This window comes from Eumetopias jubatus, unplaced genomic scaffold (assembly GCF_037043125.1).
Source record: "Eumetopias jubatus isolate StellerSeaLion01/CBP00866 unplaced genomic scaffold, mEumJub1_p1.0 scaffold_15, whole genome shotgun sequence".
Lineage (NCBI taxonomy): Eukaryota > Metazoa > Chordata > Mammalia > Carnivora > Otariidae > Eumetopias > Eumetopias jubatus.
The window spans coordinates 84,183,420-84,254,275 of record NW_028274821.1 but is presented as its reverse complement, the minus strand read 5'-3'; the positions used below and the strand labels follow the sequence as shown (position 1 = coordinate 84,254,275).

The window sequence follows — 70,856 nt, the reverse complement described above, 5'->3', positions numbered from 1 at the left end:
CAGGGATACGGAGTCTCAGAGAGATGTAGTATCTTTGCCCAAGGCCCCAGCTGGAAGGTACAGAGCTGGGATTTGAGCCAGCCTCATCCAACTGTAGCATTTGCCTTCTTTCTACCCCTCCCTGGCAAGCCAGTGTATATGTCCATCCACATGGGTCCTCATACAATCACTTGTTAGAAGTGCTTTATTTGACCATTTCAAGTCGCCCGGTGATATTTACTTGAAATGCACTTTATAATCTGGAGTGAGCCTTGTTTAGATTTCTTAGATACAGAAAAGTTCTAGTGCATTTAGAGGGTAGGGGGGAATGATGAATGCCAGGATAAAATACCATAACTATTTTTGTTTCCTAGAACAATGACTTGATTTGTAAGTACTTAAATTAGCTTTCTTACATTGAGTGATTCATTTGCTGAAAGACAAAATTTTCACATCATTTATCTTCGTTTGGATTCCTCGAGACAATTTGGGTGCAAAGAGCTTATTTGGGAGATGGTCCCAGGAAACATGGTGAAGGAGCAAGGAGGTGGGTCAGGGAAAGGAACAAAGCTAATAGAGATGCATTACTGCAGTGGTGACCACTGTGGGCAGCCAGGGCTTAGACCCACTGAGGATCTTCAAGCAACTGCGTGGATCGTGCTTCCAAGTGTCAGCTGAGGGCCAAGAAACTGGGGTGTTTATCTACTAGTTCCCTCCTCTCATTGTTGAGGATCACAACCTTACCTAGAGAGATAGAGCAGGCTCCCAGCTTGTAGGCAGTTGTCTGCCTGTGACCTTGCGATAAGCTGAAGGGACATGGGTAGGGTGCTGACAGCCTGTGCCCAGTGGCCACACCTTTCATTCCTTTAGTCAACAAATCCTTACAGGAGCCTCCTATGGGCCAGGACCTGTGCTGGGCACTGGAGCTGCAGAGATGAGCCACCAACACAAGCCCTGCACTCATGAAGTTACCCATGGGCTGGCACAAGCACACTTCATGGAAGCAGAAGACTAGATCATGGTGCTTTCACAGTAGCAAGAGATACTGGGTGAATGGGTGGATAACAAGCATTTAGAAGCAGAAAGATTCTTTCTTTTTTCTCTTTCTTCTTTCTTTCTTCCTTCTTTCTTTCTTTTTTTTGTCTCCCTTCCTTCCTTCCTTCCTTCCTTCCTTCCTTCCTTCCTTCCTTCCTTCCTTCCTTCCTTCCTTCCTTCCTTCTTTCTTTCTTTCTTTCTTTCTTTCTTTCTTTCTTTCTTTCTTTCTTTCTTTCTTTCTTTCTTTCTTTCTTTCTTCTTTTCTTTCTTCTTTCAATGCCACCATGGGTCTCTGCCTGGCACTTGTGAAAAATTAAAGTTTGGGGGCACTTGTGTGGCTCAGCGCCTGACCCTTGATTTTGGCTCAGGTCATGGTCTCAGGGTCATGAGATCAAGCCCTTCTTGATCTCCTTGCTGGGCATGGAGACTGCTTGAGATTCTCTCTCTCACTCTTCCCCCGCCGCCCCTCTCCCCACCCAATTCGTGTGCGCACATGCTCACGCACATGCGCATTCCCTCTCTCTCGCTCTTAAAAAAAAAAGAAGAAGAAGAACAAAAAAAATTAAAGGCTCAATTGAAAAAGAAGGAGAAGAAGGAAAAAGCCTCCAGGGGAAGGGTAGAAGGAATGTGATAGATGAATAGAGCTGGTCATGATATGAATAACAGCTCTTTTTTTTTTTTTTGGTAGTCACTGCAATATTTTTTATAAATGTAAGAAAAACTGATGATGACAATAGTATGGATAAAAGCAGTGACTACTATTTTTGCTGTCCCTGTAATGGGACATTTTGCACACATTTTACAGATGGGAAACTGAGGCTTAGGGAGATGCAGTATGACTTCATCAAAGATATGGTGGCTTAAAACCAAAGTCAATATAAATCCAAAGTCCTGGCTCTTTCCTTCAGCCACGTGGTGGAAGAGAAGAGGGAAGAGGGAGACAGTGAGCAGGAGTGGGGGGGACAAGGAATAGGGGGAAAGGAAGAAGAAGGAAGGGAGAGAACCAAGGGCAGGAGAGGCTGTGAGAACAGAGCTATCTGCTACTTAACAGATGTCTCTGTCCAGGTTAGGAAGCGGCACCCCTCTGAGCCATCGCAGCCCTAAAGCTTGGCTGCAAGGAATACATTGTGTGTAAAGAAAAAGATGTCCCTTCCTACTGATGGATGATGAAGCTCTAACCCGGGCATGCGGCTTGGCAAGCAGAATGAGGGCTGTTTTTCAGGTCTCCTTTCCCCCTTTCTTGGTCACACTGAGCAGGAAGGTGAATTAGAAGAGGAAAAAGTCCAGTTTGTATTGGTTTAAGAGAAGTAGGAGAATTCCCAACAGGGGTTCTCTCTGGAGGTCCCACAAGGAGAATTGTGAAGGTGCTTGGTGTCTAGAGGTGACAGGAAAGCATTTGACCGAGAGAAGCCTGACGTCCTCCTACCGTCCCCACTTCCTCTTTCATCCAGCTCATTCATCTACCCAGCCGTCCGCCGTCCACCCTTCCCACTTGCTCCTCCCTCCAACCAGCCGCACACCCGTCCGCTCGTTGGTTCAGTCACTCTAAAAACCCTTTGAGCCCACTCTGTACAAAAGTCTCTGTTGGATTCTGGGCACCAAGAGGTGACTCCATCAAGGTAGACTTGACTACCTCAGACGGGGGTGGGGGGTAGGGAGGAAGAAAGAGGGAAGGGGAAAGAGGGAGAGGTCACAGTCTAAGAGGAATTGTGTGGAGACAGGAAGACACGGGGAAACTACATGGAGGAGGTAACTGGTCTGGGCTTTGGAGACTGGGTAGGATTCATTAGGGGAATGCAAATAATCAAAACCACAATGAGATACTACCTCACACCCATCCTATTATGATAGCTACTATGAAAATAAAATAAAATAACAAGTGTTGGAGATGATATGAAGAAATTGGAACCCTTGGGCACTGTTTGCAGGAAGTAAAATGGCACAGTCACAGTGGAAAACAGTATAGAGGGTCCTCAAAAGGTTAAAAATGGAGTTACCATATGATCCAGCAATCCCACTTCTGGATATGTACCTGAAATAATTGAAAGCAGTGTCTCAAAAGATATTTTTACACTCATGCTCATAACAGCATTACTGACCAGAGCCAAAAGGTGGGAGCAACCCAAGTGTCTGTCGATGGATGAACAGATAAAGAAAATGTGTTATGTACCTACAGTGAAACATTAAACAGCCTCAGGAAGGAAGGAAATTCTGACACCTGCTACAACATGGGCGAACCTTAAGGCCATTATGCTAAGTGAAATAATCCAGCCATAAAAACAAATACTCTATGGTTCCGCTTAATATATTGTACCCACAGCAGTCAAATTCTTAGAGATGTAAAGTAGAATGGTGGTTGCCAGGGGCTGTGGGTGTAGGGGGGAGGAATGATGAGTTATTGCTTAATGAGTGGAGAGCTGGGGATGTAAGGTGAAAAGCGTTCTGGAGATCGGTAGCAATGCAATAAAGATGTATTTAATAACACTGCTGAACTGTACACATAACAATGGCTGAGGCAGTAGCTAAGGGAGCATGAAGGGCACCTGCGGCACAGAACGGTTGCTCCTCCCTCAAGTGGCTGACAAATAACCATGTGACACCTGGAACTGAAGGATGTGCTCCGAGCACTTGCCAGTCCTCCCATCCCTGGGGACAAATCAAACAGGTGGAGAGGCTGATGGTACAGCTGAAGTCTTGGAAGCAACTAGGCAGAGACCAGGACCAGATGGAGCTTGGGGACTAATGTGGACAAGATGGTCTTTGTATGTATAGACGAGTGAAGTCCGAGGTGGCCAGGCTGCCTCTAGAGTTCTACTCTAAATACATCTATTAAAATGAAAAATTCCTACAGTCTTTGACCCAGCAGTGCCACTTTTAGATATTTAACCTGCAGAAATACAACAGAAACCAAACCGACATGTTTATAAGGATGTTCATTGCAGGATTGCTTATTAACTTGGCAAGATTAGAAACAACTTCAACGTCTCTCAGTAGGGGGTTAAATTCATTCTGAGACATCAGTACCATGGAATACGGTGCAGCAATTTTGTTTAAATGAGGTTGTTACTGATATGGTACAATGATCATGGCCTGTTGTTACATGAAAGCAAGAAAGTTTTAAAATAGTGGGCATAGCACCATGATGCCTTTTTTGAAGAAGTTGTTACTACCACAGATCTTAATTATGCATGGGAAAAACTGTCTGCAAGATTAGGCAGCAAAATATTCACAGAGATTCTCTTGCAGGGCAAAACCATGGGGAAATGTTCGCTTACTACATTGGTAGGAAGCGGAGGCGGTCTATGCAGTCGGTAAGAGAAACAGTCCCACTGCCCAGGATGGGATGGCACCCAGTAGTGCCACCAACAAGCAGAGTGACCTCCCTAAGCCATTTGACATTTGTCTGCCTCCATTCCCTTCTCTGTAAAATGGGAATGATGGTACTTACCTCAGTGATGGGCAAGGGTTACATGAGCTGGAAGGAGATGCTGCAGAGTGTAGAGGTTCAACACTGAAGGTTTGCACCAAGCAGACCCAACAGGTTGAACCACGTGTTCTACCACTCAGCAGCCTTGGGCAAGTCACTTAACCTCTGTCCCTCAGCTTCCTCATCCATCAAATAAGAAGTAATTCAACTACCTTAGTATCACTGCCTATTAATACAACAACCTTATACATTATGGTGCCTGGCATATAGTAAGTACCTAACACATGTTGGTTGGTATATGGTTTGTGATATTTGCATTTTTATTATGAACATGCATTTTATCTTTTTTTTTAAGTGGGCCCCATGCTGGGCATGGAGCCCAACGTGGGGCTTGAACTCACGACCCTGAGATCAAGACCTGAGCTTAGCTCGAGTCAGATGCCCAACCAACTGAGCCACCCAGGCACCCCTGCATTTTATATTTTCTATTTTAAAGATTTTATTCATTTATTTGAGAGAGAGCGAGAGCGCGTGAGTGAGCACAGGCAGGGAGAGCAGCAGAGGGAAAGGGAGAAGCAGACTCCCTGCAGAGCAGGGAGCCCGACGGATGTGGGGCTTGATCCCAGGACCCTAAGATCATGATCTGAGTCGAAGGCAGCCGTTCAACCAACTGAGCCACCCAGGCGCCCCTGCATTTTACCTTTTTAAACAACTTTATTGAGATATATTTTCACATATTATAAAATCCACACATTTCAAGTGTATAATTCAATAATTTTTAGCAACTATATCAATCTGTGCAAACATCACCATAAATCAGCTTTCAGACAATTTCATTCTCCATGAGGTCCCTCCTGTCTAATTACTGCTCATCCCCATTCACAGCACTCCCAGCCACAGGCATCCACTAATTTTTCTGTCTCTATATTTCTGCCCTTTCTGTACATTTCATATAAATGGAATCATACAATATGTGGTCTCTTGTATCTGGCATCTTTCACTTAGCACCATGTTTTCAAGGTTTGTCCATAATACAGTATGTGTCCATCATTTAATTAATGTTTCCTTTAATTGGTGAATAATATCCCATTGTAAGGATATACCACAATTTGTCTGTCCATTCACCAGTTGATGAGCATTTAGGTTGGCTACAATTTTTAGCTCTTGTGAATAATGCTGCTACGAACATTCATGTACAAGTCTTCTCATGGACATTGCACATTTTCATTTATCTTGGGTAAAAAATGCCTGGGTGTGGATTCGCTGGATCTTGTGGTAGATGCATGTTAACTCTTTGAGAAACTGCCGAACCATTTGCCAAAGTGGCTGCCTAATTTTACATTCCCACCAGCACTGTATGAGGGTTCGTGCTGCTTCACATCCTCACCATCACTTGCTATGATCTGTTTTGTTTATTCTAACCATTCTAGTAGGTGGGAAGTGGCATCTCGTTGTGGCTTTAATTGGCATTTCCCTAATGACAAATGGCATTGAGCATCTTTAAATGTAATTATCGACTGCATTTTACTTTTGTAACCAGAAAAAAAGAGTTCAGATGAGTGGCCATTCCTCCGTAGGGAGTGAAATCTCTCCCTGCCCTTTCCCTGCCTCTTTCACCCCTGTCCCACCTCAACATGAGCAAATATCCCCATCTGCCTGGGGAAGGAGCCCAGAGCGGACCCAACGATACCAGCACCTGTTCTGCAACAGAGGAACCCTGGAAGCTAGGCTGCTGAATATAATGGGACTCTCTCTCTTACCCCAGACTATCTCCTTCCACTGGGTACCTGCCCAGGCTCACCCAGTGGGAGTCTAGGCTAGCATGCCATCTTAGAAAGCCACCAGAAAGGCACAAATTGCCGGGATGACCCTGGGGTGCCCAGGTGGAGGGTTTAGCCTACCTACCTCCTTCCCTTCATTCAGAGCCAGAAGCATAGCTCTAGACATGAGATCAGTTCAGCCCACAGCCACCTGGGCTCAACCTAGGCTGCAGGACCCTCTACAGGGCAATCACAAGGGATCTGGAAACTGGGTGTTAAAGGCAGGGTCCTTGGGGCACCTGGGTGGCTCAGTTGGTGAAGCATCTGCCTTCGGCTCAGGTCATGATCTTGGAGTCCTGGGATCAAGCCCCGCAGCCGTCGGGCTCCCTGCTCAGCGGGGAGTCTGCTTCTCCCTCTCCTTCTGCCCCTCCCCCTGCTCATGCTCTCTCTCTAGGGCTTTCTCTCAAATAAATGGAAAAAATCTTTAAAAAAAAGGGGGGGGGTCCTTTCCTGATTTCCAGAAGGATGCCGGGCACGGGGCAGTGCTGCTATGTCCTAGCACAGGTGTGTGTGTGCAGCATACGGTTCAGGGGGAAAGGGCACAGATTTGGAAGCCAGGCACCATATCAAACCCTGGCTCCGAGGAGACAGAGAAGAAGGAAATCCTGCCTTCAAGAAGCCCCCACAGTGTAAGGAGCCAGTCACTGACCCTCCAAGCCCGGGTGACAAGTGCTGTGACAGGATGTGCCAGGGGTCTGGGGGTGCAGGATAGTAACTGGAACAACAGTTCACTGAGGGCCCCCATGTGCTGGGTGGATGCCTGCATGTTCCTGATCCTTCCCACAGGCTTGCGACGGATGTCAGGGAGAAGTCAGCTAACCTGACCTGCATTTAGCCGATTTGCCGGACTAATGGCCACCCTTCTGTCCCTGGGTGAAACATCCTGACACCGCCCACCCAGGCTCACGGCTCCAGCCTCCGCAGCCTCCTCCACCCTGCCTGAGCTTGGATCCCACTGGCGGAGCTGTGAGCTACCAGAATTAGGAGCATGTGTCCCCAAAAAGCTTTGGCCAATTTGTGTTGATTGTTATAATTATGTAATTTAGCTAAATAAAACAAAGAGTGAAATGTGTGTGTGTGTGTGTGTGTGTGTGAGAGAGAGAGAGAGAGAGAAAGAGAGAGAGAGAGGAAGTAATGTTTTGAGAAAAATGAAGTCCAATGCTTTGGAAATATGCAATAAAGACAAATTGCTAAAAATAGATCTGTTGCTGTAGTTTTGGGGAAGATTTGGGGTGGGAGGGGATAGTAACAATGCAGAATTCCAAATTCAGATTGCTTCACAAGAGTTCCAACGATCCATTTAAAAAGAAAAAGGAACTGGAAATCTTTAGCAATGCTGTGTGTGTGCAGGCGAACAAAGTGGAACTCCAGCCAGAGAACCTGAACTTGAAGGAGAAATGTTGGCCCACACTGATTACCTTAAGTTAGAATAATGTGTTTAAAGTATTTATGAATCCTTTTTCATGACTGCCTTACTCAGCCAACAATTTTTTGAATTTAAAATCAATTAATTAACATACAGCTTATTATTAGTTTCAGAGGTAGAGGTCAATGATTCGTCAGTCTTATAAAACACCCAGTGCTCATTACATCCCGTGCCCTCCTTAATGTCCATCCCTCAGTTACCCCACCACCCATTCCCTCCCCTCCAGCAACCCTCAGTTTTTTCCCTGTGATTAAGAGTCTCTTTTGATTTGTCTCCCTCTCTGATTTCGTCTTATTTTATTTTTTCCTCCCTTCCCCTATGATCCTCAGTTTTGTTTCTTAAATTCCACATATGAGTGAGATCATATGATAATTGTCTTTCTCTGATTGAGTTATTTAGCTCAGCATAAACCCTCTAGTTCCATCCACATCATTGCAAATGTCAAGTTTTCATTTTGTGATGGCTGAGGAATATTCCAGTGTGTATACTTAGCCATCAAAAAAATGAAATATATTTTATATATATATATCACCTCTTCTTTATCCATTCATCTGTCCCTGGACATCTGGGTTCTTTCTATAGTTTGGCTCTTGTGGACATTGCTGCTATAAACATTGGGGTGCAGGTGCCCCTTTGGATCACTACACATTTGTATCTTTGGGGTAAATACCCAGTAGTGCAATTGCTGGGTCATACGGTAGCTCTATTTTCAACTTTTTGAGGAACCTCCACACTGTTTTTCAGAGTGGTTGCACCAGCTTGCATTCCCACCAACAGTGTAGGAGGGTTCCCCTTTCTCTGCATCCTCGCCAACATCTGTCATATCCTGAGTGGTGAATTTTAACCATTCTTACTGGTGTGAGGTGGCATCTCATTGTGCTTTGATTTGTATTTCCCTGATGCCAGATGATATGGAGCATTTTTTATGTGTTTTTTGGCTATCTGTATGTCTTCTTTGGAGAAATGTCTGTTCATGTCTTCTGCCCATTTCTTGACTGGATTATTTGTTCTTTGGGTGTTGAGTTTGATAAGTTCCTTATAGATTTTAGATACTAGCCCTTTAGCTGATAAGACATTTGCAAATATCTTCTCTCATTCTGTCGGTTTGTCTTGTGGTTTTGTCAACTCTTTCCTTTGCTGTGCAAAAGCTTTTTATCTTGATGAAGTCCCAATAGTTTATTTTTACCTTTGTTTCCCTTGCCTTTGGAGATGTGTCTAGCAAGAAGTTGCTGTGGCCGAGGTCACAGAGGGTCGCTGCCTGTATTCTCCTCTAGGATTTTGATGGATTCCTGTCTTACATTTAGATCATTCATCCATTTTGAGTCTGTTTTTGCATATGGTGTAAGGAAATGGTCCAGTTTCATTCTTCTGCATGTGGCTCTCAGCCAATCTTTTGATTACCTAATCAACTACTTGGACCAAACAGGTTAGCTGAGAGGCTTCTAGTGGATTATTATGCCCATTTCACAGATGAGGAGAGTAAAGTAGGAGAGGCAAAGTACCTTGTTCAAGGTCACACAGCCAAGAAGTCCTAGTATAGGAAACGGGGCTTGAGTGGCTCCTGAGCCAAGATCCCGCCCCACTCATGGTCTCTCGTGGGTGGGTGTACTGAGTGTGAGCTGGAGACTGTGTCAGACTGTGGGTGTGAGAATGAGTGTGTGGAGGGTGGTGTGGTGACAGAGTGTCTGCAGGTGACGGTGTCAGAGTATAAGTCCTGGGTGGATGTGTATGTGTGTATGAGTGTGTGTATGAGTGTGCACACATGTGCATGCACACATGTTCCTGACATGGTCTTGGTGCTAGCCTGGCCCACCTCCTAAAGATTCCTCTGCTAACTGAGCTCAGAAGCCAGTCCTGGTCCCAGCGGTGTGGCCGCCGTAGGGGCACCCACTCCGTGCACAGACATGTCTACGTAACCCTGGCTGGGGAACCCTAGGGATTTGGGACGCAAGGAGGAGGCTTGTGCAGAAGCCATCAGGACCCAGCCCAGAAATGGCCCCACCTCATCTGCCTTTGTGGCCCGAGAGATCAGAAGGTGGGCAGCCCCGCCAACTCCTACATCCCAAGGAGGGCCCTATACCCTGAGGAGGGCCCAGCCACAGTGGCAATATCAAGACCTGCCCCCTCCTTAGCCTTTCAAAGAGACTGCCCGCATGGGCCCACCAGGGGCCTCCACCCTTTCCGATGGCATCCTCCCCCTTTCCCAGGGAGCAATGGGCCTGGCTTCTGTATGGGATACCTGCAGGCTTAAAGCACCCCGATTCGGAGGCCCTGCCCTCTGCTATTTTTCCTGAGGGCCTGCAGGTTCCAGAGAAAATCAGGATGGTGCAGGAGAAAAGCCAAGCAGGCTGGGTTGAAATCGCCGCCGCTCACTCAGGGAGGCCTGGGCAATGAGAGACCCTTCTCTCCGCAGCTCATTCGCCTCATCTGTTAAATGGGGGTGGTGGCACCCACCTTATGGAAGGCAGGAAAGGCTCACCCTCAGAACTGCTGAGATCCAAGCTCTTGGTCTGACACTTGCTAGCTGTGTGAGTTTGGGCAAATGACTTGACCACCTTGTGCTTCAGTTTTTCTCGTGTATAACGTGGGGACCATAATAGTGCCTATTTGATAGGGTAGCTATGAAGGTAAAATGAATTAATATATGCAAAGACTTAGAATGAGCTTACAAGACACTGAGAACTATAGCTGTTCAGTATTATGATTATCATCATTATAAGAATTGTTTTTAACATTGCAGGGTTTAGATGAACACGGAATTAAATGCACGCAGCACAGCACCCATAGGAGCCCAGGACAGCTTGGCTGCCCCTCCCAACCTGGGGAGAAGGTGGGGGAAGACACATGAGAGACCTGGGTCCTGTACCAGCCTCCCCTGTACCTTCCAGGGCATGAGCGTCCTTCCCACATGCTCAGTACTGTCTGCTATGAGCGTGTTTCAGGTCTCCTACCTCGGGTAGGCTCCAAGCGGGCCCCACCAGGGTCCTCGGCCCCATTTGCCAGATGAGGTAACTGAGAATATTTCCGGGGTGTTTTACTGCCACCCAGAGGTCAGGATCCCAGAACGTTCAAGTCAGAAAGACCCTCAGGACTCTCTGATGCCAGGAGTGGTCTCATCTCCCATGCAGCTGGGGCTGACTGGTCCCAGGGGCTGACTGGTCCCGGAGGCCTGCTTGAGAAGGATTTTGAGGCAACACGGGACCTCAGACCGAAAACGTGCTGTGCTTGATTAGCAATGTCTTCCGTGAATGCAGAAGTGTCACATGGTGACGTGTGTCACGGGTCATCCTGTTCTCATCCACCCCTCTTCCTTAGTGAATGTCTTAGACATGGGAGTCCCTTGCCCATGGTCTCAAAGGAGATGGTGCACAGTGGAGACAGACACTGCCCAGGCCAGGCTCTTTCCCCTACCTGGCGCTGGATCGTTTCTGCTCTCCTGGGGAGAAATTTACTTGGTGCTTCTGCCATCTGTGGTCCTGGCTGCTAGGAATCAAGTTACTCAGAGTGTACTGAGGAGCTGGTGGGAGGCAGCCCCTGCCTCTGCCCCTGCTCTCAGCAGGTCCGGATGAGCCTCGTGCCCCTGTAGCCTACCACTCTGGGGCTGTTGGTTATCCGGAATATTCAGGAGCTGCCCCCCCTCCGCCCCAAGGAGAGGTATGAAGGAAGTCGGTCTCTGATACATCATCAAGCTGTACTCCTCACCCAGTGTCACTGGGGTGGGACCCAGCAAGGCTGTTCCCACCACGCCGCAAGAATGTGTATGGCAGAAAATGCCAGCAAAACAGCCAGAGCAAGCAGGAACATGGGAGATACACATATATGCACAGATCCCCTAAGCAAAGATTTGAGATTCACATATGTACATGATACATATACGGTCACTGATACAGTTATAACAGAGAATCCAGAGAATATAGCACAACAAATACCCACACACACCTACTAGCTTGAGTTAACAAGTGTATGCAATTAATCATCTTGCTTTAGACATTTTTTATGAAAGAAACAAAATGTTGAAGATTTTTATTTTTTTATTTTTTTAAAGATTTTATTTATTTATTTGACAGAGAGAGACACAGCGAGAGCAGGAACACAAGCAGGGGGAGTGGGAGAGGGAGAAGCAGGCTTCCTGCTGAGCAGGGAGCCCGATGTGGGACTCGATCCCAGGACCCTGGGATCATGGCCTGAGCCGAAGGCAGTGGCTTAACGACTGAGCCACCCAGGCGCCCTGTTGAAGATTTTTAAATTGAAGCCCTTTTCATACCCCTCCCCAGTTCCACTTCCCTTCCTTGGGCAGAGGCAACTACTGTCAGGAATTTGGCCTGAATCAGGGGCGCCTGGGTGGCTCAGTCGGTGGGGCATCAAACTCTTGATTTTAGCTCAGGCCCTGATCTCATGGTTGCAGGATTGATCCCCACATTGGGCTCCACGCTCAGCGTGGCGTCTGCTTGAGATTCTCTCTCTCCTCTCCCTCTGCCCCTCCCCCTGCTCGTCCTCTCTCTTTCTCTCTCTCTCAATAAATAAATAAATAAATAAAATCTTGGTATGTATCCTCCCAGTGCATTTTTTTATCAGCATCACGCTCTAACCAACCGAGCTAACCGGCCAACTCCAGTCCATTTTTTTAAGTCCACAAACAATACATAGTATTGTTGTGTGTGTTTTAAAAATTTTACATAAGTGATGTCTTATTATACTTATCGTTTTTCAACTTACCTTATGTATTTGTTTCTTAGGGCTGTTATAAACAAAATACCACAAACGAGGTGGCTTAAAGCAGTGGAAATTTATTCTCTCTCAGTTTTGGAGGCTAGAAGCCTGAGATCAAGGTTTTGGCAGGGCCATGCTCCCTCCAAGGTTCTGGCCTCTTCTGACTCCCAGTGGTGGCTGTCAACCCTCGGCATTTCTGGCTTACAGCTGCCTTGCTGTAATCTTGCTTTTGTCTTTACATGGTCTTCTCCCTCTGTGTCTCTGCCTTCACCAGGCATTCTCCTTTCTGTGCGTGTCATATCCAAATATCCCTCTTCTCATAAGGACACGCGTTAGGGATCCCTGGGTGGTGGTTAAATGTCTGCCTTCAACTCAGGTCATCATCCCAAGGACCTGGGATCTATTCCCCCATCAAGCTCCGCATTGAGTGCTGCATCAGGCTCCCTGCTCAGCAAGGAGTCTGCCTCTCCCTCTCTTTCTGCCCCTCACACCCACTCATGCTCTCTCCCTCTCTCTCTCAAATGAATAAATAAAATCTTAAAAAAAATGAATAAGGATACCACTCCTATTGGATTAGGGTCCAACCTAATGACCTCACTTTAGCTTGATTACATCTGCAGAGACCCTATTTCCAAACAAGGCCACATTCAGAGGTAAGATATCAACAAATCTTTCAGGGTGACACAATTCAACACACAACACTTTTAAAAAAATCAAAATTATACTGTTTATATTTATCCAATGTTGATATATGTAACTCAAGTTCATTTGGTTTAGAGTATGATGTTCTACTTTATAAACAGGTAATACTGATTTATTTAATTACTCTCAAATTTAAAATCCCTGACATTTCCTTGACTAATGAGCAAGGATTTCTCTAGGGTTCATTCTGGGGAGCAGAACTGCTGGTCACTTGGTATGCATATTTCCAATTTGTGTAAGAGACTGCCAAATTGCTGTCTTTGAGAGTTCACATTGTCCCACATCTTCACCAACACTTAATAGTGTCAAACTTTCCAACCTTTGCCAATCGATGGATGTGAAATGGAATCTCTTCGCTGTTTAATTTGCATTTCTTCTATAAGTAGTGAGGTTAAGTATCTTTCTTATGCTTATTCACCATCCCTGCTTCCTTTTTTGTGAATCGTTCATATTCTTTCCCCATTTTTTGATTGGGTTGTCTTTCTCTTATTGATTTATGAGAGTTCTTTATATATTGGACATCAATCCTATGTATGCCACAAATGTCTTCCCATAGACTCCTGCTCAAATTTTAACTTTGCAAGGGCCTTTTATTACACAAGAGTATTTGATTGGATTGAGCCTAAAGTTAACAATATTCTCCTTTATGATTTCTGGCTTTTCATAATTTACTGAAGAACTCCTTCCCTATCTCAAGACATAAAAAAAATCTCCTACTTGTCTTCTACAAACCTTTCAGATTGTTTTTCACATTTAGGCCATTAATTAGTCTCGCTTATTTTTGTATATGCTGCGAGATAGGGTCCGATGTCATTTTTTTTCCATACGGAAAGCTTCTCCAGACCCTATTTTTATATAGGCCATCTTTTCCTCTTACAGACTCATGATGTTTTTAAAAAAAGGTTTTATTTATTTATTTAAGAGAGAGAGCATGTGCATGCATGAGAGAGAGCATGAGTGGTGGGGGGGGAAGTGTAGAGGAAGAGGGAGAAGGAGACCTCCGCTATGCAGGGAGCCGGACAAGGAGATCCATCCCAACACCCTGGGATCATGACCTGAGCCGAACGCAGACGCTTAAACGACTGAGCCACCCGGGCGCCCCTTGTAATGCCTTTTGATCATGCACCATGGTCCCATGTAAGTTGGATCTGTTTCTGGGATTTCTTTTCTGTTCGGCTGATTTATTTGTCCACTCCTGTGCTAATAACCAGAATGTGCTCTTATCAAAGCTTTATAATAAATCCAGGTATTTTTAGGGTAAGACCCCTGTCTTGTTCTACCTCAGATTTGTCTTAGCTATTCACGCACTTTTACCTTTCTGTATGGATTTTAGAATTAGTTTAACAAGTTTGATGAGAAATCCTGTTGGAATTTTAATTGAGATTACATAGATTTTATGAATTAATTTCAGAAAAAATTAAAGTAGTTATGAAATTGAGTCTTCCTTTCCATAAACATGGTACATAGCCTCATTTATTTGTGTGTGTGTTTTTCAATAATATTTTGTGTTTTCTTCATTGGGTTGTTATATATTTTTGTTTGCTGATTACTAGACCCTTCAAAATCCTACCTTTTTTCTGTTACATTTACATTCTCTCATTGGTTATTACTGGTAGATAAGCACATGGTGGATTTTCTAGGTTGATCCCATATCCAGCAACCTCAATCCCTTACTCTCTAGTTCCAGCCAGAAAGATGGGGAGCTTTGGACTTGGTGACTTGCAGAACCCAAGTCAGGACACAGTGTAGGCTACATGTTTAAAGCATGGATTTTGCCATCTGACAGGTGAACCTGGGTTTGAGTCCTGGATTTGCCGCTTACTGGCTGAATAAGTTACTTAACCTCTCTGAACTAATGATCACACCCGTCCCCTGGGTGATTTTGAGGAGTCAGGGAGATAAAATGCTTAACAGTGCCCAGCACAGTGCCTGGCACAGAAACAGTGTTTAACGGATGCTGGTTCTTATAAACTTTACTAACTGGATTCTCCTGCATAGCTGAGAGATAATAGCCCGTAGTAAAACAAATCAGCCCCTGCCTCTATTTATCATGAAGCAGCCACACAGAGTTGCCAGCATTTGAAGCAGCTTGATCACAAATTAACCCCCATATTCAGTGACTGTCCTAGCAACTGCTGACTTGGAGCTCATGTTTAAAAGCCACTTGTTCTCTCTGCCATTTTAATACACATGGCCTCCCAATCAGCCAGCAATGGCTTGTCACTGACCATTGATCTGAGAAGCCTTGGAGACACCTGCCCGTCTCTCTGACCCTGCCCTGTGCCTCCACATCCTGAACCACTCTTGAACAAGGTGACGGACATCGAGTGCTATAGACTGGATGTGTCCCCCCCCCAAAAAATACATATGTAGAAATACTAACCCACGATATGATGGTATTTGAAGATGGGGCCTAAGGTCGTTCCTGATGAATCTGCTGAATCTCATAAAATACCAGAGAGCTCTCTCACCCTTTCCACCATGTGAAGACACAGCAAGAAGGTGACTGTCTGTGGCCCGGGAAGATGCCCTCATCAGACACGCAATCTTCTAGCTCCTTGATCTTGGACTTCTGGGTCTCCAGAACTATAAGAAATAAATTTCTGTTGTGTATTAGCTACCCAGCCTATGGTATTTTTGTTATACCAGCCTGAACAAACTAAGACACCAAGCCAGACCATCCCAAACATGCCTTCCCAACAATCCATGTGGCTACTTCTTCATAATATGGTAAGAGATAAACGGGCAGAGTAGTACCACTTATATTGATATTATTAGAAGTATCACTACAACTCTGAAGAGACTATCATTGGCAGTGCACACAGGCTCAAATCCAACAGCTCTGAAGTCAGAGCCCAAAAAGAGCTGGACGGTGCCAGTCGTTGATAAAGAAGGAGGAATGGCTCTGGGTATGAGTCAGGACTTTCTAAAACAGTCAAAAGAAGAACCAGAAAGTACACCCAAAAAGGACCCTGAGGGGTCACATAATTTTTTAAGCTGTGGGTAATGCTCAGGTGCTTTGTTCAAAGGAGCCATCCCTGACCAAAACCCCACCTCTGGGTCTGCCCGCCCCGCCCCCCCCCCCCGCCCCGAGGGCTGTGGGAAATGCAACAGTAAGATCTGGTGCATTGTAGGCCTTCAGTAAACATTGCTGATGACACCCTGTGTGTCAAGCCTAAGAGGAGCACGTTATAGATATGGTTTCACTTAATCCTCCTAATGAAGCACAAAGGGAGTGAATATCCCCCCAGAGGAAGTAGAGCTCAGGAAGGAGCAGGGCCAGGATGTGAACACAGACCCGTTCTGAGGTTTAGTTTTTGTTGCTCTCTGAGTGAGCAGTGCCTGTGGACTGATATGCACGACTCCAGGTTTAGAGACTGTCCTCGGCGGCCCTGTGAGTAGTGTCGTTGGGCTACAGAGTCAGTTCAATGCGCTGCTGGGTATTCTGAGTATTTGACTGCACTGGTAAGCACTTCCGCCCAGCTGCTGGTTATGGGTGCAAGTCCTAAGCTCATCTGAGGGTGATCTGACCGCCCAGCCGTGGCCAGGGCCCTGGCTCTGGCGCCTCCCTGGGGTGCCTCCCTGGCAGATCAACAATTTCCCGAACTGCACAACAGCTGCTCGACTTCATGCAAATGGCTGACGCTGGCCCACCTCACCCTTTCTCCCCCTGGGTTCCCAGGGAACCTGAAGCACAGCTGGGGCCGGGTTGGGGGGAGGAGGAAGGCTCTGGGGTCCTGATCACAGGGTTCACCTTAGCAGAGGCTCTGGGGTCCGGGGACATTCCCACACCCCTTAAAACCTGCCACAGACAGCAGCCAAGGGGGGCAGAGGAGAGGGGCTAAAAGAGAAGACTGCCAGGCAGATGCCCAAAGACCCCAAAGCCTCAGAAGTCGCTGAGTGTACCTCTTCCCAGCCCATTGCACAGGTGGGGAGAGTGAGGCCCCAAATCAGACTCTGCAGGAATGCCTATGAGTTCTGCCCTTGTAGACAACATATAGGCAGACCCTGTCCTGCTTTCCCTGGAAGGGGGCCTGAGAGGGCCCAGGCATGCCTAATCCCCTCCCTGCCCACCCTCAATGCCTGGGCTTGACCTTCCCCTCTGGAATCCAAGCCACACACCCAGAAGCTGGAACTGGGGCCCCAGAAAGCTCTGGGCTCACCTCCTACGTGACACTCTCTATGTGCTCCTTCTAAAGTGATATTAAATCATTTGTCAGCTTTTCCAAATTTCTTTTATAACAAAGGTAGTACATGCTTTGTTAAATAAACATACCTACCCTATGATCCAGCAATTCCACTCTTAGGTATATACCCAGACATGAGTGCATATGGCCACCAAAAGACCTGACACACGTGTTCCCAGAAGCCTTGTTCACAATGGCTCCAGACTGTCAACAACTAAATGCCATCAACAGAGACTGGATAAATGAGTTGGGTATTTCTATGATGGGGTACTACACAGCCATAAGAAGGGGATGAACCACCAGGATGTGCAGCATCATGGATGAATCATACCTTTCTTATGTTGAATCAAGGAAGCCAGATACAAAAGACTGCTTACTGTATTATGCCATGTACCCGAAGTTTGAGAACAGGCAGAACTATTCAAGACAATGGAAGACAGGATGGTGCTTACCTCTGGGGGCAGATACAGACTGGGTAGGGGCACTTTCTGGGGTGCTAGAGATGCCTACCCCTTGACCTGGGGGGTTATGTGGGTATACATACATATGTAAAAAAATTACCCAACCATACACTTATACACACACTTCTTACTGCATGTTATGCTACATCCCCAAATAACAATGTTTTAAGTGTGTATGAGCTAAAAAACAAAAGTACAATGGGGGTGCCTGACTGGCTCAGTCAGGAAAGCATGTGACTCTTGATCTCAGGGTTGTGAATTTGAGCCCCATGTTGGGTGTAGAGATGACTTACAGAAAGAAAAAGTACATGGTCATTGATAGGAGTTGACAAATGCAGAGGTCTTTAAAGAAATTCTAGCTCTCCTGCCCCCGACACCAACTACTTCTCCCTGCTGAGTCTTAGGTTCATTCTGAATCCTGGAGTCCCTCTGGAGGAACACTCTCGAGACAGAGAGATGAACCAAGTGGACTTCCCAGCCCCCAGAAACCCACCACTTATCTGATGGAGGCAGGAGACAGAAATTCCAGTCCACCTCCTTACGCCCAGTTTTCTCAGATTGCTGTCCCCCTTCCTGGGGCCCTTTCTCCAGGAGGGCTGTTAGGAGGAGGAGCCACTGGGCTTAACAGGAGCACCATTAGCTACATGACACATGGGTCAAGTCTACCCACCCGATGCTTCTCCTAAGCCGTCCAGAGGAGCATTCGGCTACCAAGCAGTTAGCAACTGAGCCTTTACCCTGTCTCTGTCCTCTCCAGGACAGGAACAAAGCAGGAGCCCCCCCCTCCCCCGCCAAGATAAGATCACTGAAGAATCCCAAAGAGCTAGAGGGAGAGATGGGAAAGTAAAGGATTCTCTACCTCCTGCTTTTATATCTCCCATGATGGGGAGCTTACTACCTCCCAAGTCTGCCTCTCCTCTCCCTAGCTGGTCCTAACTAAACAAATCCTTGCTTTCAAGGAGAGGGAATTTGTGGCTTATGGCTCCAGCACTAGGGTGACCAACTTGCCCTGGTTTGGCCAGGACTTTGCCAATATGGGTGCTGCAAGTCCAGTATCCCAGAAAACCCCACAATCCAGAACAAATCAGGAACTTAGTCACCCTGTTCCTAGCTCCACCTTCTGGGCCAGTTAGGAGACATTGTCTCAGGGCTCCTGCCCCCGGGTACCATATCCAGGCCCAGCCACCACCCCAGGCCTGGTAGTGTAACATTTCTTCATTCAAACATTTACTTATAGCCCTCCAGAATGGCCTAGAGACTTAGGGCCTGGGCGCTGCATCTGAACAAACCTGGATTCACATTCTGGCTGTAGGACTTTGCACTTGTTACTTAACCTCTCTGAGCTTCTATTTGATCTTTTCAAAGTGGAGATAATAGGCATCTACATCACAGGATTTTTGTACATATTAAATGAGACCATGAATGGGAAATGCTTAGCATAAGGCCCGGCATCTAACAACTACTCATAAATCGTTAGCTTTTATTCTAGTATTCACACATCCAAAAACCATTTATTGTGTATTTAGTCTGTTTGGGCCTAGTTTAAGCACTAAAGACACACAAATAACCCAGACGTGCTACCCTATACACACCAAGCTGCTTACAGGCTGGTATGGAAAGCAAGAGATGACACAGGCAGTTATATTCCAGCATGAAACAGGCTGTAAGGAGCTAAGACAGAGGGAAAGACCTGGGAAGGTTCCCAGAGGAGGTGACTTTGTTCTGGGCCTTGTCCCAGAGAAGCCAGGGGAAGGGCGTTCTATGAAGAGGGATTAGTTTGGGGCAAGGGCTAGAAAGCATGAAACAAAAGAGTTGCTCAGGGCACCTGGGTGGCTCAGTCATTAAGCATCTGCCTTCAGCTTGGGTCATGATCTCAGGGTCCTGGGATCAAGCCCCGCATCGGGCTCCCTGCTCCGCGGGAAGTCTGCTTCTCCCTCTCCCACCCCCCCGCTTGTGTTCCCTCTCTCACTGTCTCTCTCTCTCTGTGTCAAATAAATAAATAAAATCTTTAAAAAAAAAAAAAGAGTTGCTCAGGGAATAACAAGTCATTCTGTACTGCAGAATCTAGGCTGTATGTGGAGGGGGCCAGAGAAGGAGGCAGTTTAGAAAGAATTTTTTTTCTTGATAAAATAGGAAAATATTTAAGTGCAATAGAGTATATTTATTTTAACCAAAAGCCAGCATCATACTTTAAGGGAAATTCTTAGAGGCATTCCCATTTTGATGGAAAATAAGAAAAATGTGTCTATATTCAACACGATTATTTAAAATAGTTCTGGAGGTGGGAAGCCCGGGTGGCTCAGTGGGTTAAGCGTCTGCCTTCGGCTCAGGTCATGATCCCAGGGTCCTGGGATTGAGCCCTGCATTGGGCTCCTTGCTCAGCAGGGAGCCTGCTTCTCCCTCTGCCTGCTGCTGCCCCTGCTTGTGCGCTCTCTCTCTGACAAAGAAAAAAATAAAATCTTTAAAAATAAATAAATAAATAAAATAGTTCTGGAGGTACTAGCCCTCATGATTAGATAAGAAAAAGAAATGAGAAGTATAAAAATCAGAAATGAGGAAAATTGATCATTCCATACAGAATCATCCGGAAAACCATTATAAATAATAAGGGAACTCAGTAAGATGGCTGGGGGCAAAATTAATATACTGAAATTAATAGCCTTTGTAAATATAAAACAGCCAGTTAGAAGAGATAATGAAAGAGAAGTCCCAGTTTATAATAGAATATTTAGAAACAAATTTGACAAAAATAAAATATACAAGATTATTAGAAATGTACTTTACACCTGAAACTGATATAACACTGTATATTAACTATACTGGAATTAAAATTTTAAAACCTGAATCACTGTATTCTATTCCTGAAACCAATATTGTACTGTATGTTAATTAACTAGAATTTAAATAAAAGTTTGAAAAAAAAATTAAAACCTATTAAGAAAAGGGGGGCACCTAGGTGGCACAGTCAGTTAAGCATCCAACTCTTGGTTTTGGCTAAGGTTGTAATCTCAGGGGCATGAGATCAAGCCCCATGTCAGGTTCTGTGCTCAGCACAGAGTCTGCTTGAGATTCTCTCTCCCTCTCCCTCTGCCCCTCCCCCCAACACGTGCGGGCACTCTCTCTCTCTCTCAAATAAATAAATAAATAAATAAATAAATAAATCTTTAAAAAAAAAAAGAAGTGAGCTTTAATAAATTGCTGAGGGACATAAAAGGAGGCCTGAACATGTAGAATGGTTTTAGATCAAATGACTCAACATTATAAATATACAAAATCTCTCCTAGTTTACATATTATATATTTATACATAATATATATATATTCTGAATATATGTGTTATGTTCTGAATATATATAACATGTATATTCTGGTAAAATACCAATAGGAAGCTGATTCTAAAGTCCTTATGGCAATGTAAGTAAAAGGAAATTCTGAAAAATGCTGAAAAGAAAGAATAATGAGTGAGGACCAGTTTTAGATATCAGAACATAGTATAAAACTACAATATTTTAAACAGGGTGCTAATCTTCAATAGATGGATCAGTAAAGCAGAATACGAAATTTGAAATCATACCTGTAGTGGGTAAAATTGTGTCCCCCAAAAAGATATGATCAAGTCTTCACCTAGTGAACATAATCTCATTGGGAATGGTGTCTTTGCAGATGTAATTAAGTTAAGATGAGCCATATTGAATTCAAGACATATTGGATTAGACCTTAATCCAATGGCTGGTGTCCTTGGGAGAAGAGAGAAATTTGGAACGACATAAACTCTGAGACAAGAGGCCATGTAAAGACCAAGGCAGAGATTGGAGTTACAATGCCACAACCCAAGCAATGGTTCTTGGAAGCCACCAGAAACTAGAACAGTCCAGTTGCATGGTTTGACTCACCAGAGTCACCAGAGGGAGCCTGGCCTTGCTGACATCTTGATGTCAGACTTCTAGCCTCTAGAACTTTGAGAGAATACATGTCTGTTCTTACAAGCTACCCGGTTTGTGCTAATTTGTTGCAGCAACCCTGGGAAACTAATATAGTAGCTAAATGCCTATAGGAACTTAGTATAGAACAAAAGTAACACTGCTAATCAATACCAAAAAGATGGATTATTCAATAAATATGTTGAGACAACTAGCTAGCCAACCAAAGAAATAGCTGAACCCCAACCTCACACCTTACACTAAAACAAATTCTAGAGTGAATAAAACCTGGGAGTAATTTCAAAAAAGTATTCTTAGACTAAGGAAGGCTTTATAAAATACAAAAATGTTTAATGAATCCATAAATGAAAAGATTGATAAATTTGGCTACATGAAATTACTTTTAATTCTTTATGAAAAAATAATATAAACAAAGTCAAAAGGCACATATTATAGACATATCACATATTACCAGCAAAGGGCTGATATCCTTGCTATTTTAAGAGCTCCTACGTAATCAGGAAGAAAAAAAAAACCTAATTAAAAGATAGGCAAAGGATATAAACAAACAGTTCCCAGGAAAGGAAATGTAAATGATTCTTAGTCATATGAATACATGGTCAACCTCCCTTGTAGCAGGAGAAATGAAATTACAGCTATGAGATATCATTTTATATCTAACAGATTGACAAAGATCAAAAAGTTTGATAACATGCTGTGTTGGCAAGGCTGTGGGAAACAGGCTCTGTCATTCTTTGCAAGTGGGAGGGCAAATTGGTACAACCTCCCTAAAGTGTGATTTGGCAATATCTAAGTAAATTAAAAATCCACATACCCTTTAACCCAGCAATTCCATTTCTAGGAATTTGCCATACAGAATACATGCACACGACAAGCTGACTATGGATGTAGACATTTATTGAAGCTTGGAATATCAGTAGATTGGAAATAGCCTAATTTCCCATCATAGGGGACTGGTGAAATTATTAACAGAACATCCATTCTGTGGAATACTATAGACTTTTTAAAAGAACGGAGCAGTTTTATATTTCCAATGTGGAAAAAAATCTCTGATATGCAGTTAAAAGCGGGGGGGGGGGGAGCGAAGCTCAGAACAACATGGATAGTACAATACCATTTGTATAAAAACAATTTTATGGAGGGGCGTCTGGGTGGCTCAGTTGAGCAGCTGACCCTTGATTTCTGCTTGGGGCTTGATATCAGGGTCGTGAGACCTGTGCTGGGCAAGGAGCCTACTTAAATCAAAAAACAAAACAAAAAAACTATTTTATGGACATGTTTTCATAGGCATAGAATGTGTCTGCAAAGGTACACAGGAAAGGAGTAACAGAAACCGCCTTTAATTAAGGAACCAGGCTGTTGGTGTAAGGTAACTGCGTACTTAAAACCTTCATATATTATGTGCAGGTACTCATCGTTCAAATATATCAAATTAAAAAGAGAAAGAAAGGAAGAAGGCCAAAAAGCAAAAGTTTTCATCTGAGATCTGAGTTTAAATGTTAGCTCAGCCACTTTCTTGGACACGTTTTTTTCAGCTCTTAAACCTTAGTTTCCCCATCTGTAAAGTGGGAATAATAACATTGCCCACCTCAAGGACAGGGGGATGGCACAAAAGTGGCAAAGGTTAACTGGTCAATCTAGGAAGGCTCTGCAAGAGTTTATTGTATTATTGTATTATCGCCTTTTCTGTAATTTTGAAATGTTTTCCAAGTAAAGTTTTGTTTTGTTTTTCAATTGTTGATTCCTATGTCCCCGCCACACCTGTTAAGTCAGAACGTCTGGAGGTGAGGCTGGCAAACCAACTTTTTCTCCCAAGCACCACTGGACCGGCACAAAGCTGGGGTGAGGAGCCAGGTGACTGAGTCTGGGGACTGGTCCACCCCAGCATCTCACCGCAGGCCGCTTCCCTCCCTCCGTGGGGCGCAGGGAAAGAGGGCCCTTCCCCTCCCCCCGCCCCCCGCAGGCACCTGCAGGACAGCGAATTGGGAACTGGGGTACGGGGACAGAGACTGGCTCCCGGATAGTCGTGGGGGGAAAGGGGCCCTGCACTTTCTGCCCCCGGATTGGGGGAGAGAAGCAGAGCCCCGAGTGCCAAACCCCGCCCCCCACCCACCGCCAGGGCTCCCTTCGCGGGGCCTGTGCCGGGACACGCAGGGAACCCCGGCCCTGGCCGAGCCCCCATCAGATAAGGCCGCCTCCTCCGCGCTGGCAGCCCTCGGAGCCGGCGAGGAGTTTACGTAAGCCTGTTGTTGATGGAAAAACAAAAGCACCAGCAGGCGTTTCCTGGCCTGCTTGGAGCCGCGGGCCCCAGACGCTGGCTCACCCCAGAGAGGCTCCGTCCCGACAGCTCCCCGGGGGGCTCGGGCGAAACTCTGGGGGTCCCATGTGCTGGAAGACTGGCTCCCAGGGGGCCACCCAGAGCCCAAGCCCCGAGCCCAGGCCACCCTGCACTTGAGCCCGGCATGCAGGAGGCGGTTAATCAGTGTTGGTCTTCACCTCTCCCCCGCCGGCCCCGCGCACCAGCTTGGGCCTCCCGGGGAGCCAGCTCTGGCCTCATCCCCGCCCCAGCCTGGAGCCCAGGAGGGGCCGCTCCAGGCATCCGTCAGCACCACTTCCCCGAGCGCCTGCTGCGTGCCCGGCCCTGCTCCCGCGGTGGGGGGGACGGAGGTACGGGAACTAGGAAAGAACTGAGAATGGGCCTGGGCTGGGAGGAAATCGGCGGCGAATCTCCACTGCCCACGGTGCCTTCTGTCTTGCTTTTAAAACTGAAGGAGAGCTGAGACCTGCACCGAGCTATTGAAGACAGAAAGGAGCCGGCCGAGGCTCCCCAGCCTCCCCAGCCCATCCCCGTCTTTGCCAGGAGGGAGGCAGATGACCAGGGTTCCGATCCCAGCTCCGCCAGCTGCGCGACCTCGTCACCTTATGCCCGAGTCTCTTTATCTATAAAACGAAGCTAATTCTTGTACCAACCTCAAGTTTGGAGAATGTAATGAGCCATTTTGAGGATTAAAGCATACCTATCATCATGTCTGGCACAAAATATCACACAGGAACGTGTCACCATCAATGTAACTACATGGAACCCACCTGCCTTTCCTTCTTAGCACAGACGTCTGCCTTTCCGGGTGGCCTTTCCTGACCCCTGGCCATGGGTCAGGTGCCCCAGTTACATTCGCTCCCAGGTCTCCCTTCCTCCACTCCTCCTGGCAGCACTCCTCACCCATGTAACCACCCAGACCATGTGTCTTCTCCATGGGACTGTGCACTCGCTGTGTGCCAGGCTTCATGCTGGCCCTGGGCACCGGGATGTGAATCACATTCTGGCCCTGTCCTCTTAGGGGGTCCTAGCCTGGCAGGGTAGAGATAGATGTGTACACAGAGCAAGGGACAATGAAGAAACCCAATGGATTTGGAAATCACTCAGAATGTCGTAGGAATTACAAAGGATCACGTGGACACAGCGCTGGCAGGCAGCCGGACACACAGTCAGTACACCCCAAAACCTTAATTACATAACATGATGCTATTTAATGGTGGAAAGACCTGGAATCCAATGGTGGCTCTGCCACTCACTTGCTGGGTATGCTTCAGCAGAGCACTCTTTCTCTGGGCCTCAATTTCTCCAATTATCAAGAGAGATGCTATTATTATAGACCCATTGTAAGGCCCTGGTGAGATTTAAACAAGTCGATGCCTGTGGAAACACTTTCTAGGGTCTCAGAGGGTGAATCCTATCAGCTACAAACTATCCTATCAATGCCAGTGGGAGAAATACAGCCTCAAACAAAGCTTTGGTGTCAGGCTTGGTCTCAGGACCCAGCCTGGACACCTTCTAGTTTTGTGACCTATGGCTAATGGCTCAGCCTCAGTTTCCTCATCTGTAAAGTGGGGATAACGATACCTACCTCCTAGGGTAGTGTGAAGAACCAAAAAAGCCACAGTAAGAGTTAGTACTTGTTGCACACTTATTCAATGCCAGACAGGGTTTTTAAGTGATTGTTATATATTAATTCATCTACTGTTGTTTTACAGCTGGGAAAACTGAGGCAGAGAGGTTTTAAGCAACTTCCCCAAGGTCACACAGCTGGGCAGTGTTGCCAGGAAGGAATCCTGGCAGTCTGAGTCCGAGGTCCTGACCCCCCTGCGTCACTACCTCCCCAGAACCTGCGCAAAGCACTTAGAAATGGCACAGAGTCCGGCCTCAGCGAACAGTAGCCATTATTATGATTTTTATTAATAAACGTGTTGATATCATCATGATCTTAATTACTCATCAATCCCTTCTCAGAGCAGGGCAAGCTCAAGCTCTTCGGCCCTGGGTGTGTGCCAGCTGAGAGCGGGTGCCAGGAGCCTAAAATGTGGGCAAAGTTTCATTTCCCGGTCACACCCAGTGCGAGTCAGCCCAGGGGATGGTAGGACTAGTGGGTCCTATGCTGGGCTGGCCCCCAAGTGAGCGTGGATGTCACAGGCGGCCATCTTTGTCCGGTCTGTCACTGGACACCCTGGACACCCACCTGGCTCCTGAAGCAGGGCAGGGCCAGGAAGGGGAGGTAAGGGCAGACACTGGGCCTTTTGTGTCCTGCACCCCACGCGGCCCAGCCCCGAAACCCATCCCCACCCCCGCCCCAGGCTGGGCCAAGGGTGTGCAGTGCCCTCCTGGGAGAGGACAAAATTCAGGCTGGAGTCAGGAGTCGGACCAGTGCCCTGGCTCCACGGCTTTCTGGTGGAGCGTCCTGGGGCCTGGTTTCCTCATCTCCAACATGAGGCATAGAGAGCTGGACTGAGGCACAGGTGGGGGTTAGGGAAGGCAGAGGTAAAGAAAATAGTAGTCCTGAGGGGTCACAGTAAAAGGACAGGGCAGGGGCCTGGGCGTCCCTCTGCTGGGAGGAAATGTGGTGAGGGTTTCTCACCCCCTCCATGGACAGGCCCAATCACCCTTCAACCTCAACACACACCTCAACCTGCAGCACACAGACACCACCTTGAACACCTGAGTACACCCGAACACACAGGTGCACACAAACACACACACCCAAACACAGACACACACCTGATCTCAAACACACACACACACAACCTTGATCACAGACACACATGGACACACATGCACACGCCCCTGAATACAGACACACACACAAACACACACACCTGATCACACACACATCTCAACAAATACATAGACACCTTCAAATTAACACCCACACCAATGTGACCACACACAGCTACGCTGACACCAGAACACACACCCCCTTACACCCACCGCACCTCAATGCACACTACACCTCCCCCACCCCATCCCACACCGCACAGGCTCCAATCCTCACGGAGACCACTGGGGGGCAGAGCGAGCCCCTCGGGGAGCCCAGGCTGAGTGCCTAGAACTGCACCACCTCATACTCGGGGACCCCCTCAGGCTTGAGCCCAACACCCCTGCCCAGGACCGCAGGAATAAGCCCAAACGAGGGCATTGGGGCTAGGGGGGAGACCTACTGTGTGCCAATCTCGGCGCGGCGTGCTTCCGTGCTGTCCCAGGCACTAGACCTGACATACGTTAGGGACTCCAAATTATCCCTCCCGTTTTGAAACCGAGGAAAGTGTCCAGAGCCCGGAATAGATCTCGGGTCTCTGACTTCTCTCCGGGGAGTCTCTTTAGCTTCTTTAGCCCCGCCAACGTGGGTCAGGAGGAGGGGTGGGAATCCCCGGGGCTATGCCACGGTGCACCGCTAGGGGGCGCCCTCCGCCCAGCCCCTGCGGGGGCTCCGTCGCCTTGCGCCCGGCGTCCCTCTTCCCAGCGCCGTGGTGCCGGGGCCGCTCCCCTGGGAGCTTCCCTAGGTCCCGGCGGGCGCCCCCGCAGGATGTCTCGGCTCCCCACCCTGCCGGATCCGACCTCGGCTCCGGCTTCCGCCCCCTCCGCGGTCCCCAAGGGCCATCTCCGACAGCTCCAGGCCCGCAGCCACCCCCTCTGCCCGGAACCGCCCCAAGCCACCCCCACCCTGGGCTCTGAGAACCTCGGAAGCCAGCCCACAGGGGAGCCGCCTGCCTCGCCTCTGCTCCTGGCCCCAGAGGCTCCTAAAGGTGCCCGAAGTGAGAGACAGCACCCAACAAACCGCCGCCGCTGGCCCCCAGAGAGCGTTCCTCAGCTCTGCGCTGTGGCTGCGGGAGTTCTGTCGCTCGGGCTTCCCAAAACTCTGGAAAGCGGGTGTTCCCATTACCACCGTTTTACAGATTTAAAATGCCAGAAGCTCAGAGGGTAAGTCATTTGCCCAGGATCCTGGGAGCACTGAGTGGCAGGACAGGGTCTTCGGCCAAAGCTCTAAGGATTAGACCCTCCACCCCAGTGACTGCCCCTGCTGACATTTATTCACTCCAGGACTTAGAGAGTGTTTCTTAAGGACCCACTACCTACCTGCCAGGCATCGTCTGGGTGTACTATGGAGACAGAGACACTGAGTCAGGGAGCTTACAGTAGCAGGAAAAAGTAGAATAATCCCAGAATATGCACCTAGTTCATCATGAATTGACTCTCTTACTACAGATGTGTCATGAGGACACCTGTGCAGGCCCTTGGCTGCCAGGTGGAGGTGAGGGCACTTGTGGGGATGCAGAGACCATTCCAGATCTGTGTGGTGAGAGGGGCAGAGTTATAGCAGGGGCAGGAGGGAAGAAGGCCCACCCAGGGAAGGCTCCAGAAAGGAGGGGCATTTGAGCAGAAGTTCTTGAGGGACTGGACCCCTAGGCAGAGAGGGGCCCACCCTGCATGTAAAGCTTGGATGAGTTTGGTGCACTTGGCTGGCTTTAAGCCCAGAGATGGGTGGGTCCCAAGTCCTGCACCAGAGAGGTGGGCAGGGACAAGCTTGGGACCAAGTCTCAAACACCAGCTTAAGGAACAACTTGCTCAGGAGGGATGGGAGAGGCAAAGAAGAGAAGCAATGGGTTAATGCCCCAGGGCCTGTTCATGCCTTTCTCATGCGGCTTGCAGCCCCCAAAGGGAAGAACCGGCCAGCGCTCTGATGTCTTAGGGCATCAAAAACTCAACAAGCTCCAACCCAAATCCCTAATCATCTCCCCCCATCCTATTCCCGGTGACTTTTCCCATTGCAGTGAAGGGCCCCATCGTCTACCCAATTGTGGCTCTGCCCCCTGCTTCCCTCCCCTCCCCATACCCAGTCCGCCTCCTTTGCCTCCACCCAGTCAGATATGACTGATGATCATCTGACTGACCTCAAGAGCCTCCTCTCATCCATACCTGTCCCTTCCTGCCCAGATTCATCTTTCCCAACTCCCTGGTGCTCTTGGAGTGAACACCCAAGCATACCGCCAGGAAAGCCCATGGTGTGTCTCCAGCCCCCACCCCCCACCAACTCTGGCCCTAGCTCTGAGAGCCCCAGCCACACTGGAGGGACAGACCTTTTAATGCCTTGGACCAACTCGGCTCAGGGCCTTTGCACACACTGTTACTCCTTTTTCTCCCCCTCCCCGTCCCACTTGCTGATTTAACTGCCACTCACTTAATCTGATTTCTCAGTGACACCTTTCTCCAGGAAGCCGTCCTTTCCCTCACCTGTGTATATGCTGTCATGGCCTCACATAGGCCTTCTCAGAGACATCATTAGGAAGTCACTTGTGAGGCTGTTTGACATTTGTATCCCCCACTAGTCTCTGAGTTCCGGGAGGGCAGTCACCATTGTATTCACTGGCCTGCCCAGTGACCAACACAGGACCTGGTACTCAGTAAGTGTCCTTATGCAGGATAAACCCAGCTCTGCTGCTTCCTGGCTGGGTACCCTTAGCTAAGTCGCTTCCCCTCTGTGAGCTTCCCCTGCTCATCCCTAAAATGAAGGGGCCAGGTGGGCGGCCCCCAACTCAGGCTGCCAATCCAAATCCCTGAGGAACTTTTCCAAACCCCACAGGTGACCCTCCTCCTCATCACTGAATTGGGAGTGGCCAGTGGGTGGAGGTATAGATGTTATAAGAATGAGTGAATGTGGATAATGGTAGAAGCTGGACAATGAGTACACAGAGGTTCGTTAGACTCTTCTGTTTACTTTGTGTATGTTTGAAATTTTTCATAATAAAATCTTTTTATAAGATTGATACACCAGCTAGGGCTCCTCCCCAGTGAGTGGTGGAGAGCCAGGAAGGGTATCTGGGGAAAGCTGCCGGAGTGGATCTAAAACACAGCTCTGGCTAGAGGCTCTCTGAGGCTGCTTCCATCTCTCAAAATTGGCAGTGATTCTTTCCTGCCCACGTGAGTGCTGTTCACTGGTGGAAAAATACCACACCCTGAGCATACGCTTCTGTCCTCTCCCTTAATCCCACTGTGGCTCCAAACACCTCCAGGTCAGTTGCCCGATCTTCTAACTCACAAAGTGCCCCAAACATCAGTCTCTACTAGGAGCCTCCTCTGGGCTCCCTCTGCATCTCGAACTCCCAGTCCCAGCTACCCTCCTACTCGGTCTGCTTTTGCAAGACCCTAGGATGACCGAAACTGTCTCTGTCATTGTCCCCAGCAGAGTGCCTGGCATGGCAGAGGAATTGATACGTGCCAACTGGATTGGTTGAATTGCAATGAAAATATCTTTGTGGCCCCCAAACTCTGTGATCCTGGGCAAAACACTTCTCCTTGGCTTCTTTCTCAGTGAAATGGAATGATATTCCTTGCCTCATAACGCTGTGGGAAGGACTCAGTGAGATCATAACTATAAAGATTTGGCAAGTTGGGTGGGACGTTCACCCCCTGCAGAGCCAGCCTCTCCCTCCGGGGAGTGGGGGGGGGGCTCCTGTAACCCCCTGGGATTCCCTCATGTTGGGCAGTGGTTGTGTCTGTCTCCTAGATAGCCCTGGGGGCCAGAGAGAGGGGCTGCAGGCAAAACCATCTCCATGCTCCCAGTCCCCATTGCTCAGCACTGGGCCAAGGAGGAAGGGAGGAGCACAGCCGGGGAAAGGTAGAAACGGAGGTAGGAAGGGCCTGCTGGCACTCCTAGAGTCCCCAGGGGCCAGAAGGCAGCCCTCCCTGGAGCCTCAGCTGACAGATGAAGCCTGGCAGGGTCCACTGTTGCAGCAGGACCCACAGGTCACAACGACAAACACTTCCCTTCCAGAAAGGTGTTTCTGCCATATGGGACTCCAACTTAAGTGCAAGGTGGGAAAGTGGCTGGTTCATCCCGCAGCCTATGGATGTCAGGATGTCAGGATGTCAGAGGCAGCTCACCCATAGCCCCCAGGGTAAAGTTCCAGTTGGTGTTCAAGGCTGTCTGTGAGCTGAACTTCACCCAGCTGTCCAGGGGCAGCCCCACCATTACATTACTCTCCACTCCTGGATGTGCTGTGTGCCCTCTTGCCTGGGCCCTGGCTGTTTCCTCAGCCGGGGGATGCTCCCCTGCTCCCCTCCTCCACCTAGTCACCTTTGGTTCATCCAAGATCCCAGCTCAAATAGCATCTCCTCCTTGGAGTCTCTCCCCACTTCTCAGGACACTTCCTTACATCTCTGTGGCTCCCCTCGTATTTGGCCGAACCACGAATACAGCGTGTACACATTCTCTCAGGGGTCCTGACAGTACCCCCTGTAAGCTGGATACTGTTGGCCCCATTTTACAGATTAAGACGCTGGGGTTCAGAGTGGCTCAGCACCTTGCTAAAATTCTTTCAAGGCAGAGAAGACGGTGGATCTGCCCCAGACCTTCCCACTCTGGGGAAAAGGAGACCTGGTGGGGTAGGACAGGACGGGAGGAAGGTCACGGCCAAGACCTCAGCTCCTGCAGACTGCCCAGTGCCAGGCCTGGGTGGGGGCCCCAAGAACCAGGAGATCCCCCACATTCACAGCATGTCCGAGCAGCATGCAGGGAGGTGGGTGGGGACGACGCGCCGGAGCCAGCGGTGGCAGTGCTAAGAACACTTACTCCCTCAGTCCCATCACAGGTAGACCGAGCTGGGCTGGCAGCCTCAGCCCCTTCCCCACCAAGCACCTGCCTTCCTTTGCCTGCCTCTCCCTCGGCCTGAGACTCTATTTCTGTCTCCCTTCTTGGTCCCTGAGAGTCTCCCTTTATTAGTCTCAAAGTGCCCATCGCGGTTTCTCGGCTCTGGCTCTCTGGCTTGGTCTCTCTCGGCCTCTGAATCTGTCCCAGGATCTCCCTTGATCTCTGAGGCTTCTCTTCTCAATCTCTGTCTTTGTCTTGTCATCTGTCCCCTGCGTGTTGACGCTCTTAATCTTGGCCCCCATCTTTGTCTGTCTCTCTACCTCCTCACTACTCTGTTGCTGTTTGTCTTTTCAGAAGTCTGTCTGTGGTTGATCCGTTTGTCTCTCTGCCTCCTGCCCCCTGCGTCTTTGTCCCTGTCCCTTTCCGCCTCTGGGTCGAGCTCTTTCTCTGTCTCCCAGACCCGGTACCCTCTCTCTGCCACACTCCCTGTCTCCCTGCCACTATCACTATCTTTCGGAGTCTCTCACTCAGCGTGTGTGTCTCTCAGGCTCTGACTCTGGGGCAAGCCATGTCTCCTCCACAGCGCCCCCATCCCCGGCCAGACAGCAGGCCCTGCTTCTAACGTTGCTCCCGTGTAGGGGGTGGGGGACCCCCGGGCATCATTCCAGGGTCTGCTCCATCTGGGTGGCAGTGCTGACAGGCGAGATAGGGATCAGACTTGGCTCTGTCCGGGCCTGAGCAAGGGGGCACAACCAGGCTATGCGGGGGCGTCTGGGTGCCTGCAAATGTTTGCATGTGTGCACATCTGGGTTTGTGTGCGGGTCTCCCCGTGTGGGGTGGTCTGGGTGTCTGTCTAGATGTATTTGTGAGTGTCTGGGCCTGTTTATGTCTGTCTGCGAGCATTTGTATATGTATGTCTTTGTGTGAGTCTGTCTGGGTGTAAGCACCTTAGCCTGTGGGTCTATCTACCCATGAGTGTCTCGAGGGCGTACGTGCGTGGTGTCTGTGGGCACGTATATAAGTCCCTGGGAGTACCTGGTGTCGTATCTGTGTGCTTATCCACAGGCCAGGCCCTCTGCTCGCATTCTCTCACACAGCCATCACTGAGGTACAGATCCTATTACCCTAGCTGACAGGACTTGGGGTCTGGAGACAGACCTGGTTCAAATGTTGGCTTCTTCACCACTAAGCTGCCTGACCTCAGGCAAGTTGGCTAATCTTGAGCAATCCTGAATTCATTCAGCAAAAATGTATCGATCAAAAACAGATAAAGCTAATCCATGGTGCTAGAAGTCAGATAGGAGCCACCTTGGGAGGAGTTGACAGGGAGGAGGCCCAAGGGAGCCTTTTGGGTGCCGTCAATGTCTTATTATCTTGATTTGGGTGATTTGGGTCTATGTGGTGGTTGTTCATTTGGAAAACATTAATCAAGCTGTTCATTTCAGATGTTCGCACTTTACACACATTATAGAAAAATATAGAAGTTACAAAAAATTCATTGAGCTTCTACCATTTTTCCAGGCATGAAATAACAGTAACAATAGTAGTGTTGGTGAGTGTGTGTTTTTAACATTTCAGGAGGTGGGTCTGTCCAGGCTTTAAGCACTCCCAGCCCATTCCTCCCCAACCCTGTCCCAACCATAATGGCACAGGGACGACGGGAGAGAGACCCCAGTCCTGGGCTGGATTGTTCCCCCGCCCAGTCTCTCCTGGCTGTTTTCTCATCAAGGCAGCTCTGATTTTCCCTCTGGGTTTTCAAATTGGCCGACCACTGAAGGACATTTTGCTAGGTAACTACTGGCATTCAGTGAAGCTGGTAACAGAGTGCTCTGTAGCAGGGTTCAGAGCAAGAAATCAGGGGTGTAAGATGTCCAGTGGACAGACACCACGCCTGCTTGATGCGTTCAGCAATGACGGGCGATGCCTGGATACACACATTCCTGATCTCCACCTGCAACGTCCTTACGAGTCACCTGTCTTATGACTCAGTAAAACATAGTGAGCCTCTACTATATGCCAGGTCCTCCACTGGGCCCTTCAGCACACCTTGCCTCATCCTCACTAGAACTGTCTGTAAAGGCCATTATCTTCATCTTCCAGCTGAGGAAACGGAGGCTCACAGAAGTGAAACGACATCCCTCAGCTCACGCTGCAATAATAGAGATTCCGACCTCAGTCTGCCTGCCTCTAATCCTCTGTCCTTCCTGGATGTGTCCTTTCTGTGGGTTTCTGAGGTTGCCTGAAGCCGTAGTGAAGAAGCCAAATTCATCTGCTTTTGCCCTCTTGGGAGATTAATTTTTTTTTTAATTCATTAGGAAAACTGGAGTTTAAGCTGCCCTTTGCTGACAGCATTCACTCCTGATAGGGGTAGACTTTCTTCATTGCCTGACACACCCTTCCAGCCCAGAGAAGAGCAGAAAAGGCAGGTGTGATAACCTTTTATCTCTATCACAAGTATTCAGCAGGGCGTACTTAATATTTGCAAGAACAAATGAATGAACTAAATGGTACTTCGTTGACATACTCTCCACTTGGTACATATCACACCATGTTGAGATTATCTCTTCTGTCCCTGCCTCCACTCTATATTCCTTGATGGCAAGGAATCTCCGGATTTTGACAAGCAGCCCAAAGCCTGGCACAGAAAAGGGGGGGGCCCAGGCATATTATAATAAATATTATAGATAAATAAGAGAAGACCTTGGAATTTATGTCTCGGCTTCAGTAAGACCCTTATGTCCTGTGAATTTCACACCCCACTAAACAACAGCAACACCAACTAGTTTCAATAAGTGGTTTTATTACTGGTTAGATTTTACAAATTCTGATATTCGAACAGACTTCCACCTTAAAATTCTAAAACAACAAAGCGACCGTTGGAGGGGGTTTGATTTTTCCTTTTTTTTTTTCTTTTTAGGACTATTCAAAGTAACAAACTTTTTTTTTTTTTTTTTTTTTTTTTTTTTACATTTTTGCTCTGGTCATAAATATACAGAGAGAAAAAGAGGGAGAGAAAAATGAACAAGTCATCCAAAGTATGGAGATAAAACAGTATTCCTAAGGCACGTGGCAGTCTTTGAAAATACAGAAGCTCTAGCCAACTTAAATTATTTGTTGTTTTTCCTCGCTCAGTCCACAAAACTGTACAGTGACACAAATGTTGTGTTGCAGATAGATTTTCCAAGTACTTCCTCAAGCCCACACCGCTGCATTAGCCGGACGCACAATTATTTTCTTCCTCTGTTTTCAGGCGAGATCCTAAAATGTGGTTAGTTAGTTGCTCAAAGCCTCTATTTTAAAATACACTTGGAATTCAACTAAAGATAATTTCTTTTTTAAAGAAATTGTGGGGGGGGAGGGCGTGAGTCACTAGAAAAGGTTGGTGAGAGTCGTTTGTGAGGGGCTGTGAGGCTCGTGGCCCTCCAGGTTGCCAGGCACAGAAGTTAAGACGGATGTCACAGTTGGCAGGGCCGGGCTGGTCAAGTCTGTGAGGGTGGTGGGCGTGCTGGAGGGGCTGAGCGAGGCGTTGGAGAGCTCCGAGGCCGGCCCTGATGGCGTCCCTGTCTGCAACGTTGCCTCTGTCGACTTGTCCACAGCCGTGTTTTCCTGCCGTAAGAGGTTGCGCCTGAACTTGGCCCTAGCGTTCTGAAACCAGACCTGTGTGGGGCAAGAGAGAGAGAAGGGCTGGTTAGGAGAAGGGAGGCAGGACCCGGAGAGCAGCAGAGCATGTCCCCCAGAGATGCTAATCTGGGTTTTGAGGAGAGGGGGATTAAAAAGTTGGGCTGGCAATTTTTGCTCTTAATAAAATAAAAATTTCCTTTTCTCTAATGGCTGGGTTACTGGGTTTCCCTTTCTGTTGGAAGGTTCCAGAGTTGAGCACCACTCTCCAGTATGGTAGCCACTAACCACAGGTGGCTACTGAGCACTTGAAATGGGACTAGCCACAAAGTGGCTCCTTTGTAAGGGAAAACACAGAAATAGATTTGAAGACTTGGTATGAAAAAAAAAGAAGGTAGGCTATCTCAATACCAATGTCTATGCTTGTTACATGTTGAAATGATAATATTGTGGATAAACAGACCTAAACAAAATATATCCTTAAAATTAATTTTGCCGGTTTCTTTTTGTGTTTTGAATGTGGCTGCTAAAAAATTTAAAATGGAAAATTACACATGTGGCTCACGTTGCATTTCTATTGGATAACGTTGTTCTGGAAGATATGCACAAACCAAATCATTTCTCACAATGGTTGAGAGATTCTTCCCCACCCCCCACCCCCCCGCCCCTTGGCAATTGCCTTTAAGCAGGCAACAGATCCCATAAGTTCTCATGGGTACAATTTTTAAAGTGATTCGTGGTAAGTGGGAAATACCAGAGTGGTGTAAAGAGCACAAAGGAATCAGTCAATAAAGAGTTACTTTGAGGAAGAAAGAGACAGCAGTCCCCCTCCCCACCGCCATCAGGCAGAGAAGCCACTGGCTATCGTGGACCCCCTGGGGGTTTTAGGTTTCAGGGTAGGGTGCGCAGAGCTGCTGCCGGGTTAAAGCCAGTCCGGGGAGGTGGTGACCTGCGGATTCCTTCTCCAAACTGACCATGCCCCAGTATCATTTATGAGGGAGGTGGGGTGCATTATGCTGTGAGAACTGAGCTTGGTATGAAAAGAATACCAAAGAGAGAGAATAAGTGTTTACTTTCAGTTTTCCTTGGGCACAGACACGCAATCCATCTACACCCATACCTTTGCACACGAGCCTATACGTACTCAGGAAGACATGCACAGAAACTCATCTTCACAGCACAACCGCCCCCACCCCCCAATTATTGACCGCCAGTCTAACTGCACAGAAAGATCTGGCTGTACCCAGAGGTCCTCAAAGTACTTTGAGCGAGGTCTAGGAAATCTGGTGGGCGGGGGAGGGGAGAGGGTGTGTGTGTTGGGGGGTGGGGGGGTGGTGAGTTGTATCTCCCAAAGAAAAAAAACCTGAAAGTCAAGGCCCCTTCACTTCCCTTTGCATGAGAAAAACACCCGCCAGAAGCCTCCCCATAAAACAAAGGGCCTTAGAGAATTCTATAGATTCTGGGGTGTCCAGTTGCATATTTCCAGATGTGCCTGCATCTGCTAGTCTTCCCAATGTCTCAGGCATGGGTGGGAAGGGCTACCTCCTGGCCCCACCCTCCCCTGGGGACCACCCCCTACGGGGGGCCTGTGGCATCTGACGAGCCTTTCTGGTGGCCTGATAAGATTTGGGCTCAATTAAAAAGCACATCCACGAGAATCCAGGGGTAAGGAGAGACTCAGACCCTGTGAAGTCAGGAAACAAAGCTCTTTCCCCGGCACGCTGGGTCTTCCAGGAAGAAAGCATTTTCCCTGGCCTTCTGCCCAAAGCAAGCCCATCACCTCTTCTGGAGGCTTGCAGGTAAGTTCAGTGCTTCTAAGACCACCGTCAACACGCTCTTCTTAGGATAGGAGCCCTTCCCTGCCTGGCCTGCAGAAATATCTTCGGCGTCAGACTCTGTCCATCCGGTCCAGGGAATGGCTGATGGCAAAACTCGATAGGGAAAGTCTCCAGAGGCCCTCCGAGAGAGGAAGCGACTTCCCCCAAAGTCTCACATCAGGTCTGACACCCTGTGCCACTGTCCTGGCCTGTGTGTGTCTCTCCAAGCCGTGGCTGGAGCAGGGAGTCCCCGGGGGCGGTGCGCAGCTCCTAGGTCCAGGGCTGCAAGCCCTTGGGAAGGGCTGGAACCGGTTAGCTACCAGCCATTTGCTCTTTCTCCTGCTGTTGCCCCTAACGGTGAGTTGTAAACAATGACACCATCTTCTGCGACTGAGGCACCGGGAGTCTGGTGGATGAAAACCAACAACTCAGCCCAAGGCCGGGCTGCTGTGGGGTTTTGTGTTGGGTTTGTTTTTCACCTTCCCCAGGGCTTCACCAGAATTCTCTCCCAAAAGTCCCCTCCCAAGTGGCTCTTGGGGCAGGGCCCCTGTCTAAGTCATTTTCATGTCCCTGGGATATGGTATGGGGACTGGGAAAGATGAAGAATGAGTAACATGCGTTGAATTCATAGTAGTCATGATAGAGGGGCACCTGGGCAGCTCAGTTGGTTAAGCGACTGCCTTCGGCTCAGGTCATGATCCTGGAGTCCGGGATCGAGTCCCGTGTTGGGTTCCCTGCTAAGCGAGGAGTCTGCTCCTCCCTCTGACCCTCTTCCCTCTCGTGCTCTCTGTCTCTCATTCTCTCTTCCTCAAATAAATAAATAAAATCTTTAAAAAAAAAGTGGTAGTGATAGATACCACTTATGCTTTCTCTGTGCCAGGCACCATGCCACCCTATAACGTGTGGCGTCACGGGTCAGCTCCAGGGAAAGCCAAGTAGGGGCCACTATCGTTGCCCCCACTTTATATAGATTTAAAACCAGAGAGCCTCTGAGAGGTGAAGTCACTTGCCCAAGGTCACACAGAGGCTGAGCTGAGACTGGAATCCAGGAATATCAGCCATTAAAAAGTCCATGCTCTCCCCACCACATGATCCTGAGTGAGTCAGCGAAGAAATGAATGAATGAGTGAATAAACACAAAAGCAACTGTGGTGAAGGGGAAAAAGCACTAGATGCAGCTTCCAGGTCTGGCTCTGCTACTGACCAACCCAGTGACCTTGTGCTGGTCCCTTACCTTCGGGTCTGCCTCAGTTTCCCTACCCACACAACGAGAGGGTCTGACAACAGCACGCCACCTCTCTGGCCTCTCAGGGTTCTGACAGGCTAAGATTCCAGGGCAGATGCAAGAAGCTGATCTGCTCCACCCACCCATCTTTTTTTTTTTTTAAGATTTTATTTATTTTTTGACAGAGAGAGACACAGTGAGAGAGGGAACACAAGCAGAGGGAGAACCAGGCTTCTCATGGAGCAGGGAGCCTGATACAGGGCTCAGTCCCAGGACCCTGGGATCATGACCTGAGCTGAAGGCAGATGCTTAACGACTGAGCCACCCAGCCGCCCCTCATCCACCCATCTTCTTAAACTGACAGCCCCCTAGCCCCCTTTCTTCATCTGGGGGGAGTCCCGTAGCCTGGTGCCCCAGGGATCCCCGGGAAGTCCTGGGTGCATGAAGCCCACACTGCCACGTGCCCCTCCTCAGACACCCACTGGCCCTGCAGGTTGTGTTTTCCTCACATAGTCCCCTCCCTATGGATTCTTTCATCAAGGGGACCAAGAGGGCCAGTGGGAAACCCACTTTGCCTCACAAATCCCTTCCTGGGTCACTAAGGAAACCAGTCCAAATATAAAAGCTTCATGCCCAAAGATGTCCATTCTGGCATTTTTTAAAAAGATTTTATTTTGGGGGGGCGCCTCGGTGGCTCAGTCAGTTGAGCATCCGACTCTTGGTTTCAGCTCAGATCATGATCGCAGGGCCTTGGGATCCAGCCTCGTGGGGGGTGCTCTGTGCTCAGCGGGGAGTCTGTAGGAGATTCTCTTCTTCTCCCTCTCCTTTTGCACCCCCCCACGCAGGCAGGCACGCGTGTGCTCTCTCTAAAGTAAATAAATAAATCTTTTTAAAAAATAAGAAGATTTTATTTTTAAGTACTCTCTACACCCAACATGGGGCTCAAACCCACAACCTTGAGATCAAGAGTCACATGCTCTACAGACTGAGACAGCCAGCAGGACACTCCTTTTTTTGTTGTTGTTTTTAAGATTTCATTTTTACATTTGCGGCATTTTTAATAACATCAAACTAATGGATGCATGCAAAGTGTCTGACCAGATGGGGTAAGTGAAAGCCACGACACAAACACTCTAGGCAGTTGCGGGGCTAATGTTTTGTGATGAATGTGATATGAGAAAGAAAGAATAAAAAGAATATGACCCGGGGTGCCCGGCTGGCTCAGTCGGTGGAGCATGCGACCCTTGATCTTGGGGTTGTGCGTTCAAGCCCCACATTGGGTGTAGAGATCACTTAAAAATAAAATCTAGGGGCGCCTGGGTGGCTCAGTCGTTAAGCGTCTGCCTTCGGCTCAGGTCATGATCGCAGGGTCCTGGGATCGAGCCCTGCATCTGGCTCCCTGCTCCGCAGGAGGCCTGCTTCTCCCTCTCCCACTCCCTCCACCCCCGCTTGTGTTCCCTCTCTCGCTGTGTCTCTGTCAAATAAATAAAATCTTTAAAAAATAAAATAAAATCTAAAAAAAAAAAAAGAATATGCCCTCTGGTACAACAACTTCATAAAGTCATACCAACAAATATTATTCACTAAGTACCAGGCATCATCTCTGGAAGGTTCTCAGCATTTTGCACATAGTAACTCATTAGTGCCTTAGAAGGTAAGCACTAACATTATTGCCATTTGTAATTATTTGTTGCACATCTGTCTCCCTTCTGGATTGCAGCTCCAGCAGGTCCCATTCACTGTCTGGGTCACGCCACCACCCCCCCAACAAGGCAGAAGATCAGTGTATTTGTTGAATAAATGAGTGAACAGAGGAAAGTTAGCATCCTCAGTTCCTGAGGATGTGTCACTAACACAAGTTAGTGACAACTAACTAGTCATCCGAAGAATGTTTGTAAACTGTTGATGGTTAAAATGTATTTTCTTTCCAAGTCACACCAAGAAACCCTAAGGAGACTTTCACCCATCCAGATCAATCAGCTCACCACCCCTGTCCCCAAGCCCAGGGCCTATTCTGCCTTCCTGACCCTTTCTCAGGAAGGAAGAGAGGCAACTCAGAGGGGCATCTATGTGCTGAGGAGTTGTCTCCAAGCATTTGCAAAGCCTAACGTCTTCATGGACCTCTGTCCGAGGGGCCACTCTCTCTCCCAGTCACCTTGCCCGTGGGTAGAAAGTGAGAATTGTGGTGGCCATGCTGTTGCTGATGATAATTTGGAGCACTTTTTCTGTACTTACGGCTCTACAACAGGATTCCTGCTCTGCTCCCAAGACATGGCATCTATGACCCACTCCATCTTTTCTCTCCATCTGCAAGGCTGCTTTCTATAACTAGATCCAAGGCAGGATGGTCCCAGTCCCTACACTGCTATATGGGAAAGAGCTGTGGAATCACACAGATCTGGGCTTGACTCCTGGCTTCATCACTTACTAGCTGTGGGACTGAAGGCAAGGGTTCTAGTCTCTCTGAACCTCAGTTTCTTCATCTGCAAAATAAAGATAATTAAATTTTTTTAATAAGTGCAAAGAGGTTGGTTGACTGAACCCTACTGTGTAAATGTGTGTGAAGTTCATGTGCATTGAGTCCCGGATCTATACTTTGTAAATTACACTTGAAGTCATCTCATTTACCCTTTGCAAACACCTAATGAATATTATGATCATCCCTATTTTATAGCCGAGGCCACTGGGGCTCAGAGAGGTTAAGTGACTTGCTCAATATGGCTCAGAGTGCGAGTGGCAGAGCTGAGCCTGGACCTCACATCAGCTGACTCAAAATTCCAACAGGGATACTGCATCCCAGGCCTACCATATTGGCGGTACTTATGCATAACAGATTCAGAAACAGCCCAGAATGCCCCTATAACACACACACACACACACACACACACACACACACACACATCCTATATCATTCACCTTCAAGAACACAGCCTCAACCTCAACCTGCATAGAGAACCTCTCTGAAGGATTGAGCTGGACCACAACCTGCAGGGAGCACCCAAGGCCTAGTGCCGCTGAGCTGGTGTAGACAAGTGATAAGGAACGATTTATTTCCTGGGCACCTACTTTATACCAGGCAGCACTGTGCTGGAGGCTTTCCCCACTCACTGTCTCAATGCTCAGGAATTCTCAAGACACAAGCGATTATTACCTTTGTTCCACAGATAAGGAATTGGGCTCAGAGAGATGGTAAGTGACCAAATCGCACTGCTAGTAAGTCCCAAAGGACCTGAACCAGTCTGTTACCTTCCAAAGCCACACCACCACCTGCCCGGCCCCAAGCGGCTCCTATCCCACCTCCCCCAGCTAGCCCATCAGCGGTCAGACCCCTGGGAGAGAGCCCCACCCTGCCAGTGCCTGGCTCCTGTAACCTCCAGCAGATCACTTCATTTCACTAGTTCTTAAGCTTCTTGTCTGTAAAATGGGCAGGAAAATATTAAGGCAGACGAGTTGCTGGAAAAATAATGCTTTGCAAACTGCGGCATGATCATGAGCAGTCGTGCTGTAAGGGGATATTAAGGATCAGTGTGAGAGATCTGGAGGTCTGAGAAGAGGGAGAACAGTGGTCTGGTATGCCTTATGGGTATGACCACCACCACCCCCAACAACACACAGGCCCTCGATGATACTCACACTCAGAGGCAGTCACTGCTGGGTTGGCTTAGTGGAGAAAGAGCCAGAGATTGACCAGAGACAGGCTTGGATTTGGACCCAGGTCTGCTACTTACTAGCAAAGTGTGACTTGAGGCAAGTGGAAATTATTTGGGCCTCAATGTTCTCATCTGTACAGCCAGGAGGTTATCACGCTGCCTGACAGTGAGAATGCAATGAGCAAATGTGTTTCACAGGCCTTTCAAAGTGCCTGACACATAGTAGTACACTCCAACATTTACTGATTAGGAGACACACCATTAACTGTCAGAGCTTTTCTCCCTCAACTAGTTTCTTGCCTCTGGCTTTCCTGAGTCCCTGTGGTGGAGGGGGCATACAGGTGTGAGCAGGTCTGGCTCGGGATTCTAGGGGAGGAAGGCACAGGACAAGTATTCACCCAGGTCCCTCAGGTGAACCTTCCCTTACACGAAGAACAGTCAGTTCTTCCTCTGGTCTCCCACAGAAGCCCCCCCGCCCCAACTGATCACACTATGGGGAAACTGAATGTAGGTCTATTTCTACAGTTAAGAGGGTAAATTTCTTCAGGGCTAGGACTGTGGTTCATTCATCTCTGCGTCCCCAAGGCCTGGTGCCAATAGATATTTGGTCAGATGAAAGAATGAGAGACAACTATACTGGAAACCTGATTTGTTCCCAAATCGGGGAACAAAGCCTCCTGCCTCAAAAGCCAACAGAGTGTGGCTCCTCATCCAGATTCAGACTCAGCTATGAGCACTTAACTCTACCATTTAATCAGGATAACTGAGAGAGGTATATGCCCTAATGGTGCCCATTTTACAGGTGAGAACACTATGGCTCAGAAAGGGTAACTGATCTGTTCAAGATGCACAGCCAGGGAGTGAAGCTCTGCGCTTCACTCCAAGTCCCTGTTCCTGCCCTGGCCTGCTCCCAGGGGTTGGCTCACTGAATGGCCCTCACCAACTTGCCCTAAGGGGTTCTAGATAGGGGAAGGGACAAAGTATCCTACTAACCAAAGAAGAGGCGGATGACCAAATTCTCTCAGGGCTGAGGAATGGCGGGGGTGCCAAGGAGGGTCCCCAGACCTAACCCAAGAAGGTAAAGTCCAAGGGAAACGGACAAGGGGGATCCGAGACCCGGTTGGGCACAGCAATGTCCTTGCCCCTTCTCAAGCCCAGGACAAAGGGACCCGCAGGCAAAAGGGACCCAAATGGGAGGGGCGGGGCCCACGCGGAGCGGGGGTGGGCCCAGAGCGGCGCCTCAGCGTCCCATTGGCCAGCCCTCGCCTCCTCTGGCTACGTCACCCAGCCCGCCAGAGACCAAGCTGCCCCAGAACCCCTCTTGTTGCGCAGGGGTGCAGGCAGCAGGGCCAACCCCCAGCTTTGGGGCCGGGACTCCCAGCTCCCAGGGGATCTACCGACCAGGGCTGGAGTCACAGTCCCATCGCGCCACCGCCATCACAGCCAAAATGCCGCCCCCCCCACCCCCGCCCGACATACTCACAGGAAATCGAGGGCGGTTGCGCAGCCCTTGGTGTCCATCATCGTCACCCTCACCCCCTCAGTGTGCCAGTCCCCCAGCCCTCAGTCCCCAGTGACCTGGGGCTGGACGATAAATCAGACTGGCCAGGACTCGAATCCCAGCACCTCCCCTCCTGCCATGAGACCTCAGATCTTCATCTCTTGATTTTCTTTCCCCCAAATGTGCTTTGCTATCCCTATGACCACACGTTCTAAGGAATAAATTGGTTAAACTGTGCTATAAAGAAAGATATTCTCCCCCACCTTCTGGTTTACAGATAGGAAAACTGAAGTCCATTGACCAGAATAATCATTCATACTAGTTAACAGCAGTTAATTAATCTAGTTAATGTTACTCTTAGCTACCATCCACTGATCAGTTAAGTGTCAGCTACTGTGGTGGACCCTTATATTATCCCAATGGCTCCTCAAATAAGCCTGCAGTACAGATAATCTCTTGTGTCTGTCTTACATATGTGGAAACTGAGACTCAGAGGCATTAAATGACCAGGACCATGAAATGAATAAGAGGAGGAGCTGAAGATCTGAGAAGGCGGTGGCCCAAATCTCTGTCATGAATTTGGGTCATGCGGGAGACTGGGACTCCCCAAACCGTGTTTTTAACAACTTTGAGGTATGGACAGACCCTTCAAAAATCTGGGGAAAGCTCTGGAGCCTCTCTATGCAGAAAGCACCCTCACAAGTGCAATTCCTCTGGGTTTCAGAGGTGCCCATCTGCTTCTAGCTCCCCGCAGGCAGATGAGCCTCCCTGGCCCACCCAGGGGATCAGCCCACAACCCCTCTCCCAAAGCTTGCTTCTGGGAGAGTCTAAGAAATAACAAAGAGACAAGAAAAATCTAGAGAGAGACAGAAAGAGGAGCCAGAGGGGATGAGTGAGGAGCAAGAAGCAAAAGGAGCAAACAGCTAACGCAATTGTCTTGGACGGGCGTCCTGGGATGCTCTGGATTTATCTGAAACGCTTGAACCTTTTACTACATGAACACTGTGAGTGTCACTTAAGTAATAAAGAGCAACGAAGAACTGTTTATAAGAAAGAAAAGAGGCTAGGCGCGGAGACAAGGACAGAGGGACACACGTACACAAAATAGAAAAGTTGGGAAACAAAACCCTGAAAGAGAAGAGGTAAAGTCAGGCGGGAAAAACCCATAACCCTGAAATTCAGCTAGAGACTGAAGAGATGGAGAAGGAGCCGAGGATGACGAAGAGAAGAGCAGACGGTGGGTGGAAGGTCCTTCCAAGGCCGAAGGCAGCTGTGGGGCTCGGCTCCAGGCCCTGGAGGCCCCCGGTGCCCCCACCCTCAGCCCCTGCCGCGGCCCAGCTGACCTGGAGGACCCGCTTGGTGAGGCCCGTCTTTTGCGCCAGCTGCTTCAAGTCCTTGGCGTCGGGGTTGTGGTTAATGGCAAAGTAAGACTTCATGGTCCGAAGCTGGTGGTGCTTGAAGGAAGTGCGCATGCGCTTCGTCTTCTGGCTGCTCGGGTAGGGCTGGTCGCGGTCCAGGTGCTCCCCGTCGTTCTCGTTGCAGCTCAGCGCTGGGGAGGGGACACGCAGAAGCGGCTGGTCAACCTCCTGACCTGCCCTCCCCTACACTGCCTAGTCTGCCCCCGCCCCGCCTGCCACCAGAAGTTTCTAGCTTCAGGACCACACCGCACACACTGCACCACGCTGAGATGAAAAGATTATCCCCATTTTCTAGATGTATAGGAGAATGTGAGGCTCACAGAGAGCCGCCTGCCCAGGATCTCTCAGCTAGTAAATGCCGGATTCAAACCCACCTCTAAGAGATTCCAAAAACCGTTCTGAGCCATCATGTTTGACTAAGAACAACAACAGCTACAACTTGTAGATGGCTTATTTGACTACAGGTGATGTGCTTAAAAGCCTTACATATTTTCACTGAATCCTTAAAACAACCCTATGAGCCTCGCATTATTTCCTCCTTTTTACAGATGTGGAAACTGAGGCTCAGAAACGGAAGGCACTTGACTGAGGACAGAGCCGTGTGCAGGGCTCCCGGGCCCACACTCTTCCCCATTTCCCCCTGCACTCCCTAAGGAAGGAGGCTATCTCCAGTCAGCCCCACCCCACCCAGTGTCTGGGGCGGGCACCTGAAAGTCGATGACTGACCTCTCTCCACTCGCTTTGATTTCACCCTGAACAGCTCCCCAACCCCGAAGTTCTGGCTGACCCTGGGCCATGGGCACTGGGCCAAGGTTGGAAACTGTATTTTGTAGTTTATTCCTCTCCCCCCACCCTGGGCAAGCACTTGCTTCCCAGTTATACAGACTGGCTGAACGAGGCAGGGAGGTGAAGCGATCTCTAGAAATCTCAGAGCGGCAGAATTCTAGCCGGAAAGAGAAGGAAGTTGGAGGAAGAAATTAACATGTATCTGACACCAAGGGTATGCTTTTGGCCTTATGTACATCATGGGGCCTTCACTACTGCTCCAAGAGGTGGCTACTGCTATTCATCTCATTTTTGAGATGAGGAAACGGATGCTAAAGGAAACGAAGCCATGTGTACACAGCCGCACAACTCGTAAGGGCTGAGCCTGGATTCAGCACTGCAGTCCTTGCCCGGTTCCTTCCACTATGCCACAAAGGCAGGCAAAGATGAAGCATGGCTCTTTGGGGAGCCAGTCCCCATCCAGAAGGGGCCCAGCTGGGGCCCGGCTGCCAATGCCTGGAAGGCAATGGGGGTGAGGGACAGGGGTGGAAACCTAAGGCCTCAGAAAGTTACTTGGCAACCTGGTGCCTGATGGGAACATAAAGGACTCCTCTCCAAGATTCCTTCATCACATCCCGAGCCATCCTGCGTGTAAGGTCTTACTTTGGGGGAAACCTCATAGCAGATGAATTCAGTCCCCCTAAAGCGGACAGCTGCGGATGTATCTTCTGCCCCATCATATGCTCCTAATAGAACTGCCAGGTTTAGCAAATAAAAATGCAGGTTGTCCAGTTAAATCTGAATTTCAGACAAACAACGAACAATTTCTAAGTATGCCTCTGATTTTGCATGGGAAATACCTACACTGAAAATTGATTTGTTGTTTACCTAAAACTCAAATATTGCAGTGGATATGCTTATGCTAAAAAATTATTTGTTTATTTATAATTCAAATATTGCATTGGATACACTTACACTAAAAATTTATTTGTTGTTTACTTGCAATTCAAATTTAACTTGGGCGTCCTGCATTTTATCTGGCAAAACCACTTCAGAAGTACTCCCGATTTCCTGGTGACCTACTCCACCCACTACTCAGGTGGGGAGCAGTGTCTCACAGAAAGAAATTGCAAGACGGTGGTCTTGTCACTAACCTTGAAGCTGTCAGCAAGTGGCTACTAAGGGTCCCCTGCACATGCACCTAGGCACCCAAGTCCCCCACCTTGGCTGTACTCCCACTGAAAGCACTCCGAGTGAAGAACGGGGTCCAGCGATGTAAAAGGGATCAGAAAATGACTCCAAAGGGACTCCATGGAAACTGCCCTGCCCCCCCACTGCAGGGAGCGACCCTCCTCTTGCCCCCACCCCCAGCTCCATGGGGGGTGGGGCAGGCCTCCCCACAGGGGATCTCTGGGCCCATCCCTCTGCCCAGTCCCCGCCTGGGCCTTGCTGCTGTTAATGAGCTCCGTGGGGACCCCGGCGCCCCAAGCACCCAAGGGACGTGCCCCAAGTGCGGCCTAGATCTAGGGGGGAGGTGGTTTGGGGGAGGGAGAGAGAAAGGGCACAGAAAGGAGAGAGAGACAGAGGTAGAAAGACAGAAGGGAGAGAGAGAGAGTAGAGAAGGGGGGTAGGGAGGGAGGATGGACAGAGCCAGGAAAAAGAGGAGAGAGACCGAGGAAAGGGAAGCAGTGGAGATGGGGAGAACGGGAGACAGAGAGCTACAAAGACAGAAAGAAATCCGGAGAGACAGAGAGAGAGCCTGAGGGGACAGCGAGGCCTGGAAAAACAGGGGAATGTGTGGTGGGGGGTCCAGGTTAAGGAACGGAATCCCGGGTCTCAAGGAAACCAAGTCCCGGCGGGAAAGCCTATTACGAAGCCTTACTGGCTGGGGAGTCGTGAAAAGGGGGGGAGAGAGGAAAGGAAGGGAGGGCAGCGAAGAAGCTGGCTCAAGATTGGGAGGCCGAGTAGGCCAGCGGCCACGGCGGGGGTGCTGCGCCGGGAAAGTGAGGGCAGCCTGGAAGCGGCCCTTGGGCCCAGATTTGTCCTGTACCCCAGACGCCCTCACTCCCGCCCCCATGCCCCGGCCCGGTCGAGATTCCCCAAGATCGGATCCGGGGAGGAGCGAGGGGCCGAGGGGAGGGGGAGGACCGGGCTTTCTCTCTCCCTTTTTTTTTTTTTTCCTCTCAATTAGGCCGATTCAATGGAGCTAAAGAGCTCGTAAAATCATGAATAATTTACTCGTGATCTGTTATTAACCCATCGGGTTTCGAGCTCTTGTCGCTGGGACTGAACCTGTAATCAAATCTGACTTCGCCTCATTTTACTAAAGACGAGATTGTAGGTTCAATTGTCTAAATAATGGATTGGAATCAAATCAGTAATTACGCCGCCAGGCACACACACAAAAAGCTGGGGCTGGGGGAGGCCCGGGCGTCCGGCCGGTCCGCGCGGGACTCCCGCGGCCGTGGCGAACAAACCCCCGGCGCAAAGTGCGCGGCCCCGGCCCCTCGCGGGCTCCGAGCGCCTCGTCTGCGCCCCAGGCCGGCGGGCGGCCGGGCTCAAGGGTGGGGGAAGGTTTCAGTTCTGCTTCTGCGACCCGGGCTGCGCTGTCGCTCCGGAGGGGCGGCCAGAGGAGGGCTGCCGTGGCCACCGCCCCGGAAGGACTTTCCGACCCTGCGGCCCCGCCGCTTTCGCTGTCCTTCCCTCGGCGGCGGGCTGGGCGCACCGACGGCGTCCCACCCCAAGCTGCCCGAGCTCACCGCCCTGGAATAGGGTGCCGCCGCTCCGCCACCGGACTGGCCCGCAGAGTGAAGGGTCGGGGTGGCTGGGCCCCTGCGTGTGGGACACGCACACCAACAAGCTCTTGTCCTCACACTCAGAAACGCGCACAGACTCTTGCTCAGACACGCCACCCGCAGACGCACCCTCCACGGCCCCCTTTCCAGTCCCGGCGGCCCCACGGCCCACACTGAGGCCATTCCTCTCCTGCCGGTGCCGGGAGGGGAGGGAAGAGAACGGGAGCCAGACCTGGGGAGACCTGGCCGGGCCCGGCGCGGCCAGGAAGGTGACCCCTTTCCCCAACCTGGTCCCGGGAGCCCCGAATAAGCGAGTGGCACGACCACAGCCCGCGCGCCGTGCGTGGTTTCTACCGCCCGAGCCAAGGCTAGAGACGCGCGCGCCGGCAGGGAAAAAAAAAGACCGGAACCGAGAAACCGAGACACAAACACACAGAAGGACAGAGAGAAAGGGGAATCGGGAGGGTCGGAAGGAAAAAAAAAAGAGAGGGGTCAAAGAAAAAAACGAGGAGATGGCATGGGTGGGGAATGTCTTGTAGAGGTGCCAGCTCCCTTGAAACTCAGCCTCCAGCCACATCTTCTTGCTCTGTGCCGCCGGACCTCGCCAGGGAAGGCGGCAGAGCAGCAAAAAGCACAAATAAATTTCTGTACCCTTCTACCTTTCTATTCCAAACCCAGTAGCTAACCTGCCTACTAGAAAAACATGATCCCACTCACCATGCGCCTGTAGCCCAGGCCGCCTGGGGCTACCTACTGGGGGCCGGCCCCATTTGATAAATAGACGCGGCTTTGTTTTGGGGAACCTGGCCTGGACTCCGTTTAGTCTATTTTCAGGGTGGTGAGAGATGAGGGGTGGAAGTTTTAGAGAGCTGGCATCTCTGGTAGAACCTTCAACAAATCTTTAATCTGCTGCCACCGACCTGCCTGTGGCCACTTCACCATTTACTAAATTGGGGGCTGCATTTTCCTCCCAGCTGCACACACGGAGACACATACGTCCATCCATCTTCCAACAAGCAACTTCGTTGGAGCGAACAGGGGACCCCCGCACCCGCTGAATTTTCCTCCCCCAGTCAGCTCAGATTTTTAAAAGATCAAAATAACCCTGCCTTCTTCCCCGCGGCTGCCCTCTCCCCACAGTCCTGGGTTTTTGTTTTGTTTTGTTTTCCACTTGTGCATTAGACTAAGGGGAAAAGGAAGAAGAAAACAAAAATCTCCGAATCTGATTCTGTCGCAAACGAAAGAAAGAAAATAATGGCAAATAAACTTTATCTAGTTCAGAAGCCCGGGGAGTCATAAACCTTTCCCGGCCTTGCAGACGTCGGGCAGATGTTGACGGTTCAATTTGCCGGGCCCCAGAACCTCCGCAGCTGTCCTGAGCGGGGAGGGGCGGGGGGGGGGGAGCCTCTCCTGGAACGGCCCAGGGTTCAAAGATGCCGGAAATGCGAAACGAGCCCTCTACCCTACTCCCCGCGCGAGGCCAGGCCTACTCGGGTCTCATCCCCGGGTGCCGGCTTCCGAGGGTTGCTGCTCTCAAACCAGCCCTCGGAACTCGGAGGAAGGAACCCGGGGAAAACCGAGACCTGGGGGAGGAGGATTGGGCCGGGCTCAGCGACCTGCTCTGGTTCATAAGGGTCCTGGGCCCAAGTTTCCCGAGCCTGCTGCCCTCAGGACATTTCACAGGACCAGGCCAAACACCAGGCCGAGCTCGTGGCCCCCCACCGACCACCACCGCCAGTCCTTTCTCTTGGGACCCTCGCTGCCCTGCCTCCTCAGTTCATCCATCGCCCCAGCTCCCATCCTCAGCCGCGCCAACCCAGAGCCAGTTTCGTGTCGGCTCCACCTTCTTTCTCTGTGCTTGCACTCTCCAACCAGCAAAGTGGGGGAAAGGCCCAAACCAAAAAGCTACCTCTGAAAAATTTCTCAGGGACGAGGCTCTGCACGGGGGTCAGCGAGACTCAAATGCACCTTCGCCTCCCACTCCAGCCAAGTGCGCATGGGCTGGAGCCCAGGAGCCTAATGGCCCTTCTGCCAGGTCATCCGGTGCTTAGGGACTGGGGAATCTAAGGGCTAGAGTATGCAGAGTGATATAGATATCGATACATATCACACTGAGATTCACTCCAGCTCCACGCAGTCGACGCCAGGCACTTTCCCCCAACCCGACGGGGGCGCTCCGTGCGCCTCGCACTCACCAGCGTTGTAGGCCGCCAGATCCGCCCCGGGGCCGGGGCTCTTGCGCTTCCTCGGCCGGCCCTTCTGCACCGTGCCCACGCCATTGTAGTAGGGAAGACCCAGAGGGTTGGCCCCGGCCGCGCCCAGCCCAGCGCTCTTGGCCGCGGCTGCTGCAGCTGCGGCCGCCGCCACGTCGGCATGGTTGAAGTGCGCGGGGTACTCGCCCTGCAGCAGCGCCTCGAAGTGCAAGCGGCAGTAGACCAGGCTGTCCTTCATGCCGAAGTGGTCACCCGTGGTCAACATCTTGTTACACGTGGTGCATGTGAAGCAGTTGAGGTGATAAACCAAGTCCCGAGCACGCATCACCATCTCCGAGGCTGAGATGCCCAGGTGGCAGCGGGCGCAGCGCTGCACAGAGAACCGCCTGTAGGGACCATCGAGGGAGGGACTGTGGGGACACACGGTTGGGTACCCCCCATATCCCTCCTCCAGGTGCCGCTGCTGCCACTGGGGGAAATCTCCTCCTTAAGATGGGAACCAGTCTTAAGTTGGAGGATGGGGCGAAGAGGGAACTAGATTTTGGCCCAGGTCCTGTCCTACCCTGAAATATAGATTCCCTTAACCATATTCATGTCCACAAGGCTTCTACTTTACCCAGAGCCTGGGCAAGCCCCAGGAAAGCCTTTGCTTGGGAACCAGGGCGGGGGGGGGGGGCGCTGCCCACTTACCCTTTCTCATCCTTTACCCCTGCCCTCCACACCAGCGCCTGAGAATCCTACAGACCTTTGTAATTTGGAAGAAACACGGAGATGGGGAAAGAGAGAGGGAGGGAGGAGAGAGAGAAGGGGGGAGAGAGAGAGAGAAAGGGAATATAAACAGACCCTAACCCTAAACGGAGAGAAGAAACCTGGAGCCTGTTAGTGACTCTGGCTCTTTAACCCTTTAGGCTGCTTTCACTCCCAGGTTCACGAAAGACCCGGAAATGCACCCAACTGATCCTCCAGCTCTCCTTCCAACTTTGTCCCACACCAGCCCAGGCTACCTGGGTTTGGGGGCGGGGGGGGGGTGCCTTTTTCTGTTCCATCTGCTTGACCCACAAGAAAGTTCAAAGGGAGAGGGGTGCAAGGCCCCCCCCACACCCAAGCTTATTTCTGTGTCTAAGCTCAAAAGAGGGCCCTTTTCTCTGGGTCGCTATACTTCTCAGACCTTCCCAAGAGTTCCCTCAAATTGCTGTTTAGAAAGGTCGTTACCCAATTTGTACTGGCTTGGAGAAGGGGGGGCTAGGTAGGGAACCCTCCCTTGGGACTGGAGGGAAAGGAGCCGGGCCCAATTGTGTCTGAGGGTCCTGGGGCGCAGGGGGTCCCCGGGTGGGGGGCTACCTGTAGTAGTCTTCCTTGCAGTAGATGCTTCCGTCCTTGCTGAAACAGGTGAGCTCCGACTCCAGGTTGAGCTTGCACTCACAACACTTGAGGCAGCGCATGTGCCACTGCTTGTCCACCGCCAGCAGGTAGTAGCGGTCCGAGATCTTGCCCCCGCAGCCGGCGCAAAGCGCGGCGCGGTCACTGCTGATGGACGGCATGGTCTGCGGAGGGAGGGAGGCGGGAGACCGCGGCGCCTGCGTCAGCCTGCGACTTCCCCGCCGCCGCCGCGGGGAAACGGGCACCCGCAGCTCCCTCGGTTGCTCCCGCCAGCCCTAAACGCCGCCCCCACCGGGGCCGCCAGGGTGTGCGGTGCGCTTCCGCCACCCCCAAAAGGCCCATATTCAGGAGGCTCAGAACCCAGGCCCGCCCACACAGCCCAAGCCGGCCACAGGCCCAGGCCTGGCTGCTGGCCTGGATGGATCTCCCTCCTCAGTTCTCCCCCTGCCTGCCCCCTCTGCCCTTTTCCCAGAAAGGTTTGGGCTGTTTTGAGGGCTGGGGCAGCAGTGGCTACTCCAGTCAAGCCCTCCAAAAGCACCCTCAAAACTGTTTCTCAAAAGAGTCACTCTGCCGGGCCCCAGGAAAAAGGGTGAGATGACCATTAAAAGTCACCCTCTACACAGACACCTCCCGGGAGACGCACAGAGGTCCTGGCCCCGAGCCTCAGTGATCTCTGGATCCTTATGCCAAAGGTTTAAGCCAGGACAGGTCGCAGCCAACCCCTGCCCCTCCACCACCTTGGCCACACTGGCTGGGGCCCTCTTGGGTCCTTGGGAGATGGTGAGCGGAGTGCGGAGGCACCCTCAAAGTCTCTGAGTGCAGGACAGGCGGAGAGTTTGATCGGGAAAGAAGAGCTCAGAAGCTGGAGGCACCGGGGCTGCAGCTCTTCCTTTCCAAGTGGAGAAGCTTCGCTCGCCCTCCCTACCTCCCCAGCCTCTAAAGGTCACTTCTGGGCCCAGCTTGCATAGCGAGTGCTCGCCTGGCCCCCTGGGAGGCCTGAGGTGAGGAACTGGCTATTTGGGGCTGGGCTGGCAAAGCCAGGTGTGGAGATCCAAATGGACGCTCCTTCCACAAGAGCCAGGCCAGAGCCTGAACTGCGAGCCCTGGCCTGGCCAGGTCGGCCGGCCAGGAGGCCAGGGACGTGATCAACGAAAAGCACCGGCCCAGAAGACCTGGACCCTTGGAATTGTGCTGGAGAGGGAACTCCGATCGCCAGGAGGCGGGACGGGAGCGGCCCGCGCCGGCTGAAGCCCTAGTGCTCCCGTTTGGTTCGCCCTTCCCGGCGCCGCCGGCGGCGCCGCCTACAACTACAGCCGAGGGGTGGAGGGGAACGCGGAGCTGGCGACCAGAGAGGGCCCCGGTGTAAGTGAGAAGAGAGCCATCCCGGGACGCGGGTAGGACTTCGCTCCCACTTCGGGAGAAATGCCCTCTTGCACCCTTGGGCTCTGAAATTTCGGTTTAAACCTTGTTTCCCTCCTCCGCCCCAGCAGCCGGGTTTCCCCCGAGCCGGGAGCTACGGGGCCTTGCATCCTGTCCGCGGATCCCCTGCTCCCAGTCCCGTGCGGCACGAAGGACGCTCCCCAAAGTGCCCCCAAACTTCGGAGAGCAGAAGCGCGGAGGGACCCGGCCCCGTCCCAGGTTTCAGCCCCGACCCCGCAGCCGTGCGCCTACCGTCTCCGTGTCGCCGCGGTCGATCGCGGAGCTGATGGCGGGAGCCTCGCTCTTGGCCCTGCGGTCCATCTCGTCGATGACCCCGTGCACCTCGGGGCCCGACAGACTGTGGAACAGCATCGCGGCGGGACCGGCGGGGCCGGGGGCGCGGCTCCTCCGCGGGAGGGCTTGCCCCCCGCCTCAGCTGCCTGGCGCTCCCCGCGCTAACGGGCCCGGTGCATCGCCACCGCGGCCCCGGCCCCGCCCGAGCTCGGCTGCGCCCCCAGGCCGGGCTCCGGGCGCCCGCGGGCCAGGACGCCTCCCGCCGAGGCGCAGGGGCAGCTACATCGCGGGGCGCCTGGGCGGCGGCGCCAAAGCCAGGGTCACAAGGGCACAGGGCGGGGGGGGGCGGGAAGGGGGAAGACGAGGGCAGAGGTCGGCGCCCGCCGCGGGCGCTTTCACGCCGCGGGCATCGCCCGCCCGGCTTCAGCGCCCCGGGCGCAAAGCAGGAGCGCAAACTCTGCCCGAGGCGGCGACGGCTGCGGTCGGGGCTCACTCGGGAACGGCTAGGTGCCCGCGGCGGCCCAGCTGCCTGGACCTCTCCGCTCCCTGGGGTGCGCCCCCAGCCCTAGGCGACCCGCTTGGGCGCTGGGTCGGCGACTGTAGTACGGGTTTCTCCGAAGCCAGCGAGCCGAGCCGAGACACCGAGAGAATTGAAGAGGAGGAGGAGGAGGAGGAAGAGGAGGAGGAGGAGGAGGAGGAGGAGGAGGAGGAGGAGGAGGAGGAGGTGGTGGAGGAGGAGGAGGAGGAGGAGGTGGTGGTGGAGGAGGAGGAGGAGAAAAAGGAGGAGGAGCAGAGTGGGAGGAGGAGCCGCCGGCCTCGGGCCCAGCCGCGCGCAAGGCTCTCCAAGAGCGCGCCGAGCCCAGCCCCGGCTCTGCAGTCCGCGCCAGCCAAGCGTCCGCGCCTTTTCTACAGCCGCGCCTTACATCACGTCCTGCCGCCGCGCCATTGGCCGCTCAGCACCCAGAGCCCTGGCAGCGCGTGCTCCGGGAAGGCGGGAGACCCAAGAGGGAGGGGAGAAGCAGGAGGAGGAGAGGAGCGACGAGATGGTGGGAGCTGGTGGGCAAGGCTGGAGGGAGGGGGCGGGAGGAAGGGAGGGAGGAGGGAGAGCGCGGGGTTTGGAGTTTTTTAAGCTGCGAACAGTTTCCTGAGATTTCTTCGGGATGGAAAATTAAACCCTCTCTCCCCGCCGTCTCCATCCTAAGAAGGCGCAGCCCGAGGATGCTTGACGAGCTCTCAACTCCGGTCTCTCCTCGGCCCAGAGCCACCGCCTCGGGCACCGGCTGGGAAGGCCTGGGAAGGCAGGCCTGGGGCAGAGCTGCGGGAGCCTTCAGCTGCTTCCCGCGGAGCTCGGCCTTCGGCCCAGGCTCCGCGCTGCGGGCTGCGGGCGGCCGCCTAGGCCTCCTGAGGACCCAGCTGAGCCAGAGAGGCTAGAGCCGGCGGGAGCTGTAGGACTCCGGGGGAGGAGGGCCAACCAGCGTAGCCTTGCTCCAAGCAAGCTAGGGCCCACTTAATGGGAGCGTGCAGCTCCTTCTTGCCCCTTCCCTGTCCCTCTAGAGCCTGAAAAAGCGGATGCGAGCATGGCTTTAGGCGCTAGTTAACGCATAAGTTCGAATCCCAGTTCTGTCACTTACATGCAATGTAACCTTAGGCAAGTGACTGAACTCCCTTTAGACTGTTTTTGATCTTTTCATTGAGGGACGAGAAGGCCCCCTCCACACAGGTAATGAACAAAAGAGATCATGGATTTTAAAGTACCTGGAACGTCGTAGGCACTAACCAAATTCCCTCATCACTCCCTCTTTTCCCTCTCCATCTCCTCCTATTAAAAACTTTCCCACTCCGGCATACATTGGGTATCACTGAGGTCCTTAAAGACCGCAGGCCCATCCTCTGCTGTTTGCATCGTGCCACAGACCCAGCTGTTGACAGGCGTCCACCCTGCTGCCTGGCTGTACCACTTCGCCAAGGATCAACAACCCCGCCTGTGGGGAAATCTCAGCTGCCACCCCAGCCCCCAGACTTCAGGCTTAACCTAGAGTCTCTTGGGGACACAAGCATGATACCTAGTATGTGGTGAAGCAGGATTAAGGAAATAAAAAAGTGACTGTGGAGAAAAACTGAATGAGCCAAGTCAGTAACAGGAGTCCCATTTCCTGGGTCTGCTTTGGAGGTGGGTCAGTCTGAAGGGACTTGCTTGCCAAAAGGAGGCAAGGGGTGGCTACCTTCTACCTACTGTGCAAAACTTTCAAACATAAACATATGTGTGTGTGTAATGCCCGAGCACATGCATGCGTGTTCATGTGTGCAAACGCACATGTTCTTCTCTGTTGGCAAAAACACGGCCAGCAAGGATGTAGGACTAGGATCTACACAGGCACATCGACTGTAAGTGTCCAGCGCCAGGCAGGAGCATGCAGTCGTAAAGGCGTAAATTGCATGTTATACATACAATTGCATGTTGAGACAATACTACCTAAATCCCTGCGTGCGCTTCTCCCCGGCCATGTTTTGCGTATTTGAAAAAACTCTTGAAGTTACAAGTACGTGTGTACACGCTGCACATGCACAGATGCCCCAACGTGAGGGAAGGACCATAAACCCAAAGACGCGCGCCTCCGCGTGTGTTCACACAGACGTGTGCTTTGGCGCCTGCACACGGCCCGCGCCCAGGCACGCGGACGCCTACACGTATACACAGGCATGTTTTACTGACGCATCTGGGGCACTTTCTTTCAAAGAAAGTAAGGAATGAAAATCTAATCTGGGAGTCACCGGGGTTCATCTGGAGGTCGCCCAAAGGGTAGAAAAAAATTGTAACAACGCTGGAGAGTTTGTCCTTGGTGCAGCTCCGCGCCTAGGCTAGATGGATACAATACGTTTTCGAGAACTCGAGTGGCTGATTTAGGAGGTGGGGGGCGGGTGGGGGAGGAGGTGCACTCGATAACTCTTGCCGCGGGGCTTCTCAAGAAACACGGAAACACACCCTGCGGCTCTCCACTCCCCCCACATATGTAAGCACACGATTTCGTCGCCACTCTGACCTGCAGTCCACGCCCATCGCTGACCGACCCCAAATTCCCTGGCAGTCACGATTCCCGCCCGGTGCGCCCGCCTTTGCAGCCCTCCGTGTCAGGCTGGGACGCGCCCGGGTCTGCTAGAGGCTCAAACGCGTCTCCCGCCGCGGGGCGGGATCTGGGTGCCCTGGCCCTGGGCTCGGAGGCGGGTAACTTTGCTAATCTTCCCCAGAGGCGGGGGCGGGGGGGGGGGGACGTCGCACAACCGCTGAGCCCTGTCCACGAAGACTAAACAAGGAAAGGAACAGGCTGTAAACACACATCCTGACACGTGAGTGACATTTACACGGTGCGAGAAGCCGCAGCGGAGGGGAAGGCAGGAGGTTGGGGGAGCAGGCACCCGCAGGTAAAAGTAATATTCCGAGGCGTCGGAAACGGCGGCCCCTCGACGCCCCTCCCCCAGATAGGGAGAAAGAATCCCTAAGTCCCTAGAACCTGCCTTTTGTGGGAGGTGACAGGTGAACGGAATTCAGGTCTGGCTACTCTCGCCGCTGCCTACCTCCCCACCATCTGCTTCCTCGCAGACAAGCAGACCCGGCGCATAATGAGGTAGCAGCCTCCAGCCGGCCACCGTGACTAACTCAGAACAAAAGCGCTCCCTCCACGCCTCTTCCAACAAAGGGGCCACCAGCCCCGGCGCTCCCCGAAGGCTGCGGGGCTCCCGGCTGCCGGCTGCGGAGCTGCCGCGCGCGAACTTCCCGGGGCTCCCGGGGCTGCCGGCGCCACGGAGCCTGGGCCGCGGAGGGAGGAAGCACATGCGGCCCAGAGAAAGTGAGGCCGGGTGGGGTGGGGGAAGAGGGGGGCGGGAGCCGGGGAGCCGGGGAGCCGCGGAAGGAGGGTGATTGATCAGTGCGCCGTTCCCGGCGCTCTGTCCCGTTATTAGAGGCGGCCAAAGCAGGGCCACGCAATAACCTCCGAATCGCCAACTAATTGACGCTGCAGGCAACTACTTCATTGTGCGCGCTGGTTTTATGTCTTCATAGCCGGTGATTGACAAGGTGTAATTAGTCATCTCACTCGGTGATAAACATGGGCACCCTCCTCCCGCGGCATCAGGCCGTGTGTACCAGCAGAGGAAGCGATAGTTGACGCTGATATACCATTAAATCAAAATGAAGACGTTCAGAAGTGTGTGTTTGCTGTGACGCTCTGATGGTTTATTTCTCAAATACGGCACCAACAGATTTACTTGATTTGCAAGTTAACTACAACATTAACTGGTTTTATTTATTTTGCCTCTTCTTTCCTCTTCCTAGGCAGGGATGTTGCTCTTGGAGAATGTGAAGACAGTTTGCTTCTTGACAAGCGAGCGAGCGGGCGCCCAGATTTTTGCAGCCTCTCCGAGTCTCCCCCGAGGGAAAGGCGGGCAGAGAAAACGCCGGATTTGGGAGTCACTAGGGAAGGATTCCGTGCAGAGGGAGCCGCCCTCTTGGGCCCCGGACAGGCCGCCCAGGGTCCCCCCTTTGGGCACTGCCAATGGAGGACCTGAACTCTGAGGATGGTGTCCGGGATTGGGGTCGGGAAAGCCTCGGGGATAATAACTGCAAATAAAAAAGAGGCAAAAACAATTTCTTCTCTGCCTTGAAGCAGAAAGGACTGCATTCTTAAAGCTGCTGGTTGCAGTCACAAGGCCAGTTGCCTGCCTCCGTTGCCTGGGTAAAGGGTAATGTCGCCGGTTTTTCCAGTGGCACCATGCAGCAAATTATATTCCTTGCTCCCCAAAGTGGGTCCTGCTTAGGGAGGCGTGTATGTGTGTGTGTGTCCATCCACAGGGAGGCTGCTACTAGAAGTGCTGGCTACTCAATCCAGAAACCTGAAGGTTTAAATTTTAAAAGGAGAGGGAGCATTGCTGGTTGGGATCTCTGGGATTGCTACAGTGTGTCTTGACCCTAATTCTGGTTAGAGAATGGCAGGGACTGAACAAAGCCACCAACATCTGAAAGTCCACATCGAGGATATCACACTGCCCCCCCCCCCAGCTCCCCCCAGTGGGATCGGCTTCCTGCACTTTTCCCTTCTCTCTAACCTCTGCCTCTTGTTGGTACTGCAGAGGAATGGTGATTCCTTGCCACTGCGCAGGAATGTGGGGTTGTGGACATCTTCAATTAAAGATGGGGTGAGGCCACGTCACAGGGATGGCAGAAAAGCCCCTGTATCTTCAACAAGAATCCCCCCACCCTTCCCAGGCCTGTGGGTCTCCTTCAGCAAAGAGGTGGAGTGTTTTATATTGATGTGAGAGGCTGTCAGCAGCAAATCAGCTCAGGCATGGCTCCCTCTTTATAAAATCAGCTCATTGCCTTGGTCACACCTTACAGAAAATCTGGTGGTCACCACTATCAATAATAAAAATTAGTGGGGCCTTAGCTGTTTCCAAGAAGAAGCCCATGTCTGTGGATAGATAAATGCCCGTCTCAGGCAGAGCAAAGCCCAATTCCTCCTCCCCTTCTCCCTCCAGCCATCTGAACAATTCCGAAACCGCCTCCCTGGGCGTCAGCTGAGCAGGTTGGGGAACTAACCAGGGCCCTCTCTCTAGGGCCCTGTTAAATGCACAGAACTTAAAATGAAACACGAAGTGTGAATTTCAGGTTTGAACATGATGCATCAGGAAACGTGAAGGTTGGCAGCCCTTTTCCTCCCTCCTGCATTTCGGTAGGCAGGTATTAATATTGTATTAAATGTTATGAGGAAGTAAGGGCTGCAGAGAGGAATGTGCTCAGATGCAATTTTGTCAAGGTTTTTATCTGTGATTATGATTCCAGATGTAGAAACTCCCGGAGGAGGGAAATGAGGGGCTGCTGGCGTGTGACATGTGTTTTAAGGTGTTTGGCAGTGTTTCTCAAAGTGGTGACAAAATGTTCAATTTTATTACAGCGAATCGGTAAAAGAAATATGAATACTAGGTCAGAGATTGTTCACCTCAGCCAAAGGATTTACCATTATTGATTTGGGTGGGGAAAGTTTGTATCTGGGTCCTGCTTAAATCACATGGTCAACAATGCAAATCTGTCGTATCAGATTATTCTCAAAGAACAATTGTAACAAAATACACAATAGCAGATTGTATCTCCCCCACCTACTAATTTCCATGCAAAGATGTAAATTGCCTTGGAAGCGCAGGGCGCGTGTGCGTGCCCATGTGCGCGCCCATGTGCGCGTGCACACGTGTGCACGCACATACGCACATACATACACAGTAAATATTGCAACAAGATGGTCAATTTTTTTTCCGGCCGGTATAACTACAGCCATTCCTTGAGGGTAATTTCTTTTTAATCTAACCCAGAATACTACCCAGTCCTACAAGGGCCATTTTGCTAATCTCCCTGCCTTTTAGGTTGAAGCACAAATAACAGCAATAAATTTCTTCACACAGGGAACCACATTTTGCTGAAAGGAAAATCAAGAGGATTTTGTGTGAAAAAAGGGGGATGGGGGAGGAAGCAGCTGAACTCTTGACTAGCTGACAAATCCTGTATCTACATGCACTTGAGACTGGAAATATTTCCTACCACAGTCTTTCTGTATTTGGAGACATCTCTGCCACCCCTCTCTGACAGCAGGACACCCCTAAACTCTTTCTAAGCAAAGGTTTCCTCATAAACCTTTTATGAGCTCCACATACACTAATCGACACGGGTGCCCAGCCAGCGCTGACCAGACTGCGGATGGGTTTGGTAAACATTTCCACAGAACAAAAAAGGGGGGTTTGGGGCTAAAGATGCTAGACTTGGCTCGTCCTTGAGTCCCCAGTCATAGGACGAGAGTCTCTATACACTGTAGCCACTGCTGTATAGGTCACCCCATCTCTCGCAGACCCAGTACATTTCTCAGCCCAGTTCGTGAAGAAACTCACAGATATTCAGCCTCAGCCTTTCCTTAATTCAGGCTAGAGAAGGCTGATTTTGGCTTTCTAGGCATTGGCACTACTTTACCATCACAAAACATTCTAGGCTCCTAGCACAAAATGCACCTTTCTTGGAAGTAAGAAGCCTCCTTTCCTGTGAGGTTGATGTAGGACATGGTACATTTCTGAGGGGAACAGTGAGGTTGCAGGGGAGGGAAAATGCTCATCATGGCTATTTCCCGCAGGACCCTTTCCCTACCCCAGCCCAACTTTCCATTGGCCCCATTAGCAAATCTCTTGCTATTTGGGAAGCTGGCATCGTCTCTTTAGGTGAGGAACAGTCATTTCCCACATATGTTTCCGCTGAAGCCCAGCCCCTCATGCCCCCCCCAATTTTTATTCTTCCATTAATTAAAAGAACTAATGTCCCATCGATTATCTTTGCGTGAATGAAAATCATTATGGCCCCTTGCAGGTATATGGGAAATTCTGTTTGCTTAAGTATTCACCCTTTGATTTCCAATAGACTCATTTTCTCAGGCATAAAGAAATTCAAACAAAACAAATACAAAAACAAAATCTCCTGACACTTTGCAATAAAGCACGAAGACTGGTAGTAATGAGCTTGTGCTGATCCCTTGCAAAGAAGTGTTCAGATGGCCCCGTTTTAGAGCTGAATTATACTATCTGGTAAAGGATTCTAGACAGTTAAGGCAAACATTGATAGGTCACCAGACCCAGGTTTTGAATTTATGCTTGCGTTGAGTCAGATGAGCTCACCCAAATTTACTTTTACACTGCCGTGTCAGTCCTCGAAAGTAAAAAAGGCAGGGGACAATCAGCTCTATTTGGAATTTCCCAGCTAGCTGGCCATTTCAGCTTGCATCTCCATTTCTGGGGGCTGCCATAATTAGAGCAATCTATTTTGCATTTACTTCTCTTTGCAAGCACTACATTATTCACTCTTTCCTGTGCTTATTAAACAGTGCCACCTGCACCAAATTCAACAAAGCTCTTCCATCAGTCAACCCAGCTAAGGATCCCAGACCATATATTATCATTAATTGAAGCTCAATTGAATAGTTGACGATAGAGGCATGAGTAAAGCAACACATTTTCTAGAACCTGTTTATAAAAATGTTTTAAGCAACCTCTCCCAACCCCCCCAACCCCCTCACACATTTATTCCCCAAATTGTTATCTTTTACAAACTCATTTCATTCTCTCTGTACAGTAATTCAAGTAGCAATTAGCAAGTCTTTTAATTAATGAACTATTCCCTGTAAGTCACCAAGGTGCCTCCGGTACAAACGTCTTCCTTCATAAGGTACTAGCAAATGCAGTCAATATTTTGTCACCCAAAGCCTTCGAAGCTGACCACCTCGATTGTCCTAATGCTATAAAAAGGATCCGAAGAGCCAGAGACGAGGCTGGGAGGCAGAAGACAATTTTCGGTGAACTAACCATGGATAGTCTGAATCCAGAGAGAGGGAGTGGCAGAAGGAAGGGGACCATCAGAGAGAGGAGAGGCAGAAAATGCATGTAGGTAGATATCAGTGGTTAAAGAAAAGCACAGAAAGTTTCTAGCAAAGAGAGGACCACCTGGGCTCCAGCTATGTTATAACAAACTCTCCATCTAAATGCTGATGATTTACACATTTTTAAGAGCCTCAAACCTCACTGTGTCTTGTTCTTTAAAAAGCTTCCTGCTTTGTTCAAAATACTGCTTATCTTTGGCATTGTCAACAGCTCTGCATCTGGGAGAGATTAATTAAGTGATAGGTCAGACACAATGAGGTGAAAGGGCATGTCCACCCAATCAGGACTGATTCATCCATTTCTTGGTGGATCAACTTTTTTTGAGGGATGCCAATTTCAGTTCTATTTCTAGAGAGGATTTATCAATAGGAATGCCTGAGCTCCCCCAGTGAGGGGCTCTTAGGTAGAAAAGATTTTTCTGCAGATAGAAAAATCTAAAATCTACACTCTGTCTTTTTAAGATGTGAAACCAAAACGTAACTATAAATTGTATGCTTAAGTTTCACCGATCTGGGTGAAGGCTGATTTTCTTGAACATGATCCTTCTATAAAATAGCTAATTAAATGATTACAAATAAGATTGCCAAGCAACTCAATAAAAAAAATTAAAAGTTTTCTCTCTCTCCCCACCTTCCCAACTATTTCTTATTACCCCTTTCTTCCAAAGTCCACTTTTAATTTCTAGGCAGCAAAATGAGAGAAAGAGATGTGAAAAACAGTAGAAGAGGAGGAGAAGGAGGAGAGGGAAAGAATGAAGGAAAAAGAGGTTTTCTAGGTGTCAACTGAATTTTTCCAGACCAATTAGAGGTTATCTTTAAATCTCCATTCCCCCCCTCGCCTCCACACCTTTCTAAATAGATCTTTAGATTAGCGAGAAATTAGTTAATTGGGAAAGGCCTTGTGGCCAGTTCACCCTGTCTCTAACCAGAAGGGTTTTAAGGACCTTAGACTCCACTCCCAGAAATGACATTCTCCCCATCTCTTTAGAAGCACGTCAGTCTGGGGCAAAATTGTGGCTGCCCGTGTGTGTGTGTGTGTGTGTGTGTGTGTGTGTGTGTGTGTGTGTGTGTGTGTGTGTGTGTGTGACAGAGAGACAGACAGACAGAGAGACAGAGACAGACAGGGAAGTAAACTCCCAGTCTGTGAATAAGGCTCAAATAAAGTGACTGTTTTGGGCAGACCCCAAACAAAACACTTGGAATATTTTTACCCTATTTGTGAACACCCTTGCAAATGAAGGTCACCTTTTCCAAGGTATTTGGGGGGGAGGTAAACAATGGTTTGTAATTTTTTTTTGTAACTGACTAGCTATTTCTGCTTCTCCAAAGAAACGTAAAATGTCAGTTTCTTAACTATCCAATTCTTTAAATCATCTGGGATCCATCTATATTTATAAAACTGAGCAGAAATACTTAACAGCCTGATCAATAGCCATTGACCGTCAGTGCACCTCACACCCTAACATGCACAGCTTGATCATGTATATTTGATCATCAAAAAATTCAAAGCATCTTGCAGCAGTGTATCAAGCTTCCCATAAAATAGCCTGCCTTTTTCTGTGGTCTTGAAAAGAGTGTGAGCTTCTCTCTTCTGCATTCATATATCCATCCATCTATTTACACACACACACACACACCCCTCCCTTCTGGAGAATTTATTGCTCATATATTTGATGAAGAACAAGGTAATTAACTGCAAGCCTGTACATCTGGGCAGCACTTCATATCCATTGCAATAATAAAACACTTTTTCCCCATTTTAGCAGAAGAAAGGCTAGTCCTGCCCACAGATTCAGAGGACCCCAGAGTCTCTGTCTGCAAAGCCTCCTTGTTATAAATCCTGCCTCCCTCTTAAGTGATGGCACGCACAATTGCACCAAGGGGCACTAAGTTTATCTGTGCAAAAGCATCACTGGAAAACCTTGCCCCTTCTCAGAGCTTCAGCATCAACTTGTCAGGGTTTGAAATAGACATGGCTGGCTCCTCTGTCCTCCGTCTGCTTGGCAGTAAACAGGGACAAAAGTCCAAAGGGTTTGTCCTGCAAAGGGCCACAAGTAGAGGAGGTGTATTTTGGGATCTCAAAAGGCTGATGTCCTGAGCATGTGCTACTAAGCTCCAGTACCCCAAAAAAGACCTGGCTCTGCAGACTTTTCTGATATTCAGGAGTCAGAAGCCTGGTTCTAAGTTTCTCCATAAGGTATGCTGGATCTGTCCAAACTGCTCCAAGGGTTCAGCCAAGGAATACCAGCTGGCAAGCCTGCTCCAAGGCCCCAGCACAGTCATTCTAACCCCAAACCCCACAGATCACCCTCCCCCTCCCCCAACCCATGAAACAGATTACCTGCAGAACCTCCCATTTCGGGAGTCCCCTGCTCTGTATTCCGAACTGTGCCCAGGACCAATTTCTCGGGGCCCTTCCTTCTAAAAGCAGCAGCATCTGGGCTGAGGCTCCCTCCTTTATATGGGGGGGAGACTTCATATGATAATACGTGTAATATGATATGGAATGGCAGAATGCATGACAGTTGCCCATAATACGGAGAAGTCAGTCAAAGGACAGAGGGGACATTTGGATAATTACCATCCATTGGCTAGTCAATCACGCGAACAGAGAGAAACTGCACAAAACCCACAATGGAGTTGGGAAACAAAAGAGACCCGAGCCAGACTCAGGATTAACCGGTCTAAAGCGATCTAAATGCTTTTGTATCTGAAGAACTGAGGCTCCCCGGTTGCCCCCCCTTCCCAATCCCAGGGAACTAATTGCGGGGATCAGAGTTAAAGCTCTCTCTCTCCTTTCCCCCATTCTCTTTGTAGACTGCTCACCACGCAGAAAAAAAAAATGATTTCTCTCTCTGTGTTCATTAAACTATTTTAAAGTTAAAGGGATGGGGGAGGGAGGCTCAATGTGGCCCCTCATCCCAGAAGCTGCGATTCTTCAGCCTTCGAAGGGGCTGGGACAGTCTCCTTGCCCCCAATTCTTTGTTCCGGGGTAAAGTCTTCCCTCCTTGCCCCTGGAAACAAATGCCCCATCCACCTGGGAAGCTGCCCTTTGCCTAGAGGCTAACATGGATTGCTGGTACCCTGCTTTGGGTGATGAGTCCCCATAACTGGCCCCTGCACCAGAAAAAAACACAAGGTCCACCCCCTCCTTGAAACCTCAAATTGAGTCTGCACACTCAGAATTAAGTGGGGGTAAAGAGGTGACAGAGAAGGGGGTCCAGCCTCCAAAATGGGAGAGTGAGACAGAAGATGGTTGAAAATTGGGAGGAGAAAGAACTTCCTTCTAAACTGGGGAGGGAGAAAGAGGAAGAAAATCCTTTTAAATTGGAGCAGGGAGAGAATACGCTTAATTGGGGCAAGAAATGAGAAGAGCCTCTTTTTGCCAAAGAGAGGCAGAGAGTTGAGTCTTCAAAAGAGACACAGGAAAATGGTCCCATAAATTTCTAGAGACTTAGAGATGAAGGCGAGAGAGGAAGGGAATTCTTTAAAGCTGAACGACAAGGACAGATATCTCTGTCCCTGAGAGCAAGACCCCCGGGTCCCAGGACCGACAGTAGGGTAACTACCTCACCCACTTCCCACCAGGTCCTCCCTATGCAATTCTAACTCGCCCAAAGCCCTCCCGGCCCCGGCGGGGCTCTCTCGCGTCCCCGGCTCGGTGGCAGCGGCGGTCCCCGGTCCGAGTCCGCGGGTGCCCGGTGGGCCCCTGCGCGCGCCCCCGCCCCGCGCCGCCCCCAAAGCCCCTGGGGCGAGCCTCGGAGCCTCCTTACCTTTCCGAGTCCTCCGCAGCGGGTGTGGCCGGCTCTGCGGGCGGCCCCGGGCCGGGGCCGGGGGGCGGGAGGCGGGAGCGCCGGGCTGGGGGGGAGCGGCAGGGTGAGGACTGGGGGGGCTGGCACTGTGCCCGGGGGGGACGAGGGGGCAGTTGGCAGCCCCGGGGCCTGGGGACGAGCCCGGCCCAGCCGGAGGAGATGCGAAATGGGGGCGGGGGAGGGCCGGGGAGGGGCGCCGGGGCCCGGGCCGGGGGGCGGGGGGCTCCCTCCTCGGGGCCGCGGGGCGCTCCAGCCTGCGGAACCGGCCCGGGAGCCGGCCGAAGCGCGGGGAGGGAGGCCCCGGCGCCCGGGCAGCCAAGGACCCGGCGCGCGGTTCCGAGGGGCTGTTTTGTCGCCTCGGCTGACAAGTCAATCAGGACCCGCCGAGCCGAGGGACTGCCACCGTCTCTGCGGCGCTCGCGGCTCCCCGACCGGCCCCGCGCCGCCAGCTGCCGGCCGCCTGGAGTCGGCGCGGGCCGCGCGTCTCCGGCGGGGTTGCGGTCATTAGGCTGCGGGCGCGTGCGGCCGAGGGCGGGGGCGGCGGCGCCCGGAGGAGGAGGCCCCGCCGCGCACCCTCCCGGGCCTCCCCCACCCCCGCCCGCCGCCGTCCCGCGCCCGCTCCGCGAGCTCTTCGCCCCCCACGCCCCGGTCACTGTCACTAGCTCTGGCTGTTGGATCTGTCCGTCTCTGCCGGCCTCCCTCTGTCTCTCTTCATCTCCCGGTCTCTGTCGCGTTTCTCTGTCTGCTCTCCTCGCTCGGTCTCTCACTGGGTCCCCGGCTCTCTTGCTCACTGCGCTTCTCTTTTTCTCTTTGGATCCTGGTGCTGACTGTCTTTCTTAGCCCTCTCTCCTCGGCCGCTCTCACCATCTTCTCCCTCTCTTATTTCTTTCTACCTCCCCTCACTCTCCACCCCTTTCTCCCTTTGCTTAGGAGGACTCGCTGTCCCTCCCTCTATCCCTTCTTGGAAGGGCAGCCCGGGAATGGAGCTTAAGTCCTTTCTCCGCTGAGACCTCGGACAAGTCACTTCCTCCCGGCTGCAGTTTCCTTATCTCTGAAAGGCGTTAAGCCGCTCTTGGTGGTGAGGTTGGGAGGGGCACTGGAGGGGGCCCGCAGGAGGTGCTCAATGACCCTGGTTTGCCCCCTCGGAGTTTATCCTTACTCCTTACTTGAAGCCACTGTGGTAGCTCCCCAGAACCCGGGCTCCCCGGGTACCAGTGTGCCCCGTAAAACCCTTGTCACCAGCCTTGGGGGCCAAGACAAGCACCAGAAAGCCAGTTCAGCAGCGAAAGCCAAGGGCTTTCTGGGGTTCCCTAAGCCCCTCCTGAGAAGCGTCTGTGCCACCTCCCTGGACCTCTCCAGAGCTGGATCCGACATCTCAGGAATCTGCTGGTTCCTCACTCACTGACACCAAGCAGAGGGGCAGTGTTCTCCCCTGTCCTTAGACCCAAGCAGGAGAAAGTCTATTCCTCCCGCCTTCACACACACACACACACCCCCCGTGAATGGCTTTTATGCTCCAAAGATGCTTCCTGGATGGAGTGTGGCTTCAGACTCAGACAGATGAGGGGGTCAAGACCACTTACCTGGTGCAAGGCTTTAGGCTAGTCACACCCATCTAAGGTTCAGTGTCCTCATCTGCAAATGGGAACAATAACCACCTCCTTTTTAGCATTATTTTAGGATTACCCATAGTATGCATAAAGTGCCCTGCCTATAGAAGGTTACCCATTCTGTTCAGCTTTTATTCAACAAATACTTATTAAGTGTTTTTGCTTGGCACCGAGGATGCAGCAATTCACAAGGCAGGTGTGGTCTCTGCCTTCATGCAATTTGCAGTCTAGCTGGGGAGACAGACTGTGAACAGCAACTCCATAATTATTTCATGACAGTTGTACAAGTGCCATGGGAGAATAGGGAGTAAGACCTAAGATCCAGGGAAACTGGCCTGGGCTAGGGGCTCAGGAAGGGCTTTCTCAAGGTGACATAGAAGCTGAGACCTGAAGTCAGGAGTGGTGCCAGGGTTGCAGGTGGTGGGAAGTGGGAAGGAGCTGCTAAAGGGAGACTGTTCTTGGCAGAGTGTCCAACATGTGCCAAGGCTGGGAGGCATCAAGGAGCCTGGCCAGTAGGAAGGCCAGTGTGGCTCGACCAGGAAGAAGGAGGGGGATGAGGCTGGAAGGGTGGGCAGGGCCAGACATGGCGGGCAAGGAGCTTGTAGACTGAGGAGGAGTCTGGATCTCAGTACACGGAAACCCCATGAGTCCTGATGTCTCTTTTGCTGAAGTGGAAGGAAAACTGAAGCCAGATTCAGTTCCCATATAAGTCCTTTGCCTTTGGTCCTTCTTGGGGGTTGTCACCTCTTGTCCCCTCCTCTGCTCTGTCCCAGCACTGTCCACTCCACAGTGTCATTGCCTGTTTTGGCACCTGTGTCCCCGCCCAAACTGAGAGCACACACCCAGGCTTGGTTCCTCCCTGGGTCCTTACAGTTAGCCCCACAGGAGGGGGTCCACAGACCAGCATTGGGTGTGTGATTGAACAATCAACAGCCATCGAGTGCCTGATGTGCCAGGCAGGCTCTGAGCTGGGCATTGCCCCTGCCCTCACAAAGTGCTCATTCTGTGGGGAGGACACTTTGGAACACACAGGCCCCGGATGACCATTAGGAAGGAGTCCCGCAGGGACTCGGGGCGTGGGATTGGAGGCTCTTTGAGGGCAGGCCCGTCCCTGGATGACTCAGACCTAGTATCATCTAAAGGTGTGGCACAGGTGGGCATTTGGTGACATGGGTTGAGAGGGTGAAAAAGAAAAGTGAAGTTGGAATGCAGAAGGATGAAAGAAAAGTTGGAGTTAAGTGAGCCAAGTGAGGATGCAGAGACTTGCCCGTGAAGGTCTAGTTAGTAGCAATACAGACAGGAGGAGACAGGAGGGAGATAATGCTTCCTGAGCTCCTTCTCTGGGCCAGGCAGGTACTGGGCACTTTTGTGCAGTTACCTTGGCTGATCTTCACAGCACCCGTGCCTCATCAGCACTACTGCCCTCTCTTTTCTGAGGCAGCGCTGGGGCCCAGAGAGGTTAAGTCACTGGCCTGAGGTCACACAGCTAGTAAGAGACTACATAGGCATTTCAACCCAGGTCTGCCTGCTCTTCTTCACTAAAGAAGGAGCACAAGAGGAGGAAAAAGCGGAGGAAAGAGACAACTGAGAACAAAAGAAGAGCGGTGGCAAAGGAGTGAGCTCCACCAGTAATTTTTCCGCTTAAAAACAATTCCCATTTCCCAGCCCTGCAGGGGCTGGCGCAGCGGATCTGAGGCGAGGCCGGCCCTGTGACTCGCAGGAGCCTGCCGAGGGGCCCCAGCAAGCTGCTTCAAAGCCAGCCTCCTCAGCACAAGCGCTTTTAAACTTCACACGGGAAACTTTCCAGGGCTGACTTTTTGCACTTTGTTTCCAAATCAAGAGATGGGGAAGTCCCTCTCAGCCCAGAGGGGAGGAGATCGCACTGAGAGACTTGCCCTGGGGTTCCCGGCTTGGCACCGGGCTCCCCTCAGCTCCCAAGGCAACCTTGGTGGGGTGGGGGGAAAGTGCCCCCTGCCCTAAGTGGGTTCCCAGGGAGAATTCAGGGGGTGGGCTTGACAGACAGTTCTTCCTCTTTTCCTGTGTCCTCCCAAGTGTGGTTTCTACCTGGGGTCCTGGTGGCATCTGCTGACAAGGTGCAACGGTCTCCCGAGGCTTGTAATATGTGCCTTGCTCTTCTCTGCACAGCAGCTTCAAAACCAAACCACCCTGTCTGTCATCTTCTAATCACCATTTTGAGTGGCGGCGAGGGTCTTCCTAACCCTCAGCTCCCTCTGATTTTTGGAATTCAGAGTTGGATTTTGGATGTACATCAAGAGGCTGCCTCCATGCATTTTAATTAAGCTGTCTTTTTTCATTTATTACTAATACACTCCTCTTAACTATGATTTATTTGTTAAACAAAGCACCATAAGCCGTCACTTATTCATCTTAATTTCAACAAAATTAAAGTAGTCGCTGTTAGATTGCACCTAATTGCTCTTGCAATGAAAAGAACGGAGATGTTAATCAAAATAAATTGAAGATAAACAATAAAATCATTACATCTTTGCGGCGGTAAGTGTAACTAATCAGTTTTGACTCGAAGCGACCAAACAGGAGTAATGAATGTGTCACTGAAGGCGCGCTCATTAAGGGAAGCCGCTGCGACCTGGGTCCTCAGGGCAGCAGACGGCCACCCTGCCCATGTGGCCCGGAGGGTTCTTGCCTCTTGGGTTGGGCAGAGGGGCCTAGAGGCACAGAGAGTGTGAGGAGGAGGCTCATAGAGCAGGAGAGAATCCTGAGGGACCCTGCAGCTGCCCTGCTACAGAGGGGTTCTCTCACTCTGATGAGAAAGCAAGAAGTCCCAGGCCTATTTCTGGACATCCCAAGTAACCAAGGATGGAGAGAGGTCAAGGGGGAAACAGGCAGATATCCAGGGGATACAGATAGCCAGACACACACTGGGGGACACAGCAGAGAAGATTCCAGCAGAAAGAGACAAGGAAAAAGAGACATAGGCAGGCAGAAAGAGACCGGGCCAAGAGACAAAGGAAAAGGGGCAGAGCACAGACAGGGATGGACAGTCAGACAGGACAGACAGCCTGTGAGGAAGAGGCAGCTGGGTCAGGGTGGTGGAGGAGGCATGGGGAACGAGCCCAGTAGGGAGAGGGAGACCAAAGAGACAGAACCAGGTGGGTCTGCAGAGGTGGAGGTTTGCTGGTCTTAATTAAAGAATCTCTCCTGTTGAGGACAAGACTTTGACACATTTTCATCTCGAGCCAGTTAAAGATCAGGAGGTTTCAGGTTAGGATTCTGGAGACAAAAGTCTTCCTCAGGAGT

General features: G+C 50.8%; 1 protein-coding gene across 3 annotated transcripts; it reads right to left on the bottom strand.

Moving 5' to 3' along the window:
- Positions 1–34,973: 34,973 nt before the first annotated feature.
- On the bottom strand, positions 34,974–64,688 carry LHX2 (LIM homeobox 2). Of its 3 annotated transcripts, none has more exons than XM_088018939.1 (5): positions 64,497–64,688; positions 51,948–52,150; positions 50,589–50,992; positions 44,759–44,964; positions 34,974–35,261 (listed from the first exon to the last, which is right to left on the bottom strand). In XM_088018939.1, the coding sequence occupies exons 1-5, from the start codon at positions 64,686–64,688 to the stop codon at positions 34,974–34,976; spliced, it is 1,293 nt and encodes a 430-aa protein (XP_087875065.1). The 3 variants fall into 3 exon arrangements, with proteins under 3 accessions (XP_087875065.1, XP_027963764.1, XP_027963763.1); XM_028107963.2 differs by lacking the exon at positions 64,497–64,688 and adding an exon at positions 53,658–53,777 and having other exon boundaries at positions 44,759–44,957; positions 50,585–50,992; XM_028107962.2 differs by lacking the exon at positions 64,497–64,688 and adding an exon at positions 53,658–53,777.
- Between the last annotated feature and the right edge of the window lie 6,168 nt (positions 64,689–70,856).

Bases quoted from the DNA above. Each gene is read 5' to 3' on its own strand.
- LHX2 (XM_088018939.1), bottom strand. From the start codon at position 64,688: ATGGGCAACTGTCATGCATTCTGCCATTCCATATCATATTACACGTAT. The intron at 50,993-51,947 runs GTAGCCCCCCAC...TGGTCCCTACAG, and splicing joins TGCAAGGAAGACTACTACAG to GCGGTTCTCTGTGCAGCGCT. The intron at 35,262-44,758 runs GTCAGCTGGGCC...TGCCCCACACAG, and splicing joins TCACCAAGCGGGTCCTCCAG to GTCTGGTTTCAGAACGCTAG.